Source organism: Accipiter gentilis, chromosome 19 (genome assembly GCF_929443795.1).
Source record: "Accipiter gentilis chromosome 19, bAccGen1.1, whole genome shotgun sequence".
NCBI lineage: Eukaryota > Metazoa > Chordata > Aves > Accipitriformes > Accipitridae > Astur > Astur gentilis.
This window is the reverse complement of record NC_064898.1, coordinates 22,523,170-22,595,258: the sequence shown is the minus strand read 5'-3', so window position 1 is coordinate 22,595,258 and position 72,089 is coordinate 22,523,170.

Below are 72,089 nucleotides of genomic sequence, written 5' to 3'. Positions count from 1 at the left end.
AATGATTTAAACAATAAAGATCACACATTAACTTTCCAGAAAGGTCAAAAGAATTGTATAAGCAACCATTTTCTCTTGTGATTATAATTCATATAGTTTTCGATCAAGGACAATGTTTAAAAGCATGCATGCCTAGTTTGATATAACATGATAATTAATTTTTTTTTTTTAATAAGAGTAGTTTTCTTTAAAAGAAGTTACCTAGCTTTATGGAAAGAATTACCTGGGCTATTTGACAGATTAAGCAGACAAGATGATATTTATACATAATGCTATAAGAAAAGTTTGCTATTGGTTTTGGTGTATTGGGTTTGTGTGGCAAGGGTTTGGTAGTGGGGGGCTACACAGGTGACCCCACACAGGGATCTGTGACACCCGCCGCTGGCCAAGGCCGAGCCCATCAGTGACGGTGGTAGCGCCTCTAGTAGAACAGAGTGAAGGGGAAAAAAATTGCACAGCAGCAGCCAGAAGAGAGGAGTGAGGATGTGTGAGAGCCCCAGCCCCGCAGCCCCCCAGGTCAGTGCAGCAGGAGGGGAGGAGATGCTCCAGGCGCCGGAGCAGAGATTCCCCTGCAGCCCGTGGGGATGAAGACCCTGGTGAGGCAGGCTGTCCCCCTGCAGCCCAGGGAGCTCCACGGGGGAGCAGATCTCCACCTGCAGCCCGGGGAGAGAGGACCCCACGCCGGAGCAGGGGGATGCCCAAAGGAGGCTGGGACCCCGTGGGAAGCCCACGCTGGAGCAGGCTCCCGGCAGGACCTGTGGCCCCATGGAGACAGAGGAGCCCAGGCTGGAGCAGGTTTTCTGGCAGGACTTGTGACCCCGTGGGGGACCCACGCTGGAGCAGGCTGTGCCTGAAGGACTGCAGCCCGGGGAAGGGACCCGTGATAGAGAAGTTTGTGGAGGGCTGTCTCCTGTGGGAGGGACCCCACGGTGGAGCAGGAGAAAAGTGAGGACTCCTCCCCCTGAGGAGGAAGGAGCGGCAGAGACAAGGTGTGATGAACTGACCCCAACCCCCATTCCCCGTCCCCCTGCGCTGCTCAGGGGGGAGGAGGGAGAGAAAACCAGGAGTCAGATTGAGCCCTGGAAGAACGGAGGGGCGGGGGGAAGTTTTTTTAATATTTGGTTTTATTTCTCATTATCCTACTCTGATTTGATTGGTAATAAATTAGATTAATTTCCTCAAGTGAAATCTGTTTTGCCCATGATGGTGTGAATTAGTGAATGATCTCTCCCTGTTCTCGTCTCCTCCCACGAGCCTTTCATTGTATTTTCTCTCCCCTGTTCAGCTGAGGAGGGGAGTGATAGAGTGGCTTTGGTGGACACCAGCCAGGGTCAACCCGCCATGGCTGGAAACTCCTTTTTGTGATTTGAAATCAGTGCTATTAAATGCAAGCACAGTTTCACACTTCAAGCACCAAACAAGTGCACAAGCAGAATCTACCTTTTCATTGTTTAAAATACTCAGAGCCTACTCCTTCAAGTCTGGTCTAAAAGAAATTAAAATTCATCTTAAAACAAGAATACATGCAGTTTTAAATTCCTCCTTTTGACACAGTCTCAACATCTTTATGATATTAAAATCAGCATGGCATAAATAACAATTCCCACCCCAAACCAAATTGTAACAGTGTTTTGCAATCTGTTGTGGTGGGTGCTAAAATAGCTTCACTTAGAAAAATAGGCACCAAATATATTCCAGGTATATGAATTTCAAAATAGGTAATACAATAAAACATTTAACTTTCATTTCATATACACAGTGCTTTACAGTGTGAACATGTGCTCCAAGTGCAACTTTTCCTGACCTTTAGGTCTGTCGGAATTGATTTCAGCTTTAAACAGACACTTCTAAAACACCACAAGCTGCCACAAAAGACAAGGCCAGCTCTAATTCAGTATAGCATATTTTTCTTTTAGCTGGAGACAGATACTAGATGACCAAACCAAACAGCCTACTTGCACACTATTTGTTTGCCCAAACACATTCCAGCTAGCCTCATATAAATGCCACCCTTCACTGAAATAAAATGTGCTACAAGTGATCCCAAGGTGCTCTCCAGCTGCACTTTTCCTGGTGGGGATTGCCAGGGAGAAGCAATAACTTTCTACATTTATAATCATAAAAACTGGAAAGAAAAAGAAAAAAAAAAAAAGGGGGGGGGGGGGGAATTTCTCAGTATAGTTGTTTCTTTCTTCAAATGCAAACTCCTTTGAATTTGCAGATGTTTTTCCATGTTCCAACCAGGACCAAATGTCTTTGCAATGCTCTTGTTACTGGTTTTTGGTGGCAGTCTCTCTCATACTCAGAGTAGGAGGAAGAAAATATCTGACTGTCAGAAACTACAGAAATCCTAATTAATCAGTGGGTAGATTATATATAACATATATGTTAAGACATATGAAATGCTTGCCTCTCCTGGAGCAAACGGGAGCTTCAATATATGCTTCAAGAAAAGAGAAGGCTTAGCCATCAGAGCAGTGAGGATCCATTTTTGCAGTAGTGAATGCAGGAAAAAATGCTCCGTTTATAATATGAAATTATTTTCATTTATGAATAGGAATATAGGGTGTGGTAGCCTCTGATAGCAGGGAACAGCAAGTCTGCTGACTTGTAAGGTTTCTTCCTAAGAAACAGCAGCTCTGTTATTTTCTCCAGTATGTATCTCTTGTGTGTCGCATAATTTTGCTGCAACTCAAAAAAAATTACTTATTATGAATCATGGCATATTCAAAATTTTGCAAGCCCTGAATCAGTTAGACTGACACTCCACATTTCATTTAGCAAAGGATACCAACATATCCACATCCAGTTAAAAGTAACACTTAAATGAAGACTTTCCAGTACAAATTCAGAATGACAAATTTGTTGTGTAAATCCGCTACAGTGAAGATAGTAGCATTGCAAAGCTGACTACTTCTACACCTAGTTTTATGTCTGTTATTCAATATTACCTCATTCCCCAGGGTGTTCTTTCAAAGCAAGTTCTAAAATGCATAAAACTGCATCTTACATATTCTGAACACTGAAATACAAAACACAGCCATGGAGAGATACTGGCTGGGGGATTCCTCAGGGGGAGTGTGCAATTATCCCGAGTGAAAAGCTTGCTGGGAAGATATTGATAGACCTAGACTATTGAATTTAGGAGTAACTGGGCAGGCAATGATATTGACTCTCAATAAAGTTTTCACTCAGGGCAGAGATTTAATCTGTGAGAAAACCAATCTTAATGTAAAGGCATATGATTTAGTTGGGTGCCCAACAGAAGACCTCAAGGAAGAAGAAATAAAGTGAACATCCTAAGCCTCACTGAAGGAGCACAGATTCAAGGTTTGAGTCGCTATCTGTTACTCTTTCTCTCTCAAACACACACCTTCTCAGTATTTGCGTCTTTCTGCCCAGCAGTCAGGCCATAGAATTGCAAATGGGACTCTGATTTCTACACACAATCTGGCACCTTGCTGTAAATATTTTATATTTTGCATCTATTTGTTTCTAAGAGAAAGGATTTAATAAGCCAATATTTTAGAACTGAAATATGTATCAGTAAAACTCAAATGCTTTTTAAGAGACACTGGTTATCCTGTAATGGAAAAGAGAGTAAGTCAAAGCAAAGTTCCTTGCCCTAGTTAATCCTGCAGGTTTGCAATAGTGCTAGGAATGGACCTTCCAACCCAGCCCTACAGTCATCTCTGACTCCCAGAATGAAAGGGCCAAGCTTCAGAAGAGTGTTTCCCCTAAAGCCACACAACTTTTTGCACACACAAAAAAATCACATTTGACAATACTGATAAAAATTGAAATTACAGATTTATGCAGCGCATATGGCATTATAAAGTATTTTCAAAAAAGACTGATCAATAAATGCTCTTTTTGGACAAGTAGAAAATCCTGAAGTTTTCACTTTGCCTGTATGGCATTGGCGTGCACTACCTAAGAGTAAATGGACAAGAAGCCATTATCAGCAGAGCACACTGTTCCTCTAGATTTTGAAAGGGAAGACTTAAGAGCCCAGATGCTGAGTGGAGGCACACCTAGTCAAAGAAAGACTGTCAAAGAACGGGTAAAGTCCAAAATGCTATCTTTGTAATATACATCAGCTCTAAGGCAAAAAATAGAAGACATCCCTGAAGCAGCAAGTTAGTTTCTATGGATCCTGCCCTTAAGCGCCCTGTCTTCTTCATTAACATTGTAGAGAATTTAGGCAACCTTGGAGACAAGTGTCGTTCTAGGATGCAACACGACTTCAGTGCCTAGGTCTCTTTGTAAATCTCAGAGAAAATGTTTGACTCAATGTTACACAAGAAAGTTGAGGGAAAGCAAGTCTTGAAACAAATGACGAAGAATCATCATTTGAATGGGTAGCTACGTATTGCCAAGCTGTTGGACCAGCTCTTCTTTTTGCACAGATTATTTCAGAACATAGGCCATAGTCAATAAGGTTCCACAGTCAGCTGTTATAGAATATATAATCTGATTATTTTTTTTTTTCCTTACAATTTGGAAAGGAGAACTGAAAGTTTATTGAGAATCATTTTGGAAATTTCAGTGATTCTTAAACTCCCAGTGTAAGGGATCTGGATTTATTATGGAGATCTAGATTGGTTCCTACCCAGAACAAAACCCTATTTAGTGTCCAGGAAAATTCAGCTTGAGACTTGGAACCCTTGTAAACTGTTTATTCAAAAATTATTTATTCACAAAGACATGTAGTATACCCATGAATGCCTACCAGAAAAAAAGCCTAATTCCAAAAAAGGAAAAAACAATTTTATGATAAAAAATTACTTACATTTGAAAAGCATGATGAAAAACATATCTTGCAGTAGCTAAATATAGTAGGTTTCCAAGACAGCAGCCTGCCTTATGTTTTTCATGCTTTTCTTTTGTTTTATTTAACTGAAGTAGAACTTTATGAAATTAAACTCAATGGATACATAGAGAAGAATAACAGTATACACACAACCTCATCATCCAGAGACTTGTCTTCTCCTAGCTGTGTCATTCTAACAGATAGCTGTCTGGGATTGCAAGGAACCAAAACAGTTCAGTGAAGTAATTTAATCTTTACTCAGTCGACTAAATTTGAAAAGAAGGTCTAGAAGACATCTTTGAAGTGTTTAAAATGACACAAAGAATTGAAAGGGATCATCTTATCCACTTTTTATAGTCTATTAAACAAGATAATTTGGTATGATTATTCATTGTAGTGCTAAATTTACTGTAAACTAGAGGAAATATTTATTGTTATACTGAGAACTTGGTCCCCTTGGGGACTTTGCTATTTTGACTGGTCAGAAAAAAATGCTGCACACGGATTGAAAATGTGGGTAAGTGAAGAGGTGTGAACAAGATTTTTGTATCTTATACATTCACTCGATGAAACTTCAGGCACAGACTGACTCCCAAGGGCTTCAGGAAGAATCTCTTCTTTCATGAATCCTCCTACTCCTTTCTTCTCTTGCCTCATGTTCCTCAATGAGTCTTCACAGATAGATAAGAGCCAACTGCCACTGCCAAAAGCTGATACCCCAGTTACAGTCATTTATAACATGACTCAGGTCTAGCTAGATGAAGTTCTGAACGTCTGAGGTACATGCAGTTGATTTGGGTATTTTTAAAACGTGCTTCTGCCCTTGAGGTTCCAAACGCAGCAGAGTTGAACCACCTCAGGTTTGTTTGCACATGAGAGGGCAGATATGCCTCTGAAAAGCTATTAAAATGTGCGCCTCATGTATCGCCTTCCATGCCAAAGTCTCCGCTAAAGAAATGTTTTCAGAATATACTTCTAGCTCTTAACAGCAATTGGGCAGTAGAGACTCTCTGCCTTTCCTACATCAGAAAATATTACAAATGTTTAGCCACATTTGGAATTCCTGAGCACATAGGGGAGGTTTGAATGCAGCTCTGTTCAGGTATAGCAAGGAACGACTAGAAGAAAGAAGTAAGTTTAAAGAGAAAATAAAATTAGACTTGAATGGAAAATGGGAGTTCCTCTTCAAAGAAAGTTTCTTCCTGGATTTCTTTTCAGTCATTCACTCCATTACAGAGACCACCGTTATAAGCAAAGTCTCCCATTTCAAGCTTCTTCCAAGAGAAATTTGCCACTTCAATGTTTTCTAAATCTAAAAAGTTCCAATGTTGTCTTCAAATATTGTTTACCTGTTATTCTATTTTATGCAGTTACCAAAAATATATCAAAAAGCAATTTTTTTAAATAAAATCTTTTGATTTGTTCCTTTTTTTCCCCGTCATGTTTAGATTCATGGTGATTTTTAAGATGCAAACTGTGAAAATTCTCAAAGTATGAGAAAACTTTATCCAAACAATAGGTTAGGATAGTTTAGAGGAGTGATGACTCTCTTGAACAGTGCAGTTTTCCCCAGAGTTGTATTTACCCCCAACACACCATTTTTACTCATGATGCAATCCTAATTTTTTGGAACACATTTTCAATTATATGTTCATACTGTATATTGATCCAGAGAAATGATCAGTTAGATGTATTGCTTTCCATTTATGCACATACATAACGTCTTTTCATATAATTGCAAATTAAATATTAACAGCATTTTTACCTTAGGGAGTCAACAGCATCATGCAAACAAATTTAAATCTTAGAAACTAATAGTGTGTTTAATAGAAATAATCAGTCTTTTTTAACACTAGCTATGACCTGCAATTTGCAATTCAGAACACTAAACTGTTCTTGTTTTGTGGGACAGTTCTTTATTGTCTAGAAAAATTTGCCAGAACTATTTCTATTTTTACAAGGACTACTGAGAAAATAAGTAAAATAAAATGGAACTGTGCAGGTACAAATGGTGACACAACTGCCAAAGCCATGAAGAATAAAGCCTGTGGCATCTCTAAAAGACTAATTTAACTTGCCCGTCCAAATGGAACTTTCCAAAGAAATTCTGTTCATGTTCCTTTTCTGTGTAAAGTTCATTTGAATGATAATTTAGTCATTGGCAAACCCGGTTCGTTTGCAATTCAGTATCTTAGGTTTGAGCCATGTCAGTTGGTTTCTCTGTGATTTGTGTATTGCAAGTAAAATCATAGCTTTTCCATCTGAACAGAAGTAGGAAGATTTAGGGACATTTGTTTTCACACTGGAGAGATGGGGTGTTGGTTTGTTTGCTTTTCATATGTGTGAAAGATTTTATTATTTGAGCTGTGGCTATCCAAACAGAACTTCGGCATCGGTATTTGGCTATGCCCAATACTCCAGGGTAATGAGCATGGAGGGTAGTTAACAGTGAGGCATCCCTGCATGGCAAGCCTTGAAATCTTTTGCTTGAATGCATAATGCCAATCATTTATTTTCACTTTCTTCCAGCTGAGATCAGGATAGTTAGCACAAAGTGAAATCAGAAGGTCAACTTCTGCTAGTCATAAGCCTGGAAGCAGCTCTCCCATCACAACACTGCAGGATATTATCTTAATCTTTAGCAATTAGTCATCAGATAATATACAGATAATTTGTATAATGTCTGTCACACTGTGACCCTTTTCTCAAAGAAAAAAAAGCTCATATACTCTCAGGTCTGGCTTCCTTAGCCTTTAGGAGTCTGGCTAGTTTCCATGTCCAACACAGAGGAACACTGAGACTATGCAAGAGTTCACTTTTTTTCTAACATGGGGATAAATTTACTTCACACTCCCTCCAGTATGCTCCACTCAGAAAATGTGAATTTTTTGGCTAATGTTGGCCGCCTTTATATTCTCCCTTTTCAAGGCCCTAGAAATTATTGTGCTGCAGGCTCTAACTGTTCTTCCTGCATGGTCAGTGAAGTGCTTTTATCCCTCAGAGGAACATTAGAGTTTAGAGATTTTAATGAAAAATGACCAAACATATCAACCCTCTTGGGTTGCCAACTGATATTTACATAATTATTTTTTGAGCAAATATAGCTTTTTTGCAGCATGACTTCTGTTCAGAGAACTATTCCAACCACCTCTAGATGCAGCTGTGGGTACACCACCAACGTGGACCCAGAATATCAGACTGGGTGCCTGGAAAAGGAAAACTCTTCTTGTAATAGCAAATTGTGATTGGTTTAAAAATTTTGTCAGTAACTCATGGAAAATTTGCTTCAGTTAAGAACAGATACCGGCTCTTTAGATTGTAATCTCTCCTTCTACTCTCCTTTCCTTTGTCCACTATATGTTTTTTAACTTCTGGATGAATAAAGCTGGGATTCTGTAAAGAATAAGCTTGTCTGATCGCCCCAGATCATCTACAGAACAGCCATAGCTGGTAAACCAAGCAGTGCTAGGACAGGGCAAAAGAAAGAGGAGAAATTATCTCATAATGCAAACAACCAATGGGTCTGAAAGGAGCACTCCAAGGTTACACATCCAAGGTAAAAAGAGTTACTAAATCCTCACATATCAGCTCTGTGCCTGTGAATTCTTCCCAGATGAGATGTAACATGACTGTTCTAAACCCTTTTTCATCACAGACTGGGCCAAAATGAATTATTTCACATTTGTCAGGGGCTAACGTCATATGTGCAGACCATAGCAACAGGTAAGGAGATATATGGTAATCCATTAAGATGATTAGGACACCCTTACTTGAGTATGTGTCTCAGCTGGTTGCACAAGAAATCTTAAGTATTGCATGTCGTTACTTTGGAGAGCTTGATGTTTTTCTGAATTGACAAAAAGTATATATATTGTATATACACACACTTATTCATTTTATTACTGCTGATCAAATGGCAACACTTATGAGGAGCAAAGTAAATCAAATGCAATTTGAGAACTCATCTATTTCCACTCGAACCAAATCAGCCTGTTGAGAATTGCAGTGATCGTATGGATGATTAGCATTGTGATTGTTGTATTTGTTTCTTTATGAGACTTTAATGTGTTACTTGTTTCTCCCTCTCTTCTTCTTTCCCTCTTGATATTTTAATATGAATTATTTAGTAAAAAATACTTCAGTGAATCTGTGAGAGTAAATGAATAGTAAGCTCTCTACCTACCTTGTCCCTTTGTCTGTATTATTACCTATGACTGTATTTGTTAATACAGATTGTTTCTCTGTGAAGGAGAATGACTGATGTTGCAGTAGCATCTGTAGACACTGAAAAGCTTTTAGTGCAGTGTAGAAGCTGGATCCAACTCCAGAGGAGCTTCTAGTGCAAACTATAAAGCCAGGGCATATCAATTAATTGTCTATGTCACGTGAGATTCTCACCAGCAACTTTTTTTATTTTTCTTTCAGAGCTTCTGGTGTTATCATTTCAGTAAGGAAGAATTTGGATGGCTTATCCTCTAAACTCACTGCAAAAAAACTTAGTTCATCATGTGAAAGTCTTCACTACCCCCAAATGTCTTTCCGTAGTTGAAAAGTTGTTAAGTGATTGTTCTTATTATTTTTGCAAACAAAGTTTAATTATAGGATGATAGCATGCAAGTGTACAACTTTCCAGGAAGTGTGAGAATATGAAAACAGATAGTTCTAGTGGAATTTGTTTCCAAGAACCAAAGGACTGATTTCGCACTGTGAAGCCCAGGTGTTCTTCACTGCTGGTGTTCTGGAATATGATTGAAGCATAGGGATGTGTAAGTGAGGCAATAACACAAATGTTTACTAAGTCAGGTATTTCTTTTTCATGCTGAATTAGCTTGTCTGGCTACTATTATTTTAATTTAGCAAAGGTTTTAAGTTTGAGCTCAACTACAAGACTGAATTCAAGTTCCATTTCACAGGATTCCAGCATACTGTGTATTTAAATCTGTCTGTAGAAAGACAGGAAAAATACTCACCCTTGACTTTAAGCACATGCTTACATCTTGTCAACTGAGATAAGATTTGAAAGTAAGTTCATATGCTGTTAGAGTCAGTGATGCTCCTTTTCAGACAAAAACCTACTGAGAAGGAATAGATTGCAGAGACGTAGGGTTCTGGCCACTTCTAGATGCTCAGACATTTCAAATTTAAGTATTGAAATGCTTGTTCTTTGTTGAAAATTTGACATGACTGTTTTAAAATTTGTGAAAGGACCTGAAGAACTTATGTCCACTCCCATCAACACAAGTAAATGATGCAGTTCCCACTGGATTTCAATTACTTTGTTCTATCTGGACAAGATTTCAAGCTGACAGGAAAATTTACAAAGTTAAATTAATCTTTTTCTCCCCCCCCCCCCCCCCCCCCCAGTCTTTTGAGGTTCATGACTCTGCAATACTGAAAGAAGTCTGGAAGAAGCAGGCACCTTATGGTACGCGATATTTATGTCCCTTCAATACCAACACTTACAAACTAACTTTTGGTGGATAATATAAAAATATCAGAATGAAGAGTTTCTGTTGCATACTTTAAAATAAAAAAAGTTTTTAATTAATCTCATACTTAAAAATGTTTTTAATTTATGGCAGCAATAAAAAACAATATAAAAGTAACAATATGAAGAAAAAAGCCCACATTTTTCACATGTTCACGTTGTATTTTAAAGATCTAACCATTCTGTTGCATGATCAACTTCTGGCTATACAAAGACCACCAACAGTTCCACATGGCAACAGCAGCAGTAATAAAGCTGCATGGTTTTGTTTAGAAGATGTGGTGCTCCTTTCCAGGATCATACAGAAGAAAACAGAACTGACCAAATGCATAAATGATAAAAATCTCTCCCCCCCTCCCAAAAAAAAGCAAAACCCCCAAACCCCAAAATAAAAGAAATGGCTCTTTGTCAAAGGCAAAGCAAGATACAGAGGTTGATTGAAGAATTAATTAATGAAAGTCTGAAAAGCAAATATAAATATAAACCAAGACTCCAAATTCAAACAGATTTTGTATCCTAAAAGAGAGAAAAGACAGGTTTTGGCAGTTTACCTCTGTAGGAGTTGTCCATAGCTTACAGTCAAAGCAAGCAACATAAAACCTGAGAGGAACTCAGCGGGTTAGAGCTATGCTACAGTCAGCCCTGCCAAACGCCATGCATGGCTCATTCAGCTCATTTTCCCTTCCACAGTTAAGCTCTGATGCTTCCAGTCACTACTCGAAATGTTCCTCTTTTTTTTTTTTTTTTTTTTCACATGATCACATAAATAGTACTGTTCACAAGAGTTCAGTTAAATAAACAAAACACTCACAGCACTGAAGCCTAAAACAGTTTTCATTGAGAATGCTGCTACAGGGTGCTATAACACCTTATGTATAGTAACAGTTTTGTAATGGTTTGAGAACTATTCTCTGTTCTGCTTTTGACCCAGAAAATTATTTTAGCTCCTCGATATCTGCAGCTCCACGCCATGTGTAGCTTTAATGGTGGTCATTCTTGGCCAAAACCATAAATGTGCCCCTCATTACAAGTCTTTCTCCTCTGTTTCCTTCCTGTTTGCACCACTGCTGTCTTTTTCCCCCCTGATTTTACCACTCTTCTTGGGGCCTCTAAAGGTAATGGGTCTGACTGCAGTAAGAAAACTTGATGCATAAGTATATCAAAAGAGCTAATCACTGCATTTTCTGTAGCCATGCAATTTCATTGCCATGTTCCTTAATAGCTCGCTATACAGTATCATAAATATTCAGTCCAATGAATTTCAGTGAAATGCCTTATAATGGGGCCAATAATCATAGAAACTCTAAGTACATACTAGGTAGTATTTATCTGATTTTTACAGCAAGGAAACAGGAAAAAAGACTTAGAGAAGCCAGAAAAAAATTAAAGAAGATTTTCATCTCATCAATTATGTAGAGATAAAATGTAAGTTCCCCTTCATAAAGAAAAAATCTGAACATAACAGACATCATTCTGTCATTCCATCCTACCTGCAGTAATTATTCTTAGAATGTTTTTTGACCATCATATCTTAGTTTATGCTAAACTTTTAAGGTGGAGATAGAATTGCTGTTTATGTTAAACTGAAAATACCAGAAAGTGCTCTTGTGCTTCTCACTCCCACAACTACAGAAAGCTTTGATCCTGCACGCTTTTCCTCATGTAAGTGCACAGAGCACTTCATCATGACCAAATATTGGACTAAGGCAGAAAGCAGGAGCCTCTTCAGTTTGGCTGATGCAATAAATGTCCAGACTCACAGAAGGAGAGCTAAACCAATGCCAAAACCACCAGCAGTTACTGTCTGCTGCCTTGTGGAATCCACTGGTAAGCTGAGTGAGGATGAACAAAGTCAAAATGCTTAAGAGGTGATAGTCTCTACTATGTGCTCTGCCATCTCTGGTTTTACAGTCATGAAGTTTCCCTTGGAGACAGAAGTATTACCCAGTCCTTCCTTACAGATCATATCTGGAAGGTAGGAACGTAGCCATTTCTCCTAAACTGGGAGTCAGCAAGTTACCTAGGTTGCATGTCTAATACATGTCTGTTAGCTAGATTATTCTAAAATACTTCCTGCTGTAGCCACCCACACAGGTTGTTTTTTTTTTGTTTTGTTTTGGAAGAAGTAAGTCTTCCATGAGAGACAGAAAAAAATAGAAGAATCCAGAAAATATTGAATATTAGTAGTTTTCTATTAAGTATTTACTGAATCTGAACTGACCTCTAGATCTCTTCTTTCCTATGTGCTTTAACTAAAAGGCTACAGAATTAGCTTACACTGCCAAGTTTTGTCTCTTCCTAGACGTGATTATTTACTGCTTATCCCAGGCAATGTTTTCGTTTGCAAGGAATGAGCGATCCAAATATCAGAATACTGGTTAAAGCACTTATCTGGCTGATGGCAGATACAAACACAAATACCTCAGGTGGCACTAGAACTGGTTCTCCAGTGTCTCAGGTAAATTACCAGTCTCTAGGGCACGGGATGATGGATAGGAGAAAGGCTCTGCTTGTGGTTTACCAGGGTTCAATCCAGAAGACGCACCATGATGCCAGGTTGTTTGCATCCTCCAGGTACAACAGCTGAAGAAACATCTACTGTACGAATGCCCAGACAACACCAAATAGACTTCTCTCGTGTAAGCATTAGATATCTCAGGGCGTGCCCCAAACAAGCCTGTAAATAGCCAAGGAGACTGACTGGTAAAGGTGTATCTCCCTGGACATACTACCTGCTTCCAGTTTTAGAGTATGGGAGAGGGAAGGGGCCAAAATTTTGACTTTGTCATCCATGGGTACAGGTAGGCAAGATGCTGTCATTTTTCATCTTGTGGAGCTAACAAACTTTAGTTATGAAGCTAATAGCACAGTCTGAGCACCAAGGTGCTATATGTATATAAAACTATATATAAAATGACATATGAAACTGTATGATTCCATGGCTATGTGAGGAGTTTCAGTAATTTTCCTATAGCTGCTCACAGCAGTAAGAATGAAAGCCCTGAACTCATTTTCAAACCCATTCCCTATCTTTCCCAAAACAACTTCAGTTAAGTTGCAAAAGGCTGGACACACATTCACCTTGAAAGGTAGATCACAGCTATCAAATTTAATGGGAAGATTCCTATTGATTTCAACAATTCACTTGGGACTTCAAGGTTCTTTGAGCAGTTCTACCTCTAATATATTCATAACAGTAACTTCAAAAGAGTCTTAATCATGATTATCAATTTTTCTTGAAGAAAAACCAAGAGCCTGCATGAACTACAAGATAAACCTTCTTGGAGCTGTATTATCTTTTGGATATTATCATTGATTTGAATCAGACAGCAAGAGACACTTACATTTCCCAATCACTGATATGTTCCATTCACTTGAAAAGGAAAAAGTTGGGTTTACTTTAAAAAAAAAAAAAAAAAAAAAAAAAAAAGAATTACTGACATTAATTGTCATAGCTTTGATGCTGGGCTTATTATAGCACAGATTCTTTAATAATTTGAATTAGAGGAGGGACAGCAGTAAGTATGCCTTCTAAACTCTAATGACAAATAATAATGTGCTTCCTTTTAGCTCAATTAATATGAATAAGCATTTAAAGGATTACTAAAGAGTCTTTTTGAAATCATTACCCTGATTAGCATACCATTAGTTCACACACAACTTGAAAAATAAAATAAGCATAAATGCTTGGTCAAAAGAAAAGCCTACATTTCTGCATAATAATGAAAGAAATAAGCAACAGCTGCAGCAGTCAGGTTTATTTGCTAGATGCATAGATTATAAAACTTACATGACCTTAGCTACTTTGTCTGCAATAGTCTAGTAGTCTTTTGTCATGCAAAAATTTTCACTCAAAAAATCCTTATGCATATCAGAAATGAAATTTACAGGTTTTAAGCCTGCAGATTTGTTTGGGTGAAAAATCATGGAGATTGTGATGGTCTTTTTGTTACTTAAGTTGGGCAATACTTAGGGTAATATGGCACTGATCTCTTATTATAGAGGGCAAAGATTGTTTTGTGTAAAAACCAGATTTCAGTAGTTAAATGTGTGCTAGAAAGAAGGTGAAATGAATGGTTGTGGAGTTAAAATTAATATCACCAAAATGTAGCCCAGTTGTTTGCAAAAAGGTAGCCCAGTTGGTTTCCCTTCTTCATAAAGCTGAAAATGGCTCATGTGATTTGTTTTTTATCTTTCCCAGAACTAAATGCCTGCTTTTCAGTAATGTATGTTTTATTGTGCATTTAAATAGACAAACTCTATGAACCACTAGAGATTAGTTCAGGGTTTGTTGAACAGAGCATAGTTGTTGAACAATGTTTCGAATAGGAACTTGAATTTATTTCTTTGAAATACACCTTCTATTCTTGGTAAAATTTGAAGCCTATTTTTCTCCTTCTGACTAACTAATTATCCTTTTCTAATTTTGTCAACAAATCAACCTGATAACAGGCTCAGCCATTTGCCAGACCAAGGATGTGGTTCAACAAAGTCTCTTAAATGGTGCTTGGCTTGGAATGTGTGAATAATAAGGATCTTAAGTGTTGTTTTATGAGAAAATAAATTCAGTACATAAGAACGAGAGCATGAAATTTTGCATGAAAGCAGAGAAGGTTGAATTTTATCTCTCAGAGGAAGTAAACAGCATGTGCCTAATATATAAACAGGGTCAGTCTCATGTTTTCTTTTGATGAAACTAGAGGAAGTAACGACAAGAGAAACAGTCAAATATGTCCTTTGTGTTGTTTTTGCTGAATTATGAAAGTACTGATGTGTTAACAGAGCCTGTTCTCAGGACCTTTGCTTCCAGTTAGTGTGAATTATTTTGCAGAACCATGGGGGTTGGGAGAGATCCTCAGAGATCATCTAATTCAAATTCATGCCCACAGTGAGTCCATTTAGAGTTGCTCAGGACCTTGTCTGCTATAATTCAGGATATCTTCAAGGAAGGATATGCCATTGCCTTAGTCATATGGCTAATATTTTAGGGTCTGAAGGGTGGGAATCACTTCATCTCACATACATGTGAGCTGATTAATGGGAATCTATCATCGGTACAGAAGATTAATAACTCTAGCATTTTATTCTTCTAATTTTAAGAACAAAAATCTGCAGTTCATCAGATGAATCATGCTCTGCATTTGCCTTCCCTTCACTGACCATAAAGCCATCCCAGGTTACTGGTTCAGATGGAGTAGCTATACTGTAAAAATCTAAAGTCAGGTATGATGCAACTTATGCAAATAGAAGTAAATAAGAATAAATATCACTATTTTTTTCTAGGAATGCAAAAGTATAGTTTTAAGAAAAAAATCACCTTGCTGAAATTCCCATCAATTACTAAATCTGGAAGAAACATTTTCACTGATGCTTTGATTACAGAGTCATGGTAATTCCCAGCTGCTTTAAAAAACATAAAGCTGAGAATGATGTGTTGATACTGAATTAATCACATAAACTCATATAAAATGGTCATGGAGGAGATACAATCATGTTTGATCACCTAGTCACTGCAGGTTTCACTTTTGTTACCTGTTTCTCAGTACCCTGACTGCTGCAGTTTACCCATGTGTTGACCACATGGGTTTCTATTACTTTCCTTAGGAAATACAATTGGGAAGTTTTTCTTTTGAACAAAGGTCCTCTGTCTTTTTTTCCAACTACAGCCCTCATATAAAAATCTCTTTTTTTGCCTGTTCATAAATGTCAAAATAACATCTGGTAAGGTGATGGTAAAAATAATGGTAAATATCCTTCTCCTGAGGGCTGTTACATCTTCCTTCACAGTTAATGATGAAAATCCCATTGACCTCCATCATCAAAATTAAATGTTTAGTCATAAATTAGCCTTTTAATTACTCCTCATTATTCAGTCATATCAGCCCCTTAATCATGAACAGTTTCCAGCCCCTTCTATGAACAGCTGCCAACTTGATTAAGGGGATTTTTTTTTGTTGTTTCGTTCCCTCGCTGGTTATTGACAGGAACAGTCTATACACAGCATTTCAGATGCAAACTACTACCCAGAGAAACCCAAAGAAACCTGATCAAGGACATGACATCTCTGTATACACAGCTTTCAATCATGGTTTCTGTAGTGTCACACTACAAGCTACCACTCAATCTAATTTACTGCTCACGACTTTTGGTCTCCCTTGGCAGTACTGTGGCATCTAGGTTTCTTTTTGTCTCTTATGTACCTTAGGGTTTTTTTTGACAGACCTATTATTATCTGGTTTTCCAAACTAAAGACACCAATTTAAGAGACAGCTGAGGAGTTGCACACGTGAGCATAGATCTCACCTCTCAGCATGAACTTCAAGCAAATGCCACCACAGCGTTCACTTATGCTGATTAAAGTTTCATAAAATTTGTCATGATTCAGTCTTTCTGGCCACTTTTAGGGCTGGGCTAAATTGCATTTACATTTCTGTCCTGTATTTGCAAGAAAGGCACATACCCAATTTATTATTTTTATGCACTTATTTTTTGCCATGGTGTGACAACATTGCCTGCCCAGGGTTCAGATGATTTAAGTTAGAAATACAAGCCAGAATTATACCTGGAGACTTAGGAGCCTGCTTAAGCTCTTTTTTCCTCACTGGCACACATTCTCTTTCTCATGGTCTGACAGCATTTTTTAATTCATGTCATATTTTATTTTATTAGCTTGTTGGAAAAGAAGTCAATTCTAATTTAGTGGAATTTTCCCCTTTTCATTTTGCATTGGTGGCCCACTGTCCTTCCCATCCCATTCTTCAAAATATCAATGAACGAGTCCTTATACCAGTAAAAATGGCACTGTTCTCATGTTGAGAACTTTCATCCCAAACATAAAGACTCATGTCTCCCTGAAATGGCAGTACCTTACCCATAAACAGGGAACCTACACAACAGGTTAGTGCAGCAATTTAAGAATATCACATCTAATTGATACCACGGGTGAAATTTAGATCAGCAAATGTAATTATCTGAAGTTCTTCCAGGACACCGGGGTTATCTCCTGCTCTTACAAAGGCTGGCGTGGGATCATTAGTGCCCACGTGTAGTCAGAACCTCATTTTCCATCTCATCTGAAAGACATCACCTCCAGCAGTACAATAGCCAACACGCATGCTGGGACACAAATTGAGAGACAGTCTACTAATGGAAATGTTGACAGTACCTCTCACAGCACCTTGCTGTTTGTTGGGTGCCTCTTCCAGCGTGACCCTGATTATGTGGCTGCAGGTAAATAATTTATGTTCTGTATTGGATTTCTGGGCCCGTGCCTGCAGCAGCTTCTGACTGTTCTCCTAAAATAGCACCTTTTCCTTAATCCCGTTCCCTCTGCTTTGTGAGTTGTCTGTCCTGCACTGAAGGAAAATAGGAATCTGATCATTTAAAGAACCTTAAATGAGCTCCTGCCATGTAAAGACATTTTATAAATTATTCCGCAGTCATAAAAATACAGCCCAAATTGCATGGACTTGCTAGAACATAATCACTCATTTCAAAGCTGTCTTTACTCAATCCATATTTCCACTCTTCCAGTAGAATCCACATCGACTGGTAATCAAGTAGCTAAACATAAAAATTAAGGCTAGACTTTTTCAGTCATCATAGCCCTGTGAATTCCTGGTATCAGGCTGTGACTACCAGTTACCCAGTTACTTGACAAGTCATGTATTCCTCAGTGGAGTGTTTAATTAGAGTTATTCAAGCTATTAGTTATTTGCACTCCTAGAGAAAGAGGAAGATAAAAAAAAAAAAAAAAAAAAAAAAAAGTCCATGCAATCCCCAAGGCAAGTTGAAAGGGTTGGGTGAAGCACACATTTTTCCTTACACACTCCTGTGCTCCTGTGAATTTGATGCAGTTGTCAAACACTGTCACTTTGACACACAGTAGCACCAGATAATCAGATTACAATGAAAAACAATAAAAAGGGAATTGAGCTGGGTCATTCTTGACCCACTGTCATTCACCCTGGAGATCTTTCAAAGGTATCTGATGACAGTGCAGCCCCAGGGCGATGTCCTTGAATAACTCAGCAGTTGCATCAAATAAAAGTCAGCTCTGCTTTCCTTCCATTGTGGTATTTTCCATGTAAATCTCGTGTCTGCTGTATTGTCCTTCTCTGCCACTTACCATATTTTAGCCTTAAGGAGGAGGAAACTAGATGTGAAAGTGCAAAAAATATTCTCGTCACTAGGAAAGTGCAAGAGGGTTTCATTTGCCTTAATAACTGGCTATCAGTCCTTAGATTATTGGAGAAAATTCAAGATACCTTTGCTAGCTCTGGTCTTGATCAGGGATGTGTTTTTCTTTCAACAGTACAAAGAATCACTGCCTCATTGGATATGCAATCAAGGTGGGATATTTTGCATTTTTGCTTAAGAAGTGAACTTGGGTTCTTTTTAGGGTGTCCGTTTAAATCTCATTCCAAACCTGGAATTTTTCAAGTAGTTTTGCTTGAAGCCCCACACTTCCCACAATTAACATGTCTGAAAACCAACGTCCAACTACGTACACAAAAGCCCACTCTGCTCCTACCTTCAGCTGCCTATGTGAAAATCATTCTTATATCTGAGATTTTTGTATAGTCAAGCACCAAACTCTCCATCCATAAAGCCACAGGCATGTTGAAACCGCTGCTACTGTACATGTCCAGAAAACCAAAATTATTTATCCAAGCAGCATTGAGGCTGGGTCTTTGGGGTAATGCCCTTACTGCACAGTGGTTTCTTCTGTCCCATGCCTGAGTGTCTCAAAACTGCCTGTTTTAACCTCAGGTTAAAATTGCCTAAAGCAATTTGGGATGATCCTTGGATTTCCAGTATAGTCAACATCTCATAAAAAAGGCTAAACTTACAAAGCTTTGAAAGATCTAGGATCATGGGACTGAAAGAAAAGATTAAAAAAAAAAAAAAAAAAAAGAACAGGTACTCATGTACTGTACTCCCCAGGCAACACTGAATTGTTCTCTCCAGTCTATGATCTTAAGACTTTCTTTTTCTAGTTTGAACTACTTAAATCAACAGTGCTTTCCCCCACCCTATTACATTTCATTAATGAAAAATGAGAATTTTTCTTTTTTTCATTCTTCCTGCCACCAGTGTTTCCTCTTTTCTCCATCACCTTAACCTTCATTACAATTCTTTTTGTCACTAACATTCTTTCTTCTAGGTGGCCTGTAAGGCATGCCAGGTGTCCCACCACCTCTTCTCTTGTTTCTAAACACTTTTTATTCCATTCATACAGATGCTCACCGTTGATTCCGTAACCATTGTCTCTCCTTTCTGTGACAAGAGTTTCTTGACCGTGACTCCATTAATAACACATAATATGTCCCCACATAGGCACTTAACCCCTAGCTATGTCACTAGAAATATATAAAAAACATAGATCTAAACCTCTGTGTCTTGCTAATCATGTGGTTGAATAAAGAGAAGCTGAGTGGTTGTCGCATCAAAGCCTCACGTCCTATGTTTACAGATAGGCATGTCCAATTTTTGTAGATGTTACAGTTGACTGATAGTTTTCAAAGTAAAATAGCTTTTGGAAAATAGCTTCATTTCTTACTTCAATACTTTAATAAGTTTTTTTTTCTCTAATAAATTATGTTTCTTTGCTTCTTAATCATTCTTCTAGATCCTTCTGACAAGTACAGAGCTTATGTTTTGCTGGCAAGGATTGCTTCCTAGTCCCTGCTGTCTCCCACCGAATTCTCTTCTGCACTTCACAAAGGCAGCTCTTCCATGCATAGCATACCTGGGAGATGCTCCAGGTGAGCCTTTTCTATTTAAAGATTACTGAGGGAAAAATGTTGGATACACCAGGAGGGATTTAGTAGCCTCTGGAGAGCCCTAATAGCATTTTAATTCTTGTTCAGATTGAAATCCAATAAAATTTTTCAGGAGTTACGTATTTGGTCAAGCCTCACAAATTTCTAATTTTCCCTTTCTCAGCTTATTTAATGAGGATATCTGTATACATAACCAGTGACTACCTTTCAGTTGGATTAACAATACCACACAAACTGTACATCACTAGAGACTGACTCTCCTTCATGGAGAGGTATCAGTCGTATTGGGACACAACTGGGCCTTGCATATGAAGTTGTGCCCTACGCTCAGCGTGCAGCCTGACAAAGGGACAGCTTCTGGCCAGCATTAGATCCTTTCAGAGGCACTTATAAAAGTTGGTACTGAATGGGAGGGGGTCTAGACAGAGGGTCCTTGACAGGCTTGAGGAGTGGGCCCATGCGAACCTCATGAAATTCAACAAAGCCAAGTGCAAGGTCCTGCACCCGGGTTAGGGGACTCCCCAATATCAACACAGACAGGGGATGAATGGATCAAGAGCAGCCCTCTGGAGAATGACTTGGAGATACTGGAAGATGAAAAATTGAACATCAGCTGGCAATGTGCTCTTGCAGCCCAGCTAGCCAATCGTATCCTGGGCTGCATCAAAAGAAGTGTGGCCAGCAGGTCAAGGGAGGGGATTCTGCCCTTTTACTCTGCTCTCATGAGACTCCACCTGGAGTACTGCATCCAGTTCTGAGGTCCCCAGTACAAGTAAGACATGGACCTGTGAGAGCAGGTCCAGAAGAGGGCCATGAAATGATCAGAGGACTGGGACACATCTCCTGTGAGGAAAGGCTGAGAGAGTTGGGGTTGTTCAGCCTGGAGAAGAGAAGGCTCCGGGGAGACCTTTTTTGTGGCCTGTCAGTATATAAAGGGGGCTTATAAGGCAGATGGAGAGAAACTTTTTACCAAGGCCTGTAGTGACAGGATAAGGGGCACCAGTTTTAAACTGGAAGAGGGTAGGTTTAGATTGGACATAAGGATGACATCTTTTATGGTGAGGGTGGTGAGGCACTGGAACAGGTTGCCCAGAGAAGTTGTCATGCACCATCACTGGAACTTTTCAAGGTCAGATTGGATGGAGCTTTGAAAAACCTGATCTAGTTGAAGATGTCCCTGCCCATAGAGGGTGGTTGGACTAGATGATCTTTAAAGGACCCTTCCAACTCAAACCATTCCCTTATTCTATGATTCTATGACTAGTCTCACTACTCTTAACTAGTCTAAAGGCTTCTGCAGTTGATAAGATATATGCATTTTCACATGTAGTCACCAATCACATGCTATAACTTGTTTCTGCTGCAGTGTTTGGTTGTTCTCAAAATTTCTCCGTCCTAGCCCTAGTTACCAAATACCTTTGTGCATTTGTGCTTCTTCAGCAATTTTCTGCTGCCCACCTTAAAGGCTCGAATTACTTCTTTTATCTTCTCCTGTTATTGGCACTTAACAAGCTGTTGCACAGAGGAGGTTTGAATGCAATTCATTTTCTATTCCTATTCATCCGCAAGTAACCTAATCCTTTTCAGTCATTTTTTAAAGTGTTTTTTCTTGTTATCCTCTGCCACATGAACATCAGTCCTAGTACTTGCACACCTGAAAACAACTAGTGCTTTATGAGAACTGTTATAATGAAAAAGGGAAGTAATTTCACATTTTGTGGTGCTTTAACATCTTATCTCCTTTCTCGCATAAATTGGTTCAGGAAAAATTCAAAATAAATGAATGCATAAAACTATTCACACATTCAAAAGGGAATTCAGGAAAGTTTAAAGTGAAATAAATCCCCTGTGGCAGAATTATATGTTGGTTGACCTAATAGATTCTAGTGTTTCCTAGGAAGCTTTTATGTTTTATTATGCAAATCTACAGGAACATGAATTGTTGACCAAATACTCTTTTGAAGCTGCTATCAAGTCAATGAGTACTTAGGAACTCTTCATCATGCAGATGATTGACGAAGCAGACCGTAAGAGCTTGTTTGGAACACTATTGTCTATTATGCCAAGGGATCTTCATGCTCATACATGCATAAGTTATCTTTCTAATTTGCTCATAAATTCGTATGCTATCTTTTCTCAGAAATTTGTTTTTCTTTTCAATACTCTAATAACTCAATCCACTTTCATTTGTTTCTTGTAAACTATCAACAGAGGAGTGGCTTGATAAACTCCATTTAAACAAAAACACTCTCAGAACTAATGACAACTCACTTTTTTCACAGCAAAATCAAGAAGTTTCAAAGTACGTACTCCAAGAGGCCCGGAGATGAGTAGATGATAAGTGTTATAATTCAACATCAAAAATTATCCAAGTATACTGCCAATGTATTCAGCATGCTAAGTCAGAAGTGTCAAAGGCGTTACTTCTTTCTCATATAGCATCCTGAAAGGTTTATGTTCATTTGCTCTTTGCTGCAAACAGTGTAACATATTAAGAAGACGACCTTGCATCGGACTGTGACTGTGCAGCAAAGAGCTGTCTGCTTTCTCTCAGCTGCTTCACTCTGGGCCAGATGGAAGGACTGAAGAGAGAAAACTTCCTCCTCTTTGTAAAGGCCTGTGCTGGTTTTGGCTGGGATAGAGTTAATTTTCTTCATAGTAGCTGGCGTGGGGCTATGGTTTGGATTTGTGCCGAAAACAGTGCTGATAACCCAGGGATGTTTTCATTCCTGCTGAGCAGGGCTTACCCAGAGCCAAGGGCTTTTCTGCTTCTCCCCCCACCCCACCAGCGAGGAGGCTGGGGGGGCACAAGGAGTTGGGGGGGACACAGCCGGGACAGCCGACCCCAACCGACCCCAGGGATATCCCAGACCATAGGACGTCATGGTCGGCAGATAAAGCTGGGGAAGAAGAGGAAGGAAGGGGGGACGTTGGGAGCGATGGCGTTTGTCTTCCCAAGTCCCTGTTAGGTGTGATGGAGCCCTGCTGTCCTGGGGATGGCTGAACTCCTGCTGCCCATGGGAACTGGGGAATGGATTCCTGGTTTTGCTTTCCTTGTGTGCACGGCTTTTGCTTTATCTGTTAAACTGTCTTTATCTTAGCCCACGAGTTTTCTCACTTTTACCCTTCCAATTCTCTCCCCCATCCCACTGTGAGGGAGATGAGTGAGCGGCTGCGTGGGGGTTGGTTGCCGGCTGGGGTTAAACCATGACAAGGCAACAGAAAATGTCCAGCTGAGGGAGGATCTCTGGAAGGTAGAGTTTGGGAAAATACAGTGAGGAGGCAGGTGATATTATAAACAGAGATCAGAAGTTCATGACAGAACTAGGCTTCAGGTGAGCTAAAAAATAAAAGGTTCTTCTTAAGGCTGCAGAGGGAATTGCTAAGAATTTATTGCAAGAGTTTGAGCCCCATAAATCTGTTGGTTTGAGAACAAACCAGAAGAGAGGAACCCACTTTTCATCATTTGTGCGTAGGCACAAATCGAAATACAAGAAACTGTTCAAACACACAAAAAACCTTGTTTTTATTGTAAGGGTGATTGACAGTTGGAACAGATTTCCCAGCAAGGTTGTGGGGTCTCCATCCTCGGAGACAAACAAAGCCTGACTGCACACGGGCCTGGGCAACCTGCTCTAGTTGAGTGCGCTTTGAGCATGGGTTTGGGCTGGATGATGTCCAGAGATGTCCTCCACCCGCAACAGTTCTGAGGCAAAATGATTTGCCTTGAGTATTAATCTGTCCCTGTCCTATTTGCTCTATATGTCAAGGATTTGTGGCTACTTTGTGTTCCACTAAGATTTAGTTTTAGAGATTCACAGCCCTCTTGGGAACAGTTATGCTAATTTATGAATATCTTATACTATTGTTTAGGATATTTTTGTTAAATTCTGTTTCAGGGTTATGAGGATCCGTTTTAAATATCTGCTTTCTCATTTTAAACATTTTTTTGTACAGTGCAGCTGTATATTCTAGGACTGTAATACAAGCAGCAACAGAACCTTAAATGCATCAACATTATCTGTCGCCTATAATTAGCTACCACAGGGAGCTAACAGCATTATCATTACTCTGATTAATAAACTATGCTTTCCTACCTGAGCCACAATGTCCATTTGCTAATGCCAGTGCTGCTAATCTGTGACGGCCACCCTAGTGTTCTTTCAATATCTATTGCAATAAGGCTCTCCAATGAAGCCTGCTGTGATCGTTGACATGCATTATAATGCCAGCTTAATTACTAAACTACTAAAATGTACATGTTCATGTACGCTTACAGCTCTGAAGTGCTTCCTTTAGGTAACTGATAGCAACATAAACCAAAAACGTAGTATGCACTACCAAGAGAAAGGGAGGAGGAAATCTGAAGTTTTCTTTTCAGTCACTTTCCAGCATTTGATGGGGTGATACTTCACACTATGAACTCTAATTTTGGAGTAGATGAGACATTTTTTCAAGATAAATCAATGATTCACTTAGGAATTGCTCTTACAAGTCCCCTTCTTTCTCCTCCATTTCCACATTTCAGTGATAAATATATCAACTGGCAAATGCAGATACGGAAGTCAGTTGTCATCTGTCATTCATAATATTAGTAGTAGTACATTTGAAACAAAACAAAGGGCACTTTACAGGTAATGACAGGGTATTCACACATGCCCAGGAGTTCAACTTTGATCGAGATAATTAACCAAAGACAAGAAAAATGCTTCCTGTTCTATGCAGCTCATATTTTTCTAGCAGTATCATGCTACTAGTGTGCTATTGGGAGGTGCAGAGTGACAGATTATTCCAAAGAGGATGGGTACATTGACTTGTACCTTAACCCTGGTGGGGGTTTCTAATACTCTTTTGCCTCAGAAATGTACTTCTTGTATAGATTTATAACTTTCAGGTTGAAAATATATAGACAGTTATATGTAAAGAGGTGGAAAAACATGACATTTCTCTGAAAAAAAGAAGTTGAGAATTTAATCATATGTTGTAAATTAAGACCTTGTGTGGAGGTGTATTAAATGAGCAAGCTTCTTAACGGATGCACTGCAACTGTCAGCAACAAAGCTAACAAATGCTGTATGTTCTTCAGCAACATATTACAATTCAGAGTATGAAACAAAACCAGTTAACACATTGAAAAGAGTCTTGCTGACTGCCTGATGTTGTGGATTTGGCATAATAAATTTTTCCCTACACTTTGGCTTCAATAGTGAATTGTTCAGTTTCAATCTTTATTTTACATATCCAGCAAATTAGTTGAAGAGAAGGGAAAATACCTGTAAGGGACCTTGCAGAGAATTTATCTAAATTCTACTCCACATGTTTTTGTTGTTTTATTTTGACAGAATGACTATCATCTTTCCTTTTCCATTCAGAAAATGAAAACTATATGTGTAATTCATCAAACTTTCAGCTGAGTACTTAATAATTCTGTCACTGATTTCCTTGTTTACTAGATCCTTTTAGATGCTATCAGCTTTGCCTGCTTTAACTTTCCTCCCCTTTCGCCTCCTAACACAACACAAAGAGCAATTTAGCTTATTCCATCTAATCATTTTCAGTCATTTACTCACGAGCAGTCCTTAATTGCAATTGGAGTAGCAGTCCCATAAAACTGTGAATACTACTACTTACAAACATTTTCTCATAATTACACTATCACTGTTTGGAAACTCCTTTTGTGTTAGACGCATTTCAAAATTTAAGTGCAGTATTAAGTGCTGAATCTCAAACTGTACAAACTCAGCAAAGCTATGTTTGGTAAAGTAACTAAAAAAAATATAACGTCAGACCGAACATAAATTTGGCTTTACACCTCTACAATTAAATTCCCATTTGCTTCACTGGAAATTCTGATGAATCACACTAATGCTGAAGAACCACCATCTAACATCCAACAGTTTACAGTTATGCATAGACAACTAAACCCAGAGGTTAAAAAAACCACACACTAAATTGCTTTCTTCACCTCTGAATGCTCAAACGCTGAAAAGCATTAGTCAAGTATGTTTCTTAATAAGATATTAATAAATCTGAACACTGTCAAAACATTAAAAAATGAGATCTGTTTTCTTTCTTCTAAATAACTGTCTTATTCTAAGAAAAGAAACTGAACCTTAGGCAATCATTTCATTATGGGTTTTATAAAAACAAATACATCTTGATTACTTTGAAACAACAACCTAAGTCATGTGGTACTGCAATTTATACCTTCAGAGAGTACCATCTGGTGTTAAAAATCCAATACTGCAAAAACTGACACCACTTTCATCTGGTTAAATGGCTTTAGGTTTTGTGAGGTTTTATTCTGATTAAACTTTTCTCTTTTTTTCTGGGCTACTGATGAGGACAACTTCTTTCTGTCTGTTGCAAGAAAAATGATTTCATGGAGAAAGTAATATATATGCACATAGTGCTGGTGTAAGAGCCTGGAAGAGTCTGATTAAAAGCAGGAAAACATGTATCAACATAAGTCTGTTTCTGGAATACTCAAGAATAGCTAGGGAGATGCTATTTCAAAGTTTTTAGGCCTTTTTTTTTTTTTTTTTTTTTTTTTAATGATCCAACAGGAATAGAAATTTTTATTTCAAATTATAGTTGTTACCACAGTTGTTACACTTTGTTGAACTTAACATGGTTTCATTGGTTTTTGGTTACAGGAGTGCTGCCAACTCCATTGATTAGGAGCATCCCAGGCTTCTTTGGCAGGTACAGGTGGTTAACAGAATTTGGCTGTTCACAGCATGAACCCCACAGCTCTACAGACCTAACCTGATGGCTGCTCTACACCCACATTGTTGGGAGAAATCACACCGAGAAAAGTAATTACTGAATGTTGTGTTCAGAACATGCAGTGCAGGATTGTGCTCACACGCTTCCAAGTGATGAGATTTTTCGTTTCTAAAATGCGTCCATGTTATCAGGCTTGATAAGTCTGAGTAGGACAGCTTGCTACATGCTGTGCTCTCCAAGAGTAGCCCCCTCTGTATGGTTTATCTGCACCCTTCATTTAGTTGTACTGAAGGAAATGGAGCAACATCAGTGCACATCTGCATAAATGTAATAATTAGGCTTACAGTCAAAGTTTGGCAGTTTAGGACAGGTTTCTGCTCAGGAAAAAGGGTCCTTTTGCTCTTTGAAAATACATTATCAACCACTAAGATAGGCTGGTAGCTCTGTCCTGTCCACTCAGGAGTTTTGAGACCAACGTTGCTCTTGCTCCTAACAGAATATGTATACATGGATGACTCTCATCTCACTAACTATGCGTATTTGCCTACTATTTTTCTTCTGTTAGATAATAAGGACACCTAAGGCACAGTGCATATCAGTAAATTACATGTTTCTGCTGAGAATGAAAGGTACCTAGGACTTTAGCTCAGGTAGAGATGTCTACAACATCTATATTTACTACACGTGTTGTCACTGAATTGTTAGGTTCCCAGTTTTTCTTCTGTTTGCTACCTTCCAAGATGGGTATAACAGATGGTATTTTTTTTTTGTCTGTGTTATGTTCCTATTCTATTCCTGTCGATATGCACACTTATGAATGAATTTCAGCCTGTCAGCCTTGCAGAACACTCTGCAAAGAACATGAGTGTTGCAAATAGATACTGATACACGTTGGCATCGTTTGTTCATTTATCTCAAAGCAATCACAGTGCATTCAGCTAACATGTACATACATTCCAAATTAATAGGCAGCCTGCCACACATCAATCAAAATTTTAATATGCTGTTCCCTCTCAACTATTCCACTCTCCCACAAATCTGTTCCATCACTTAAATCAACTCATGTCACAGACACATTATGGAAATGCATTTAAAAGTGAACTTAGTGTTTGAAGGTCTGTGTTGCACTAAGTAATTTTACAGCATGCTAAGATTAGTTTTTTCTGATTCTTAGGACCTGCTCAGCAAGAAATCCTTTTGCTGTGCGGTAAGGACCAATGCTTGTTTGAAAGGCAACTGTCTGTTCAACAGTATAACCATGTTCTGTTTATGAACATGCTTCTTCTGAATATTTTATTTCTTTTGCACTTCACTGAGAAAACAGATACAGCTACACAGAACATGCCTTCCCTAAAGGCATGTACTGAATAACCAAAGCTCCAGTTGTTGCTCAAGTACCATAGGTAACACATTTCACTTTCTGCCGTTCCAGAAGCAGGATTGTGTTGCTGATCTACCTCTTACTTTATCCTACTATTTCTTAGCACCTTTCCCAGGAGAAAACTGCAGCTCAAAGAATTATTGGTCTTTTCTTTTTCCTCTCTATTTGTTTCATATGTCCCTGCTCAGTGGGAATTAATTTTTTTTCTAACCGAATGATGAGTTTAAGCTACTCCTCTAACATCTAGAAGTCAAGGGTTCTATTTACCATCCCTCATACTTATCTCTTCCAAAATAAAAGTACACAGATATGCATCACGCTGTCTGTAAAGGATTTGAGTATAAAGCCTCTTACTCTTCCTTGTGGTCTTGCAGGAAAATTCTGGTGCTGGAGTTGGTTTGGTTTAGCTCCAGATACACTTGAAAGGCTGTTTGGCCATCTGGCATAACATCAACCCAAGATTCAGGAGACATATAATGGGATTTAGCTAACCAGGTACAGATTTCTACATCTGAGTTATCACCTTTTTATAGTCTCCAGAGAGAAATGGCCAATTTTGTGGTAAAATTAACCTTATCTCCCTAAAGCAAAAATCTCTTCATTGACCGTGGAGATCTACAAGAACCGGCCGCAGAGACTAACTCAGATATAGTCACAACTTTGTAATATAAATCAAAAACCTACTCTATTTTCTTAGTTTTGCCTTTAGCAACTTGCTTTGCCCCTGTATTTCCCATTTAATTTGTAGCACCATTTTTGCTTAACGTGGGATCTCAGTTCCTCTGAATTTTCAACTAATAGCACCATCATAAATACCTTCAGTGCCCTTAATCTGGCCACGCCTTGTGGAACAGTATATATTTTTGATTATAATTGCTATTTCTTTATTTCACTTTAACAAGGATCTTATGTCTCTTTACTTGGTTTTGCTGTTGCAGGAAACTTTGTTCCAGTAGTAGATAAGTTTTGTGCATCCTCCTGGATCAAAAGCCTCTTCTGTAGTCAGATTCCCTTGCAAGGGACTTTTGGAATGCCTTCTTCAATTATTTTCTTCCTGTAGCATTAATAGTCTGCAGCTTCAGGCATGGTTAGTTCCCCAGGCCTTATTCAAAGACAAATGCCAAAATAATAATAGAACAGCTTCTTATGTCACTTTTCCTCATCCCTATTAAAATGTCATCCGAAACCATATGCTTTTCCCCCCTTGCTTGTCCCTCTTAATTTTTCTCTATTATTTACCTTATGACTAAATACTTCATTAATTCTGGGTACATTGTGTTTACACATTGTTTTGTTTCATGCTGCCGTCTGTCTCGTTCTGCTGGGTGAAGCACTTGGAGACAAGAGCTTCTATCAGAACCCACTGTTTAGAAAAAGGCTGTGTTGTGCTGGTGCAGTATACAGCTTGTAAAATATAGCGTTATACACATACCAGAAAAACAGAGGCGTAGGCACTGGTTAGGAAAAAATAAAAAGTTGTATCAGGGTGTGTGCTGCAGGGAAGAACAGGAAGCTGAAAAAACCCTAGGTCTCTTGCCTATTTTTCAGGCCATTAACTAAAATCAGGTTTTTTAAGAGCATTGTAAATGTGATTGAACAGGTTCAGGGTTCTAAATAAGTCTCCTTTTGTTACTGACTTTTAACCTTTAATGATTTCGTCAAGTTTTTCCATGACATGACAACTGTTCCCCCACACCTTTCCAGATGTTTCTCCGTTTCTATGTTTGCTCATGATTGCACTGTTGACCTTTAAAAAGAGCTGGATTACAGGAGTGCATTAATAGCTTATGTAAAGATGTACTGTCATTCAGTTGTATGCATTTCTAGTTCTTTAGGAAGTCATGTGTAATGAAATATGTGATGGATTAATATTGCTGATGATAGAGTTTAAATAATTCTCTCCTTCTCCTCCATACCCCACCTCTTTCCCCTTATAAAAATGCAAAGAAGGAAAAGCTTTAGTGAGATATCGTTCTGTCACCACTGAGAGGAGAGAAGTTTGACCCAAAGCTGATTCCTTTACAGCCAGAAGTCCAACTGCCTGGTCTGACCTTCTGAGCTCCATACGAGGAAGGACCCATGGGGAGGAAGAGGTTCCCATGCTCAGGTCTCCAGAAGGAAGCCTTGCTTTTGGAGAAACAGAGAAGGACTAAGCTTCACAAACCCTGGGTTCCTTCTTGCCCCTGGAAGGTAGCGTAACCTCAGGGAAGGCACGTCAAGTCTCAGAATTTTTGCTTGCACTCCATTTACACTGTAAATCCTTTTAAGCAGGAGTAGTCCTTTATAGCCTTTGCATTGTGCATGTTTGGATGATACTTCTGCGAGACTACTGGCAGTACGATATTTCAAATGACAGCCGAAAAGAGCATGTATATTTCAATTTTATTTTCTCTTTAAAATCTCAAAAGCCTCAAGGGGCAGTTAACTATTGTTTTTATTTGTTCTTTAGAGAGCATTCAGATTGATAACTGCCATACTCACATATGTCATTATAGAAAACTAACATGGCAGTTAATTAGCTTTGTGAACCTCTCCCAAGTTTTTTGTCATTTAAAGCTATTTGTGTATTTTATGTTTCGCACTTGGAGCCTGGAGATAGTTGCATGATAGCGTTTGGGGACTTGGAAGCTGAGGACAAAATAAATTTGTAACCAAATGTCAGCTAGTTTAGCCTTTTTCGTCATTGTTGTTTGACTGTCGCTGTAGAGAGGAGGACGGGAATTGAGGACGGGATAGTGTGCGGATGGGCAACGGCAGCCGGGGACTGATGTGACTACTCCTAGACCTCTTGCAGTCATAAGGATGGGGTTGAAGAGAATATTTCAAGGCAATTGGGCAGAATTAGAACAAAATGTAGGATGGTACCTTCCAAGGGAGAGAACAGAAACCTGCCTGTCCCATAGCTTGAGCAATTTGAGAGTAGTACAGGAGTGTTCATATGAAGAAATACAGTGGGGCAGGGAAGAGGGAAAGGGCAGGTTCTGCTGATGAATATCAGGACCAAGAGAAGTTGTCTGTGGCAAAGAGACAGTCTCTCAGGCACTAGCAGACGGTATTTGGGGCTGAGTTACTGCAGCAGAGAATAAAGTGCTGCCGGGGATTAGGAAATGTGTAAATCAGAACGGAAACAGGCAGCTCGAGGGACCAGAGATAACTGCAGCTTAAAACGTGAATAGCTAAAGCGAAATCTTTCAGGGAGACCATTTTTGGTGGGCACTCACAGGCTGTCTGCACTGGTATATTAAACAAGGTCAGGGCACAGACCTAAGCACTGATACATTATTGCATGTACCCGTGTCTATTTTTATTTAAGGACAGAGATGATAGCCAGCATGTTCAGAGTAATGATTAATATTTGTAATGGTGATCTGGAAAAGAATTGGAAAAGACTTTCAATCCAAGTTTTCAAACATTAAAGCCAGAAAGGACCAGTCACCTATGTGGAAGAATTGGGTTGATTTAATAAATCAAATACCACTATTTTAATCTCTATCTATCTGAACTGAAGAAAGTCCTAGTGCTAAGAGGAAGATACACAAGCCATCTTTGCCAAAAAAGTAATTATGTTCTGGAAGGCAATTACTGTGGAAAGGATATATTTTGCTGGTATCTAAGAAACTAATATGGTTTCCTTCTGTACTGCTGTAACAATCAGGGTTAATGCATTTCTTGGAAATATGAACAGGATTTGACACAAAGATGCTTTATTGTAGGAATCAGTAATACCAAAAGAAAATTTCCTGACCAAGCTCTTCAAAGAAGTATTCTAATTTGAAAAAAATATTCTTTTTTTCCTTTGCATAATGAAGTCAAAATATGTTTTTGCTACATAGCTACCTGGTGAATAATCAAAGTTAGAGCTACTCCACACACTGATTTCTATAGCAAACATCGCTTGGTCAAACCTCAGGGGATTTTTCAGTAAAACATGTAAGATTTAGTGCTGATACACTGCACTGAGATGGTGGAGAGGAGGAGTTCATCCTGGAGAATTCTGTGACAACAGCAGTTCTTGGTAAAATGATATGAGAAAATCAATGCATGGGAATAAATTTGAATTGTTAACAAGTTGGAAAGCAATGTGTTTATGGATAGTAGTAGGACTAAGAATACAGAAAGATGTGTCTGTACTCCTTTTGATTTTACAAGGGGAGGATGCAGAAACAGCAGAATGGTTGTAACCTACCCAACTAACAGAAAGGTAAAGCAAAAGGAGAGGCCAACAAATAGTTAAATCACGTCTCAGTTACAAGCAAACAAAATATGGCAAACTGTAGCTTGGATTTTGCACTCATTGTTGGGAGTTAACTATTTTCTGATGAGCTGGGATCTTAGCCTGAGTGCAGATTTATAAAATATTGAGCTTAAAAAACCTGAAGCATCGGAGTCTAGTGAATACCACTGCAAACCTTGGCTTTAAATCCCTGGTGCCCTGTTCATTCCCACCAGAGCTTTATAGCCCTTGGCAAAATCTTTACAAGTCTTATTTCCCTCCTGCACTAAGCAGAAGCAGCACAACCACTAGCACCACAACATACCAGTGCAGGAAGAACCCACTAGAGCCGAATTTCTGTTGCATTTGCAGAGTCGTGCTCAATGGGGATTTCCCTGGTTATCCCCAAAGTTGCAGAGAGGCATGCAGCAGTTCAGGCTGAACACAAAAAGCAGCACACACGAGTCCTGACATTCAGCTCCTCTGTGATTTCATTCATGAGACAAGGGGTGGGAAATTATTGTGAAATTATGTGCTCTAACTCTTCTTTTCACATCAGAGTTGTCTGAAGCAGATTTTTTTTGTGCTGGAAAAACATGTTCAGTGAATGTGTTGCGGAAGTCTTGTGCATTAATGTACTTGTGCAGTGGTGGTCAGCGAGCATTTCACTTGTTACCCTCAAGCACACAGAGGTAGTTGTGTGGCAGCTTGGATAACATAAAAAAAGGGACATTAAAGACTCTTTTATAAGGTTATGACTTTTTTTGTGTGTCTGTATTTTCCAGCACATACTAGCAACATGAGAACATTTCGTTCTTACTATTTTCCTAATAGATAACCTGTACCGCTCTGGTTGTTGCTATCCCCACTAGCTAAAGCACATTAGTGCTGATGCTGCACAGAATTGACACTGTCAAACCACTGTTTAATTGCCAAGTATTAACAATGTCTGTAATCCTCCTAACTAATCACAGGAATCTGTAACCATAAATAGCATTAGGTCTTTTTCTGCTACAGTGTCGTCTGTAAAATATTTCTGGATTTTCTTTCCTTCCAAACTTTGTTGTTTTGGGTCAGCTAGCCTCCTCCTATACATAAGTCTAGTTCCACTGGGTTTATTGGAATTCCCTCAAATGCTGTCATCGGAGAATCTAGCTATGCCTTTGGCGTTCATTCAATCTGGCTAGCCAGTCTGGCTTTCATTGACTCCAGCTCATTTTATGTAGGGCTCCGGCATTAGCACGGTTAAGCATTTACACCTTGCCCTCTTGAAACCTCTGCTGGTTTCTCAAAGCTTTAATTATCTGTCTCCTGGACTGTGATAGGTGCAGTATTTTATGCTTAGCATTTCTACAAATGTTATGAACTCAATAGTGTGAAATCAAATAATTCAGTATTTGAAAAGATTTCACTAATCAATTGCCCAATAAAGGTGTGGATTTACATTCATGCAGGAGCGTGGTCTATAAATGCACCTTTATGTATAACAGATGATTGAAACCATTAGAGAAATAGAAATGTAAAATTCTTTCTTTGTAAGTTTAAGACCAGAAATCTTGGTGACAAAAAAGAGAAAGAAAAGGGATGAGATTATGAATTTCAAAAAGCTTTAAAATAAACTAGAATATGCTAATGATGTCAAAGCATATTTCACCCAATTAAGATTGCTTCCATGCAGTAAACAGACATCCAAGGGTATCTTTGTGTCAATTCCGCCAGATTATTTAACAGTTTCTACACTTTTCTCTACTTTTCTTGTGGTCTCCTTGGAATCACTTCAAAGCAAACTTTTCTTTTGCCACCCTTTGGGTATGAGCAGCAAAGGACTTTTTTTTTTCTTTTTTTTTAACTGCATGCAATCTGTTCCTTTTATATGACCCTTCTTTGGAAACACCCATTTTATTAAATAAGTTGGAAGTTAATTGCAGTCATTATAATCTCCTTAGATGCTTAATAGTTTAATTTATGTTTGTGCATGCAGCTGTTGAGATTGACTGAAAAAGTACAAACCCACACAGCCTTACACAGCATTCTCTTGATTAAGAACTGATGTCTCCTAAAGTAACAATAATGGATGAAGCTGGGGGCATCTATGGAGAAAAGGCCATATGCCTGAGATGCAGGCAATGCTCAGAAGACACCAGAAAGGTTTCTAAAGTAATGAAGGAACAGCTTTATTGTCAAGTAATTACTTAAGAGAGATGAAAACAAATTCATGCTACTGAAGCAAGTCAGTCACTCGTGAGACTAAGTAGGTGTAGCAGACATGCCATTTTTTGCTTAGGCCTTTTAAAGGGAAGGGAAAAAAAAGTCCTTTACACAGTGACAAATCACTATGAAGCATAGAAAAGATGAAAGAAAAAGTAGCAAGCAGCATATGTAGTGTAATTAGGAAAAGTTCGCATTGTGCAGACAGGAAGCCAAAATTCTACCCTTAGTGACAGTCATGAAACTCCTCTGGAAGGTAGCCAACAGTAAATTTTTAATGCCTCCAACCTGTACCTCCTGTCTCCGTCTGCAGTACCGCTTAGTCATGCTAACTTTTCCCAAAACATTTTTGTCTCTTAAATGAAAGTATTCTTGGACCCTGCATTCTGGAGTCTGCTTTCTGCTGTCTCCTCGTTATCCGACATCCTGACTTCTACTGGCAAGCTCTCCAGATTTCTCTGCATTTTCACCCCCTTGAGATACCTGAACAATAAATTCACATTAATTGCAATGGGTTTAACAGTATTTTCTTAAGTATCTCAAGGCCTAACCATTACTGAAATAAAAGTGAGTTCAGTAATTAATGGCCTTAAACAACTGTGGGTTCTTTTACACAGAAAAGATCTGGATCAAAAGACTTACTTGACTCTTTCTGTCTTCCCACAGTTGCTCTAAAGCCCTTAGTATTCTGGATCAGATTTTTTCCTAACATAAACTGATGAGATTTCCTATCGTCACCCTGAGTGACCGCCTTGCAGAACATACTTCTTTGTGACTCTAGTGTCGCTTTTACATTGCTTATGATTGTGAAAATAGGATGGTCAAAGAGTCAATAAAAAAATATAGTCTTTAAGAGTTTGAAAATCACTTTACATGCCTTGCACTTCCTTAGGAGCATAAATAATCCCAACTGAGGTCACAGGGGAAAGGGAGAGGCAAAGCAAAGCAGTGAATTTAGATGTTCCTCATCCACTGGCCAGATTAGCTCAAAACTGCGTTTCTTTACTTGTGTGCCAGACTCATTAGCCCTTCTTTCTGCTTATATCACCTTTTGATTTTTATCACTAGCCCTGGGGATTCATTCCTTCTTCAAAGACCTTGTTTTCTGAAATACTGTCCACAGGTGCACTAGCACTCTCTTCTGATAACACAGTTTCAAGTACTATTTTGGTTAAATCTCTTCAACTTCTGCTTTTTTTCTTGACAGTCTTTCAAAGTGAGTTCCTTTTTTTTTCACATTTCCACTATTTCTATAACTCCACCAACCTCTCTTTCAACAGACATACCGTTCTGGTGTCATTTGTGATAGATCTTTCTCTTCCCTACACCAATGCTGTCATTACCTCCTTGTGTTTCTCTCCCCCCCTCCCACTTTTAGATCATCTCCCAAATACATATGTTCCAACTGTTAATCCTTGAGCATTTTCAGCCATGAAATCTGTGGTAGAATTGTAAGATCCGATACCATCATGTGCCTATAGATTTATGCTAAAAACCTGACCTGGTTCAGTACGTCTTTCAGCCTGAAATTCCTCTATCATCGACCACGTCCTCTTTCAATACTTACCACTAAAAATACTTTGGCTTGTAACCGTCAAAGGGCACTGTAAATGTGTAACAAGCCTCCACATTTGGACCTAAAGTCAATGTGAAGAACCAGGATGGGAAGGAAAGGTAGCTCCATACAGCATGAGTGAGTGTTAATAAGTAACCATCAAATTACTTCCGTTTAGCAGGAAGGGTACTACAAAGTGATAAAGTGCCCCATTAACATGAACATACGCTATTCCACTTCATTCTCCAACCTCCTCCCTTTCTTATATCACGGTACTGATTGTGAGTTCAGATGTTCAGTAAATACTTAACTCCCGTTAAAATCACAAATCTCTGAAAATCTGCATCTCAATGGAGAATTCCTAAATTTCTGCTCACTGGTAAACTGCACCCAATCCCATATACAGGAGAGCTTTGAAGATTGCCCAGACAGCAGATGGATTTGCCAAGGCAACCCCTCCAAGTTTGGGTTATTATTTTGTTGTTTTGAATAAGTATATTCTCTTAAGGTTCTATAGGACTCTACAAAACCGTAACAATGTATGTTCTTTTTATGATTCGTGTGTTAATTAAACATTTCCAGCTCAATGAATGAATTCTGTATAATCTCTCTAGACAATTGAGCTCTGCATCTTTAATTGCTGTGCCATGGGTCAAGCAGATGATAACGTATTTGCTCTAGTGGAAGTAAAGAATTTAGTCCTTGTTCTAAGCATTCAGCTCCTCTTCATATACCAGTGTAAAAATCTCCACAGTATTAAAACAGTATAATTAGATAATTGTTGTATTCAAAGCTATTTGCCTCAGATTAAATAAAATCCTAAATAATTTCAGTTTCTGCCCCTGCTAATTAGCAAGTTTTTTGTGTGTTTCATTTAAACATAATGCTAGGACCAATTCAGTACTTTCACCTCTGGGACTCCATTTGTTATGTACTGGTTCCTTAGAGACTTAAAGCAATTAAAATTAAATTGAATTTATAGCTTAATCCTTCCCTGAGAACTACAGGACAAAAATTATTAAAGCTTTCCAGAGGTTTTCTTTTTTTAGAACAATCCTGTTCACTGACTCAAACAAAACTCTGCCTACTTGCACCAGCAGTAAATTCACTCCTCTCAGCCTAAATAAGTAATTCTTTTTCTTTCTTATTGTCAACTTTGCACAAATCAGCGTACCAATACTTCTTGTTTACATACTGACTTTGAAGAGTACAATGAAAGTAATTATATTATGTATATGCATACTCGTTCTATTCACGTTTAAAGTGAACCTTACCATGATCGGTCGCTTTTAATAGATTAATTTATAGGAATGTAGGCACTAAAAATGCTTTAATAAATGCTCTAATGAAACGGTTACGTAAAAGGCTATGCTGTTTGAGGTGTTACCCATCCTTCAGAGGGAATTATTGAAATCATGTTGAAATAGGGGTAAAAGATGGAAGTTGATCACACTGAATTATATATGAAAAGTTAAGAAATGCAGGGAAATTATACAGAATATGAATAACATCTCTGAAGAAGTCCATGATGAATCATGTGATAAAGAATAACATATCCATCTTTTAACCATAACAGGAGCAAAATAAAACCTAGCAATGGCCTACAGTCATAACTAGCTGAGGGGGATAAGACAATGAGAAGGCAGAAACATTTGACACTTAAAGTATTTGGCAGGAGGGTGGATAAGGAAATCATGCAAGTTGAATAATTTTGTTCTAGTGCTAGCTAAAGAAAATGCTAAAAGATATCTACTAATACTATACACTGTAAACCTGGCTTTACAGATAACTAGAAACCAATAATTTTTTTTTAAGAATTTGGAACGGTAATGCTAATTTATTGAGGTGAATTGAAAGAAAAACAACTTTCTAGATATTTTTCAAAGATCAGGTGGTATGATTTGAGCAATTACAGGCTGACTAGCCTAAAAAGTTTTCTAAAAAAAGAAGTCACTGCAACAGAAATCTTGCCTAGTCAAGGTCAGTCTGCATAATATGCTAGAAAATCAGTCATCAAGCAAACTTCACAGGGCTTTTGGAAATGTGATTGATAAAGATAATTGTAGTGATATAATATATTTAGATTTCTCTGCTGGAGTTAAAACATATCCTTTTGTATGGTCACAATGCCATTAAACAGATAAAAACAGACAAAAAGCTATTTAAGAGACCATTAGTGATTAATAAGGAGGACATTGGATTAGATATGTTCTTCTGTATGAGCTGGTAGAACATAATGTAGGCTGTGATCATGATAACATACGTAAATTTACTTCTTCACACAAAGCTTCACCTACCTCACTATGCACAAATATAGAGAAAATCCACACTAGAATCACAGTGTGTGTTCTCTGCACACTGGATGGGCCTCCTGAGAATTTAAAAACACAACTCTTAATTAGCTTATAAATTAAAATTATTTTTAACCAGGTCTTTAAAGAACTGTTTTCCTCTGTCAGACAATTATGTCCTCAACTGCTTTAGACTAGCCTGGTGGAGCAAAGAATCATAAATAAGAACTATGACAGTGGTATATTTCTAAAATAAACTAGTTAGATGAAGGGGGTTTTTTTCCACTTTCATTCTTCACTACTGAATTTGTCCTTTGACAGAGGTTAAAGTATTGTCCCTTTCAACAAAAATCAAGGAGGTGGCTTTCTCTAAAAATGTCTGCTGTCCCCCATTTTCCTCAATGCACTGAATCCATTGGCAGTAAAGGTGGCTTCTTTCTTGATTTAAGCTGCTTTGACATTTTCCTCTTACGCTTAAAATCAGCAGTCTCCATGTTCTCTAAAGCAAGTTGATTTCATTCCTGCTGGTTGCATTTGAAAGTAAAACGTAGTTTTTCTAGAAACTGCTTCTGTTCATGTTCCCAGCCAGAATAATAGGAAATAGCTGCTGTTCTTACCAGACCAAAGCCTCAAAAGCCACTTATGCTTGCTTGCTGTATGTATAAATAATAACACTCAATTTAAAGAAGGTCCTGTGTGAGCTTTTTACTAGTCACCAAATATAATGTTAATGCTCTTGAAGTAGTAGAAAGTTGTACTCCTTGGGAAAAAATGTGTAACTAATGGATTCCTTTCCCGCAAAATAGTCACAAGTATTTATATCAAAACAGCAGATAACTTAAGTGCTGGAGCACCTACATTTTTTCCACTCCTGTGTCTCCCTCTTGTCTCCCACTTGCGGCTGTCTTCCTCTCTACAATTTAGTTCTGTTTCCAAATCTTTATGCAGATTCTGACATAATTAATGTGGTTGCCCACTAATGCCATGAAAACAGGAATTGTGTTTGCTGTCTGGTCACTTTGTCCCTGATATACGAAATTTCCCTGGGCCTTGTACAGTTGGAATAGTCCCCTGAACAGCTTTGATTAATTTTTTTAAAGCTTCGTAGATAAAATCAAGGGTCTGCGCAAATGTCACTGGCCATAAATCTCACATGGCTAGGCCAGGCCAGTTTCTATAGACAATATCCTGTCAAATGTCACATACCTAACATCTCATTATTGCATTTTTTCAGTGTTACCCAGATGACCGGTCACTAATTTTGTGTTGTCACTTGGTTGACTCCCACACATGCTGAGTTAGTGTAAGAGCTGTCCCACGAGACACCCTAAAGCATGGACATGTGCTGTCACAGTCTCCTCTACTGGAAATTCTTTGGTCAGAGAAAATATGTAGATTTCTGCTGGCCTCCAATATAATTTTTACCAATGGATCAAACGAGATTCAGCTTTACTGAGTCGTAATTATTCTTCCAATTCTGCTTTCAGGTCTGCTTCCTTTTACACTAGATCTTACTTCCATCTAGACGAATGATGCTATGCAAGATAAGTTAATTTGTCCATGTCAGGGTGCACTAGGGGCTGTCAGGGCATGGATCTCACCAACCAGGACCCATCCCAACACCCAGCAAGCGAGAAGGGCAGATTTGGAGATGCTACCAGGTCCAACCAAGAGCCCACCAAGTTCGTGGTGATGAGGCAGGTCCAAGATCAGGCCATGAAGTCAATCCACAGGTCGAAGTCCAGATCATCCGAGTCCATGGTCAGGCATGGGCATGGTTGTGAGGGATCCAGACACAGGCATACCTACATCCCACTTCTGGCAGGGACTGGCAGAGATGATATGGGGCTTCTGGGACCATTGTGAAGCTGATTAGGGCCAACAAGGGCTATTAGTACCCATTAGTGGACATAATCTGGGGGATGACTCTTTTACTTACATATTCATCTTTACTTCCTTAATGCTTTTTTGTGAATGATGGAATTCTTCAAATGACAAATTTTCTGAAACTACCCACTATTCATAGTGAGGAGGAAATCCTTTACCGGAACCATCAGGCCTTAGTACTAACACATCTGGGCTCAATGCACTGGGCTTGTCTAACCTGGAGAAGACAGGGTTAGAGGGGCTCTAACAGCAGCTCTCTAGTACCAAAGAGAAGGTTACTGAAAAGGCAAAGCCAGCCTCTGCACTAAGTTCCAGGCGAAGAGAAATGCTCCTCTGAGCAGAGGGCTTGACTAGAGACCTCCTGAGGTGCCTTCAAATCTGAGTGATATCATGATCCTACACCATTCACATGGATAAATGCTACTGCTTCTCTTCTCTATCTGCATAAAATTCACCACTCTGAAACAGTTTTAACTTCACATTTCTTTGCTCCCTTGCCCTTACCCATAATCTTGTACTCTTTAGATACCACATCTGCTCCATATTAAATAAAGGACAGTTCAAGGAAAATAAAAGATTGTGTACAGGGATTCAGGAGAAAGTGAGAACTACTAGTAGGAAGACAACTATGTTTAATATCTTTGGGTTTAGTTTCCCTAGTAAACAAGTAAAGAAAATAAGGGTTTATGAGGAAACCAGCTAGATAATAAATTCCTCTGGAATCAGACCTTACTCAATATTAAGGCTCTGTTCCCAGTGAGGTCATGTTTTTATTTAACAGAGCTAAAGAAGAACTGAACCCCAAAACCATCGTTAGTGAAATGCTTTGGAGTGTTTCCACTTCACTGCATGTGAAGTACCACAACCTGTGATGTCATGGAGTGTTCACAACATTGCCTGAAAAATTTGCAAATTGCCGATTTTGGTGCTATCTACTGAGCAGGCAAGTGTCAGGAAGAACAAGATGGTCCCTTCTGCTATATATTCTCTTGGCCATTATACAACCTATTTATTAATTATGATGCATTTAAACTATGAAGTAGCCGATGCAAATCATCATAGGCTGCACAATTCTGATTTGTGAATGGAGAGTTTCACAAATGTGTGAATACAGGTAGGGAGCCTTGTCTTTGCCTTCTGGATTTCTTTCCAGTTATTATTTTATAATCTAGGCTGTAAAATGTTTGCTGTAAAGGCAAAATCACATTCTAAGTCCAAATATCTCTGTTCCTGTCTCTTACTCCTCTCTGTCCCTTACAATCTATTAATCTGTTCTGATTTATTTACATTGCAAATCATTTAGAGAGTGAAAACAGCAAGAAGAATGAGCAAGCTTTGCCTGGAGGGCTTGACAGTGTTCCTATGAATGGTGCGTGAGCAGGCAGGTTTCTGAAGAGTGGATGTCATATCAAAGATTTCTTTTCTCTGCAGTAAGATAGCACTCATTATCAAAAGAGACATGAAACGAGGACTGCTTCCCATTTGTGCTGTTAGGCAGATGAATCCAACCTGCTACTCTGCTCATTCTTCAAGATTAAAGGGAAATATAATAATATAAAAAGATGATAACGTGTCTTCTTTCATGAAGAGCCAATCGTGGGTGTATAGCACATAGCACAAAGACTTTTATGGATGGCTGTTTGTTTAGGTCACTGTACAATTTCCCAAGATCAAGAAATGGTAAAGTAATGGTAAAAATATGCAAGAACTCAGCAATAACTTTGTGTTAGAACTACACTTGAATATCTTCAAAATCCACATTTGATAAACCAATGTTTTAAGATTGAAGTCGTCATTGAGGGTGTTACATGCCATCATATATTATTACTTTGTGGTCTTTACATAAAATAACAGGACCTTGCATTTTGAAAAGCACTAGTGACAAGCAGATCTGAGTTTTGTATGATCATAGCCCACAGTTCCATAACTTTCCATGGAAATAACACAACAGATTTTGTGCCATGTACTTTAGAAAAAGGATCGGCTTTTTCTAAATTCTGGTACCCTTGATGCCATGATTTCTTGAAGTTGCATCACTATTCAGTGACACAGTCTGAAGTCCAGCAGACACCTTTCCCTTCTTCTCCAGATATACCTCACCTTCTTGACTTATATTGGACAATTTACACGTTAACATACAGTTCTTATGACATGTTTAACCTTTTTTTTTTAAACATGCAACATCAGCTCATTTACATATTTAAGCATAAATCCATTCTTTATTTCTAATCAATCAGCTTAGCAATGAAAACAGAATTAGTGAAGTTTTCTAATTCACTCACTAAGCTCACCAAGGGTTTTGCCACACTATGAATACTGTTTGTGCTATGCCGACCAAATCTGGGAATTTCAGGTAGTCCCACTGAACTGTGGAACAGAACTGGATCCTATTTAGCTTCTAAGATCAGTCAAGACGGTTTTGGCCAAAGAAATGCAACTACGCACAGAGCTTTAAAAAAATGAATTTCTTTAAAATCATTTATAAAATTTCCCCAAACTGTTTCCTGTCTAGAACTGGGATACACCGTTACTATTTAGCTCTGTTCCCCCCCACCTTATTCAGTGTCACTTAACAGAAACACTTGGTAAGGCAGCAATTGCTGCATCTCTCTCTCTGAATTCTGCAGATGTCAAACTTTTTTTTTTTTATTTTGCTAGTCAACACAGTGTGACCTTACTGGAACTTATAGAATTTGTCTAGGTATTTCAATTTAAAACGTCTAATATGTTGTAATCACTACTGTTTATCTGACTAAATGAGGATTTGAAAAGAAAACAGACAAATTTTATCCTTTTAATTGTCTTTGTTTTCATATATTTACACACCAGGAGAAATTTATTTCAATTTATTTTATTAACAACTGAGTAATAATGAGTAATTTCTAGTACGGATGGGCATTTTCTTGGATTATTTCTGTCTTATTTAAACATCTGTCTCCTGGAAGCCCTCAAAGTCTGGTGTAAAATCACCTTTTATTGCTTTCATGGTCCAAGTATAGCACACACAGCAAAACCACCACCCATGTTTTTTATGTACATACTATACACTTCAGTGGAACATTGCACTCTATTTTGTCTAATGCTATATTTGGAATTCATATAAATTTATCTGCATTGAAAGTCTTCTCTTTACGTTCACCTTTTTAGTATTGAAAATATGAGTAAGAGAGTAAATGCCCAGAAACTGTGACTTTCAAAAGAGCCAAGAACTGGCCTAGTCTGTTCACTTCAGTATCAGCAGGATGTTTCTTATTGATTTAACAAAGGGTAAATTAAATCAGTGATGACTGCTCCCCCAAAAAGCAACACAGTGTCGTCGTCTTTTTTTTTTTTTTTCTTTTTTTTCTTTTTTTTGGCCAAGGAGCAAAAACTTATGGTACATTTTAGACTTTACAAATCAAATTTCACATATGAAGCCCTGGCTGAGGATTGGTTTGCTACCTTCTGTTTTCTGAACAAAAATATGCACTTCTAAATTTTGAAGAAAAAAAAAAATTACTGTTACAGAAAATAGACTGAAGATCTTTTACTGGACTTGTGAAAAAACATAATGAAACATAAAAGAATATTGCATGCAGTATATGTATTTGCCAGCAGGCATGCAGTCTTGTATTAAACTCTCCAAATACATTTTATGTAGGTGGCAATACAATGGAGCAGGCTTGATGAAAAGGAACTTTCTCTGAGAAGTGGGAGGTGGAAGCTCTGATCTAATTCTTTGAACAAAACAAAGTCTTTTTTCCAAAACAGATATCTAAAATCTGATATGACAGGTAAAGTTCTCCTGAACTTATTTTAAAAATAGCACCCATTTTCTTTGTCTGACAGCAAAATTTCAATAGATTTATCAGCCAGATGTGTTATTAAAACTGTAATTTTTTATTATTATTGTTTTGAATTAATAATCACACACACTAATAGTCTTCTGGACATTTCATGAAACACATAGCCAGATCCTCCAGCACAAGGGGTGATCTTTAAGTCAGATGACTTAAGTCCTAGTGCAGAAAATGTCTTTAGCAACTAAAAGAATCTTTTCTGTCACTGTTTTGGTTTGATTGTTTAGTCAGTTGCTTAGGTTTTACTTCATAGTGTTTTCTAGCAGGCAGAATTCTGATGACTACAGTTGCATTTCCGAGTTATGAGGTAAGTTCTAATCTACCACACCTCTTTTCTCCACTTTTATATTAGCTATAGTAACATTTGTCTTCCTTTTCAACTATTTTGAGATCTGTGGATGCTGATGAATGGTACTGTATAGGAAATGAATATTATTGCTGGGTAACAAGACAGTGTGGTGAATATTTGCAAGTATTCTATGCACCTGGTTGTTCTCTTTCAAGAATAATTAATGGTAAAAAGTTATGAATTAGTTAATCTATCCTCAGGGAGAGAAAGTTTGAGAGCATAGTTAGTGTCTGACAACTTTCGAAGGCAACAGATGTTTCTGCTTTGTGGGTAGGTATGATTTCATTGCTCTACAAGTGCTGATGTTCTAGATCTATGCCAGTGTATTATCTCTTTTGTACTATTTAGCATTCAATTTTACTTCACTGCTTCGCAAATAAAAGGTCTTGCACATATAGCCCATCACAAATCACTCTCACATCAAAAGAATCGCTTGATCCATATTTTTTCTTCAGCTTATTTGGAAAATGCCCATTCAAAATTTGTCATTGATAAAATATTGTAAACCTTGAATTAGACTCAGTCTTCCTCTGTGACTGAAAAGGGCCATGTACAGATGACCTAAACTTCCTTTTAAACTGCTGTACTCAGTTTTTTTTATGGACAGGTGCTTGGTAGCTTCTTGCTCATTGTCTAAAGAAGTATTTATGTTTTCCTATTCAAGATCTTGGAGGTTTTGGTGCAATTTATCTGTCTGTACAGATAGGTATCTATCGGGCCACAAATATTTGCAAAGCTTCTGTGAGCGCCAACCTGAGGTTCTCCTGGCATTTCCCACATAGCAGTAAATTTAGCTTAATTTGTAGCATGCTCTGGAAACATCTGGAAAAAAAAAAAGACAAAAATGAAATTCCAGAAGACTAAGAATAGTAACAGAGTTTTCTGTACTCCAGCAGGTCTCAACAGGGGAATGCCTGGTTCTTGTGGCTTTGTGTGTAGCTATTCAGAAGTTGTTCTAAATTAAATCATAAGCAGCCATAAGAAACGTAAGGCCAAATTTTCAGAAGTTTTACAGAAGTTTTTCAGAAGTTTGAGGAATATGGGAGAGAGAAACATGAGCTCTGATAAGTGATCTCCTTTTTAGCTCAGAAACTGAGTCATACTTTTGGAAATCTGACCTTAACAAATTCCTCAACTTGAGGTCCCACAGGAAAACACCATTAAAGCCATTATTATAGGCAAATTCAATAACAAGCCTGTGTTGTTTGTTTCCAAATTACACTACTTAAACTGTCAAGATTCTTCTGTGCCACATTTTTAGACTACATTTCTTGCCTTATCTGACAATATTACGATGTAACCATACTGATATCAAAGTCTTATGATAGGTCTAGTATATTTTTAGTTCCTTCTCATGGAAATGCAATGCAGATCTTCATGGAAGAGGATAATGCACAATATATTTAATGAAATATATAAACTCTCAAGGTCAATGAAACAGTATTGACTGGTTTGTCAAAGGACCTGAACAGGAATATGTGGTGCACTCAACATAGAGACAGTAATGTCAGCTTTTGCTGTGTAAATTAACAACAACAGCGCAGAACTTCTACTGTTTTGCAATAAAGAGAAGGGGGAATCTTTTATTGTGGAAATTTCATGGCTCATAAGCATCATGCTTCAGCTTCTTCATCAACAATTCTGTGGCAGTGAGCTAAAACGAAATGCAAGGAAGGAGGCAGGTACCTCAAGCATATTGTATATAGACAAAATGATCACCATATTCATTATGAAAAGCTAATTTGTGGAATGTTGTTTTGCAGTCAAGCATTAATCATAAAAATATCAACAGAAATCTTAGAACCTATGGGTAAAAAGAGGAAAGAAAGAAAACAAAAAAAAAGCTCCCAAACCCCCAGAATTTTTCTGGTTCAAGTATATTTTCATCCATTTTACATGATCAAAGCAACCTCACCTACACAGTGTAATTAAGAGAGGATGGGAGGAGGCAATAGAGTCAATCAAGCTCACTTGGTCGTCAGTCAGCACATTGGAGGGTTCCTGTGAGTGACCAATATGAGACTGGGCCAGAAAATGGAAGGAATGTTAACCAACCTTTCAGGTATCAAGCTGAACTTGCAAAATGAGTTGTTAAAGACTAAAGGCAGCTTTTCAAGCATGATGGAAAAATATAACATTTGTTGTACTGAGAAGTTTAATTTTCAGATCCTGCTATAGCTTCATCTTATATGGTCTATTTTGGGGGGAACAATGCTATCATCAGGATAAGATTTCAAGAGTAGCATTAAATTTCTGATTTTAAAATAATTCTGGCCTAAATGTTAAAATCCATATTATAGAATGTATTTGTAGAGCAGTACACAATGCAGGGCAACCTGCTCTAGCTGACACTGCTTTGAGCAGGAGGGTTGGACTACATTATCTCTAATAATCCCCTCCAATCTCAAGTATTCTATGATTCTGTGATTTAACTTTTTTAACTTGATGACAGACTTTAAAACATAAATTTTAAAATGTCAAACATGAACTTTACAATTATTTCAGTCATACTAATTCAGAAATCTTCCTAAATATATGAGAAAATTACATTTTCATATCTCCAGGTTTTTCATCTACAGGTACAGTTTTTCATAATCAACACTTAGAAAGTCACATCTTGATTTTCTTCCTATTCTATCAGTGTGCCTAAATGCAAATTTAGAAGACCGATTAAGTATCCATTTTTTCAACTGAAGAAACTTCTTAATATAACATTGTTGTGGACTAGTTTTCAGAGATTGGTATGAGGAGGAGGAAGAGTGAAAAAAACAACATTCCACGACTGTAAAATATCTTTGAGTATTCTTATCAAGTGTTGCCCATGTTTTCATCTATTTAAGTTCTACTTTGGTAGCTTATAATCCTGTAAAGGCACTCTAGCTTGAAAAAAAGTTCTCTGAAAACCTGCAGAAAACCAGACATACAATAAGGAGGAGGGAGGAAACAGCAAAAACGTGATACTGAGAGAAATGGAGCAATCTATAAGGAGTTAATAGGAAAAGATGCTGTGGGAATTGGAAGTAGGGTATACAATTTTCCTTTGGGTGTAGCTCATGCTTCTGCTACATCTCATTTTTGTTTTGTTTTTAAAGATGACCTGTAGGTTATATGCATAGAAATATAGTATCTATAGTAACATTCCACAGAGACTCACTAACCACACACACAGATTCTGCATCATGATTATGGAGTTAGCTACAACCATCTGTTTCAGGTTCCTTCAAAACTGGGGGGAAAAAAAAAAAAAGAGCAGGAAAGGGTATATTGAGAAAAGTTGGGAGAGTCACAAACATCATCTGTGACAGTTTCTGCTTTGGAAAAATATGTGCTGGTTGATTAGAGGCTTCTATATAATACTGGATAGCAATCAGTTATTAATGTTTAAAATTTAAGAACAAAACCCACATGTTAAAATGGATTGTTTAGGGGGTTACACACTACATATGTCTGATTTGTAATCCCTCTAATGGCACTTCTCTTCTGCGAGGTCCTAAACTGTTCCTTAATTTCTGTCTGATTCCCAGAAAGTTAAAACTGACAATTTCCCACTTATGTGAGTTCTGAGACAAATTCTGTGTTAGCTTCTGTGGTCTTAGTTTCCTCGGGTTTTGTAAAATTGCACCAGAAGTAAATTTGGTTCAATATCTGTAAATGCATATTAAAATAAAAATGAGCGCACATTATAAGTGGTTGAACTGAAGAAATTAGTACAGGAAAAGCCTTTTATTTTTTCTTCCAGTTGTATCTTAATTCAAACACTATCTGATCAGTTTACAGATAAGTATGGTATAAACAATAAACATACTGTTCAGCAAAATAGTTCATTCCTACAATATGCTACGCATTGTACCAACAAAAGTGCATCCTGTGGGTTAGAGGCCATAAATACTTCTGTCCAGACAAAAGAAAAACTCTACCAAAAATTCTCAGTTTTGTTCATTGAAGTAATACAGTGTTCTCTGGGCAAAAAACCAGATTCCACACAGAAACACTTTGCAGTAGAGCAGCTCTGTTCCTGATAGAATCACTACTACATTGCACCAGATTAAAAAACAAACAAACAGACAAAAACCCAAACCAAAACCAACAACACAAACAAACAAACAACAAACATCATATTTCATCACCGTTCCCATTACACCATCTCATTACATCCCTACTTCCTTTTTCCTATCAAACCTGATTAGCAAGATAAATTTGTAAATAAAAGCTTCCTTCCTTTCTTAACATGCTCTCTATTCAAAACTCATTCAGATGGATCACAGCTGGGGATTGATATTGGTCTTATCACCATGGGATCAACTCTGATGTCATGCACATCTCCCACCTCATCCCACTCATTGTGGAGTACAAGGATGCTGCTGGGTTGTAAGAGTTCTGTTTTGCTGTAAGTATGGAGGAGAAAAAAAGAAAGAAATAGGAAATTCTATAAGTATTTATTTAGATTGATCAAAGAAAATAAACCAAGGCAGCCACTATGGATGTGAAAAAGCCACAAACTCAAATAGAAAAATGAAAACCAGTGAGGATGCTGGGAAAATGTAAGGGGTTTTTTTATTTTTCTAATGTGTAGCAATCAACAGTTCTTCAAAAAACTGAAGCATAGCTTGGGACAGGTTTAGCTACCAAAATTACCAAGAATCCTTGCTCTAGAACATCAGAGTAGGATTCATTTGATCAAATTTTGGGACTGGATTCACCTCCTCTATCTTTAGAAATCTACACTATAGACACATGCATCTGAGTTTCTTACCTTAATTTGAACCATTGCAGTAAATAGGAATTACTTATTTGAGTTATCTTAGTTGCCTACTTTAAGATGAGATGCCTTCTACCTAAATTTCCTTGTTTTTCCTCCATTGAATGGAAAGACAGCCCAGAACGATTAGCCCAATGTATATACTACAGATATAAAAAATTAGGTGAATGAATCCCCACCTAACTGGGTAAACTTTACCTATTTAACCCAAGGTTAACTGTCCAGAATCTAGGCTTGTTGTCTAGGATTTAACTTCCAATGGAGAAGGGGAAAAGTATTTTTTAAAAAAGTTATTTTTCCAACTTTTCTTAAGTTACTTATCTGATGATAAAGCACCTTCTGAAGGTGCTTAACTCTCTCCACTAGCTATAGAGAGGCAAAAATGGAGAAAGTAGGCTGGACGTCAAACTCTTAGATGACTAAGAGTAGAGGAGCATCCACTTTTACTTTCTGATAAGGAAAACTTTTAACAATGGGCTACAACCTTGTGTCATCTTGCAGCAAAAGTTAAGCACAAATGGAGAAGCTATACATTAGTCCTGAGCTGCAAGAATGCCGTCAGAGCTAATGAGCTGCAGGGCTTTCAGTTTCTGGTCCAATTTCAAGCTAAAGGGGTTGAAAATTATCAAAGAAGAACATAGTTGGCATTAAAAAGTTGGCATTCAGAAAAAAAAGATGGAGTTCTGCAGAAACTAGAAGGACATCACTTCTCACCTTCCGCTTTTTGCACCTTGCCCAGGTGGGAGAGGCAGCTCAAGGGGGGCTGCTTGGCAAGCCGGTCCCAAGCAGCGGCTACCACTGGTCTCCTCTGGTAGCGGAGGTGGACTTGGCCACTCAGCTGGTGAGTTTGGAGAAGATGGGCAGGACAGTCCTTCCCATAGGGCATGTCCGTCCCCATCGCTCTGTGGCAGGAGAGAGCTGAGCTCCCGGGGTCCCTCGCCCCCAAATGACCTCTCACTTGTGCTCAGTGGCAGGAGGACAGTGCTAAGAGGGTCCAGGAGCCTTCGCCTGGCACTTCTTGTCCATGGTCATCATCTAAACCATCGAATGTAAAACCAGACCATGACTAACGAGACAAGGCTTCAGAGCTACAAATAATCTCTCTGAAAAAAAAAGTTTTTAAAAAATAACTCTATTTATTACTCTAGTTTTACTTGGGCTCCTCTGTGATAAAGGCATTTATATTGAGTCAGTCTTAATGATACTGTGATTTGGAAGTAAAGACCCACTTGAAGCATTGAGCAGAAGTATCACACAATCACAGAATAGTCGAGGTTGACAGGAACCTCCGGAGATCACCTAGTTCAAAATCCCTGATCAATGCAGGGTCGAATAGAGCAGATTGCTCAAGATGGGAAATGAAAACTGGAGAACCATGCTGAAAATTACAGAAATCCTCCTTTTTGAGTTGAGAGTTGGCCAGCAATACTACCTGTGACATATGCCTTTTTATTTTGTGTTCAGTCTGGCAATAAATCAGCCTGTCCAGAATGGGAGGAATGTTCTGGGGCTCTGTCCACCTATAGTTTTTAATGGACAATAATAACAACATAACTGTAGACTTAACTGTTTTGACACAATGTAACCATCTCTATTTCTTTCCCTATTTATGCTGTAAGGCGATATAACTTTCATTGTCTGTGTTCTTGTAGTTTAATGAACTCTGTTTTAAATTATATGAAAACCTCAGCAGGTGTAGATAGATACAAGTCAGTTGTAATGAAAGAATATATAACAATTTTCAGCATTTGAATATCAACCTTTTTTTTTTTTTTTTTCTTTATCCATGATCCACAGAGAACTGAAACCCACTGGGACAGTGCTTTGAAGTGTGATATGCATCTGTCACATTAATTAGAAACTGAGCTTCAAAATATGCCTTGCTGAACCCAAACAAGTCTAAACAGCTCATTTGGTTTTGTGTTCCCAGAGTGTGTCAGGATGTTTCTGGTTTCATTCAAAAGAGAAAGGAAAGATGGTAATTACACATGCTTTTGTATCTGATGATATTAAAAAGATGTGAAGCAATCCTGCGAATATCATTAGACCTATGGCAGACAGCATCATACTGTTTTTATCTTTTGGAAAACTATAATTTAGGGGGGAAAGTAGTTTCTTTTAATATTTTCTTCTATTAATTTAGTCTATCTGGAATATTTTGTGATCAATATCAGTTTTCTATTGCTCAAGACATGTCACACTTGCACAACTGTTATTGTGCCAAGATTTCAGCCCTAAAAAAGTGAGCAAATGTGAAAGAAGCTTTATCTCATGGAAACATCCAATATTTCAAATTCTTTCCTGATTCTATGTGTTATCTAAGAAATTCAATAGGGTAGCAATTATGAGTGTGAAAAGTTTTGCTCCAAACTGTTGGCAGTGGCACTTGCAGGCCATAGAGAATTTAGCGTAGACTTTTCATTGCATATTATATAATTTCATATTGTATTACATCAATAGTTGTACTACAATTATTGGCTAGGACTCATCTTTTCTGCCTCCACCCTAGAAGTTCTACTGACAAAAAAAATAAATAATCTAATTCTTGAATACTGTCATAGTCCAACTTGAAAAAGTTGCAGTGCATTCTGCATACTGCCACTCTGTTCCTTCATATTTCTTTGCTTTTTTGTGTGTGTTTAGGCCCCTAATTCAGCCTGAGATTGTTCCAGTTTAGCTTCATGAATGTTCTATGGTCATGGCTGCTGAAGGCAGAGGCCCATCTTGTCCCTATCCCTGGTTGTTCCTTCGCTTCCATGTGCTGCTTTCTGCTTTGTTTATGCAGAAGAGCTTGTGTTTGCCTCATGAAAGATCGTATTGGAGGAACTGATGCTGATAAGAAATAACACAAGAGAAAAAAGAAGAAAGAAAAAAAAAGTACTTTTAAATGGGTGCAATGGTTCATAACTGATTTTGACCATTGAATTATGGCTGTAGAAGACCCATTCCAAAAGGATTGATAATCACATGTTATAGGAGTTTGGACTATAGAGAAAGTTAAATCAAGAGGTCTTAATTCTGGGGTAATATTGCCCAGTCAAAACTTTTGGAGTTTTGTCTGACATACTCCCTATTTATTAACTTTTTTTTTTTTTTTCCTTTAGAAAGGTCCCCACAGAAGAAAAAAAAATCCATCAGCTGTATTTCAAGCTTCATTTTACTTTCAGACACACTGGTGTGATCCACATACATACATACTGATGAAAACAAAGTCGGACTCAAGCTCTATATCAATAGTGTTTTCTATTAAATGTATTTTTCCTGTCCTCTTGCTCTGCTGTGTATATAAAACAGCCTTCAAAACATGAAATGAAGAGTTTTTGCTTTCCAACTGCAGTGTTTTATAATCTACTGTTACTACTCTTGTGGAAAGTTTAATGCATCATAACATACATATTTATGTATATATAAATATATATGTATGCATGTGCATGTGCAAACTCAAATACTTTGTTCTCTCTGCTCCCCACATTTCTCTGCAAAACTCTGCTTGTTGTGAAACATCTGTGTATAAAATTTAAATTCATATGATCTATTTCAAACATATCTAATATGATGTCTTTTGTGGATGCCATCTGTCATGCAACAACAGAAGTGATTTTTTTTCCTCCAATAGAAGGCAAAAACATGCATAATATCAACAAGGATCTTTTAAAAAATGTTAAAAGATCCACAGTAAAAACATTCAGTGTAAGTCCCAAAGGAGGTATGATTCTTTCTGAATCTCCATATAAAAAGGCTTTTAAAGTTTACCAACATGTGATTTGAATTATTTGGCTTAAGCTAAACTGATACATTATTCATGTTAAGTGAAGCACATAAATAATGCCAATTTTATCTCCAAAAATATTTTAAAAGGTAACCTGAATGCAGCTCGCAATTTATAGCTGAGGCTTTACCAACTCATTAGAAGCAAAACTGGGTAAGAAATTTCTGACTCAGTTCAACAGAGAATGAGCTGACAAGTTATTGTATGTGAAGGTGACTCCTAAATATATCCCCTGAACATTAAATACAGCCACCTCAAAAGTACAGTCTTTGAACACATATATCCACAAGTACACACACTCTTCCATCAACAAGTTCTGTAGCCTGAAGTAGTAGGTGAGTTACATGCAAGGACTTCAAGGTCATTGAACCATTTTCAACAGAATTGGTAAGTTTGGGTCTCTGTCGCCACTTTTTAGACTATTTAGAAATATACCCATAATTCATGAAAGTACGTAAGAGATACTGTTGTCATTGGAGTACCAAACACAAACAGGATTGGACAGCCTATTAATGAGGAAATAATTCTAAAGGTAGAAAATTATAGTTCTGCTCAGGAATATGCAGTACGCATCAAGGAATTAATTGCTATTTCGAGCCTTCAGGCCAAAATCTCAGAACCGGACACTTCTGTCATTTAGGACTAATCCAGCTCTTATGTAGGGCAGTGGGAATGCGTTAGCAGTTGAATCAGTAGACATTGCCTACTTCAATTTCTTTATATGTAAAATCAGGAAATATTACCTCTGCAGTGCTGTTGTGAAGCAATAAAGTTACCACAGACTGATGCTGTTGCTATTTCTGTTTTAGCTTGTTTCCTATTGGGCAAATCAATTGATTTCATCTCTGCATTTCAGATAGTTTCCTCAGAATTACCTAAAGTCATGACTGTTTCCTTAATTTACAGTCCCTAAAGACACATTAATTGCCCTTTTGGCCTCTTCTTTCCTCTGGTCCCTATTTGATTACTAGCGCTGACAGAGATGGTAAGGAACTATCTAACTTGTCTCTTCATTGCATGAATCATGGGATTTTTACCCCCTTTCCTCACTCTGACAGAGCATGCAGACACGTATGTTGTCTCCAGCTTTTTTTTCCTCGTCTTCTCTCAGGTTGTAGTGATGATTTGCCTGATACAGATTTATCGGTACCTTTTCCCCTTATCACCTACGCTAAGCCAAACTTGTCCTCTACAAACCTTTACAGACCCTCATGAAAAGCCCTATTCATGAATGCATTGAAGGATAAAGTTAAGCATGTGTTTAATTACATATCTGATGTGGAGTATATTTGCCATTTCCTTATTGTACTTCTATAACTAGTTATACTTTCCAATGCATTGAATTAATGAACCTTGGCATGATGGTCATTTAATTGCAAATTCTGTTCATGTGTTTAATTTTTTCATTTACATCAGTAAGTGACCTAATCCATACAAAACAAGATTAATTCCAAGCATTTGCAGGTAATAGAAAATAGTACAAACCTTTTCCAAATGTTACATGAGATAGACTGGAAAGTTCAATATAAACATAAACATTCCAGTCTTGTACACATTTGCTTATCTAAACTCTGTTAGGTACTGGATAAGCAATTCAGTGTCTTGAAAGAAAGGCTGTTCTTGTACTGTTACCCAACTGTAAGGATGAAGCAGCAGAAGTCTGGTATGAAAGCCTTTACTTTCATAATATTCAGTATAATTTTATATTTTCAAAAGCTTGAGGAGCTCTGACCCAGATAATTCAATGGTCAAAATAATCCTGCAATTCCAGGAAAGTTTTCCAGGCTGAAGTGTTAAGTCTAGATATATTGCAGCTTAGTTAACTATTACTCTCTGCTATGTAAAACTTTCTTATAAATCACAGAATTTGTTCCCTAGAAACTATATGAAAACATATTGGTCATTCTGACAAGAGACAGACACAATTACTTCTGCCAGCAGTACCACCCGTGGACTGGATCCAGCAGAATGCAGCTGGGGTAAACAAAGCTTTTTGGCAGATCGTTATTAACAGAGGACCGATCCTGTGAAGTTCATAAGAGAAATCAGCGGCCTTTTCTGCTACAAAAGGTGTCTTGGAGGCTAAATTTAGGTTGTATAAACAAAGGCTTAAGGGCCACCTGTCTCCTTTCTCTTTCTCTTTCTCTTTCTCTTTCTCTTCTTTCTCCTTCGCTTTTGATTTTCTTCCTTTCTCCTTCGCTTTTGATTTTCTTTCTCTTTTGCTTTCTCCTCCTTCTCCTCTTCTATCTCCTTCTTTCTTTCCTTCTTTCCTTCTTCTTTCCTTCCTTCCTTTCCTTCTCCCTCCCTCTCTCTGTCTCTTCCTTTTCTCTTTCCCTTCCTTCTTCCCAGAACATTTCAAATTCCACATGGGAGGAAGGAGGTTAGAGGCATTCTGAGTACTATGCAAGTTTAAAGATGGAATAAGTAAAAGTTTTTACCTTTTTAGGCAATTGTTGAACCTTCCAGTGTGTGCAGAAATTATACAGAGTTTCAAGCTAGAAGTACGTTGAAATTGTACAGTTTGAAGGATGGTTTAACTTGAAAGGAGGGGAAGCAAAGGAATGCAGGATATTTGACAAAAAGCATCCTCTGGAGATGTCTGCAAGGTACATTAGATTACTTTGTGAACCTCTCAAGCTATGGTCTGTTGTTCGATATCTCTTTCCTAACTATTCCAGCTGCAATGCTGCACCAACACGATACGCTGTTTGTGGTTATCAGATCTGTCCAAAGTACCCCAGAGTAAGCAGCAAAACAAGTAACAAATCAAAGCTGAACTGGAGCAGGGAGAAGTGAGGACAGGCATTTGGGGAGTTAAAGAGAAGGACACAAATAATCACATGATAAACATCTCCATGTTTAACCATAAACACAGGTAAAGCAGAATGCCTGGCACTGGTAAAAATACAGCCATCCAGGAGGAATCCACACGTGCTGCTCTGACATGTTCTGCGATACCTTTGAACTAAGCAAGATGCAGGGTAAGGATGTTTAAACATCAGGCTCCAGCATTTTTGTTATAATAGTAATTTATTCAGTACTCAGTGTTTGACTATTCCTCGATGTCAAACAGCAACTTCACAGAACGATCAGACTGTCTATAGGAAATTATTAAGGGGCGAAAAATCTTAAAGTCTCTCTCTTTTCCATTGAAGTGTCTCTTTCTAGCTGTGATGGCTTATCCACCTCAATGCATCATTGATGGATATTTTTGTTAATCCTTGAGAAAGGCAGAGGAATTTAAAAAAAAAAAAAAAAATCAAAAAACCACACAGTCCTAGTATTTAAAAACATCTTGGGATTATTAAGTATTTTAAATCCTTCAGAGAGAAAACATTTATTTGAAGAAGTTCCCAGTTTAAAAAAATAAAAAGCACATTATTTTAAAAGTATCTGAAAGTTGATGTATGTGAGAGAGTGACTCATTTATTCCAAAGGATTCTAGGAAAGCTTTTGGAGAGAGAGGGAGATAAACTGTATAATCATAAAAATGTTGAGAGAGAAATGCTTCAGTATCTCTTTTATAAAAATTGAGTACTTCTGCGGGGTTTCTTCTAGTTTGGGTAGATTTTTTATGGTGTCTCTTTTTTGGACTGTAGGCATCTGAACAGCACAAAGCAGATTCTGCAGCACAAGGGAGGCCATCCTCTGCAGGAGTGAAGATGTACTGTGATATTTCATTCTGTGCTCCTTTCAGAGCTTCACAAAGTCTTCACAGGCAATGTCAAGAAGAAAGGGGAGAAACAGGTGAAATGGAGAGAAAAGAAATTTGGAAAGCTCTGCTGAAGCATATTAAACACACATTTATCTCCAGGACCAACATCCCAAAACTGCCCATAGAGGCTGTCATATGCATTTGCAAAGTGAAGAAAGTATTTAAACATTTCAGATGACCTATGAAAACTGAAAGGCAGATTTTTTCCATAGGAACCACAAACACAAGACTACTTGTACCCTCCCAGCTGGAATTCTCCTTATCAAGTGCATATAGAAACAACACAAGTAACCCTTCTGTCCTTAACGGCTGTGTGAAACATCTGAGTTAGGAGAATAACCGGAGTTTGTAGTCAGCAATCTGTGTGAGCCGATAACAGTTGTCAGGCTCTTCTGCGTGCTCCCGAGCACGAGGAGATATCAGCTGAGCCCCAGCTCATCCAGCGTGCCTCGGGCCAGTCTCTGCTGCAAAGCCCCTCTTGGACGGAGCAGCCATGCCATTTAACCCTCTCACCCTGCCACTCCGACAGAGGGGCTGTAGGAAAGACGCCTATTCGAAAAGTTTCCCTGGCCTTTGCTAATTCCCAAATCCTTGTCCTGAGGATTGTTTGGAAAAGGTCTATTTGACATAGCCCAGTGCCATCCAAAGGACCATTGGAGTAGCTGAACAGAATCGGCGCTGGGATTCCTGAGCCAGGACCAGCCCGGTTTAGTTCATTTTTCCATAAAAAGATTAACCACATCCTCATCCTTTCCGCTTCCTTTAACAGCTTCGTAGCTGGTGTCTATATTCCCTAGCGCCAACTTCACTCGCTCTGACCTCAGTACAAGCCGCAGACCCCACTTCCCTCACCTTGAGTTCACTGGTGTGAAGCCATTAAGGCTCCATTTTGTGAGTTCTCCGGCACATCATTCATCAGGAGCTCCTTTTTAACTAAATTGCTGCCTGCTTTTGGGGTGCTCTTCTGTTCAGCTAACTGCCTCTCTGAGCCTGAATTTCCCTTTACAGCTCTCTCTTGCAGAAAGAGGCACTGCTCATCCTAGGGAACGGCTGATATTCTCAAGGAACAAGACAGAAAGCATCAATAAAAATTTCTGTGTGCAGTTTTTTCAATACTTGCTCCTTGGATCTATTTCGCAAACTCTCTGCTCTCTACTTCAAAGGTAGCTTTCCACAATTCCCTTTCAGCCATTGAGACACCTCCTTGCTTACATTGTCCTCTCTTAATTAAAGGCTTCAGAGTAAATCTAGTAAGGACTCACAGTCTTAGAGCTTCGGCATGTGTAAGTGCCTGTGGTAATACTATTCCCACAGGTATTTGTGAAAGAGGACCTTTGTGATGAACATAATATGGCAGCCTAAATATATCGAGCTTTAAGAGCCAAAACTCTACTAAAGGAATGGTGAGTACTGATCCCATTTTGTGTCTATAGAATTAGATGGCTTATATAGTGCATTTGTGCAGAGGCAATGTGGTAAAGATAGAGAACACCTATTCTTAATTTCTCTTTATTTATTTATGCCTTGCTAAGACATGAGGAATTTGCCAGTACTGCAAATGGGCTGGGCATCCTCCCTGCCTCAAATCATCTCCCAGAGTTCATTGTTGAAGAAATCAGCCCACAGAAGAATGGAGATAACTAATTACAAGGCATCTTCTCTGGGGGCTGTAAGGCGATAGGTATGACTTTTCCCATTAAATAGGATGAGTACATCAGGATTATTTTTTTTTTCTTTCTGTTGGGGACCATAATAGTATTTAGCTTAGAGGGAGAGAGACTAACTGATCCAACATCTACTGGAGTGCCAGAAGGAAAGACACAGCTTTGTATAGACCAGTTTCCAGCCTAAGGCAAATCAGTAAGAGAACGATAAAAAACTTTTCTTGGTTTTCAACTGTCTTTAATGCTGGGAGAGAACTTGACAGGGCTGCAAATGAAGCAGACGGGGAAATATGTTGTTTATTTTTTGTGCTGATTTGATTTTTTTTGCTTTTTGTTGAAGTGTAAGGTACGCTGACAATGTGATCTTTCCTCACCTATGAAAGGAGAAATGAAGATTTTTCACACACCTCAGAAGGAAGCACTATGTCTGAGTAAGCTAAACCTATTGCTCTGGGCTGTCCTGTGACACAGCTCCTTTCACTATCCATTAACTTAGATAATACTAGAGAGTAAGTCTTCTGTAGAACTCTTTATCTTCAAATCTTCAGAAGCCTGGGAGTAAATACAGTTCTTTTCATTTTATAGAATAAGTCAGCAAGGGCTGAGGGGCAGATGTGAAGGACTCTGTGCAGTAAAATGGGGAAATATGACTAAATTTTAAGAAACTACTGTTACACATTACTGTCTACATTTTCCTGGCTCATCACACATCTTACAGTAGTAATGCACTTTTAAGCTGAATGACTATACGTATTTCTTCATAATTTTGTTTAGAGAAATGGTTGTATAATTTTTGAGAAAACTCTACAAAATAATCTGTATCAATCTCTCAATTACAATTTCAGCTGCAACTAAAAGGCTGCATTTAACCACTAAAAACATGCATTTAAATTGAGATATGACAGACTAACTAACTATAAGCAATTCAGTCAAGATTTTCTCCAGCAACAATTAAACTTGTCCTTGAGAAATCAAGCGAGAGTTCTGCTAAAATTATTGGAATGACTATGTTTCACAGGAATGATGCTGCTTTAGCATCCTGTTTAGCTGGTAGCATTGTCCGATCATTCAGGAACATTTTTTATCAATTTCTTGTTGAAATTCTACCATCATAATAAGGTAATGCTGCCATCAATAGACATAGCATTGCCACATAGCCTTGTCATTGCTCTTTGGGGGAACATTAGCCCATGTTCTCCCTCTCAGTAAAATCTCTGCCCTTCAGCCTGCTGACAAAAGCTATCTCCTACAACAGAGCCAAAACTCCTATTTGTCAACAGCAATTAGAAAGAAGAGAACATACGTGTGTATAAATATACGCATACAAAATTGCCGAGGGACAATCCAACATTCCTAAAATGACAGTTTGCTGTGTTTTATATCCCAGTTTATGTAAGGTTTTATACCTAAGCTAGTATTCCTTCATTGTGTTGAGGTCTGATTCTTCCAAGACAAAACTTGAGATGTCTGCAGAAAGACAGTTCAGTTCCTGTTTTCCCCTTAAAGCTCCTCTATAGTTTTATGAAGGAGTTAAATATGACCTGGGATGAACCCTATATTGCCCACAATGGCCACACCTAATTTAAGATGCTAAAGTAGATGAACCAATGTCTAAGTGCACTTAAGTATTACATTAAATGCAATGGGAATGAGAAACAAATAGCATCTCATTTAGGTTCACCTTGTGGGAACCATCAGGAATATCCAAGGAAGAATGTCATTTATATTCCTAGGGTTGATATACGAGACTGATAAAAAGCAGGACCGTGTGATCTTGTAGCGTGTATTTATATCAGGCAGCCCTGAATTTCACTGAGTAAAGAGCAGCAGCGTGCAAAAGTCATTATTAAAAAGTCATCTTTTCTATTGAGCCAACTGTAACATTAGTTGTAGCCTATGTGACATAAGCTTATTTTGGGGGGATATCAATTGATTTCACTCATGGGTGATATTTAGCAGTGATGCTCTGTAGCTAATTTATATAACAGGGAAGAGCCAGTCATTGCACCTGGGAAAATTCCCTTGTAACTTGCTCCCTTTCTGTTTGCTTTAATCCTCATGATCAGTGTTTCATTTATATATGGATCTTCTAGCACACAGTGTTGCTTACATTTCCCCCTGAGTAAAAAGTCACCTTGAAATCTTCCTCAGCATTTCCATAAATGTGAGGAAAAGGGGGAGCTATAGAGATGTCTGTTGTCTTCAGTGACCAGGTTCCTAATTTGAGTTCTTTAGATGCCTAGAGTAGGTGAGATGAATCTAGATATATTGAAATACTACTAGGCTGGAATTAAAAATGAATAGCATCTAATCTGGGTGCACACTGATGAGAACTGTCAGGTATACAAGGAAGAATTGTCATTATAGGTCTCACGTAGAACAAGAGTCTATATGCACTACGTAACATTTCATTCTCTTAAAAAGGTTTTTATTCCTACTTGCTCAAGGGAAATATATCTCCAAACTGCTTTCCAAAGGCCTGCTTCAAAGTCTAAATTGGGCAGGATCTTTCCCCTACCTGTAAACCTTATCCATAGGTATTCTGGCTTTTGCAGGATATTATTAAGTTTGAAACATATGCACCAAGACTATTTAAATGAGTTGTTAATTAGCCAGCGCTTAAACCACAACACATTTTCTCTAGTGTACTCTTCCAATACTAATAACTCCTGCTCTTCCCATCTGTTTGAATCCACCTGTTATCATTATTTTAAACCTACAATGAAAAGTTTTTGATGAAGGAACCAATTTCATAGTATATGTTCATACCCAGAAACAATGATAATACATTTTGCTGCTATCATAAGGCACATGCTAACTATTTTCCTTGAGTGTTGATATTGTAAATTGAAATTCATGCTAGAAATGAGACAAGGATGCTTTGGGGCAAAAAGGATTTTACATTTTTTTTGAGGCAGAAGAGATACTGGAAAGAAAAATAGATAATACTTCCACATGACCACATGCTCTTATTAAATTAATGCTTTTCACATAGATTTCACTAAATAAGACGCAACATAACTTAGACCACCAGCATGAGATTAATCTTCTGCATATCTGAGCATCTTCTATATTATACTCGTAAATGTCCTAGATGCAGAAACCTGCAGATGTTTTCATTCTTAGTAAGCATTTTTCCTAAGGAAAGTGATTTAAGACAGGGAACCTGGGGCATAACCTTTACACCGGGGGGGTAACCTGGGGCAATGGGAACCGTTGTTCTGAGCCAGTATTATTGATCTACAGATTGTTGATATGTCTTAATTCATGCCTGTTATATTTCTCCTTCCAGTTCCCAAAATAATAGCAAACATTTTTGTTTCAAAATTTCCAATTGGAAATAGTTTTTGGTTTGTAATTTCTGGTATTTATGGGATTTTTATTTTTTTTTTGCAAACCACAGAGACCTCGGTGGGAGACACAGTAGCATAAATGAATGAAATATTTATGTGTATACACTTACACACTCATGCAACTGAGAAATAAAGGGAAGAACACCTGGCAATAAATCACAGCTTGTACTATTTTAAAGAAAATCATACTCTACAACCACAAACTAAACTAATAAAAAAAAAAAAAAAAAGAGTGGAGACACAGGAGAACATTTTAAAAGAAAAACCAGGTATATAAAAATACAATTTAGTGTATAGGTGTGTGTCAGAGGAAATATGCCTCAATGGAGATCCATGACTTTATTCGGTTTTCTACTCACAGGTATCCAGTGACAGCTGAGATGTACCCACCACCCTGGGGTCTTCCAGGTTGCCCCCTCTCTCTCGTGCGGGTGGTGTGCCCTCTCCATCAGACACTGAGTAGCCGTCACAGCCTGAGGGGTCTCTGACAGCAGACACTTGTGTACTGAATCACAGCCCTGGTCAACACAGCGTCAGGAATCCAAGGAAGGGCTCAGTTGACCAAATGTAGGTGTTTAACACAAACTCAATCTTTCAGCAATGGCTACGACCCTACTCGAAGTGTGCGGCTATACCCGCCGGTGCTCTGACGCAGCATGTATGCCAGTCTGGAGGAGAGTTGGTGATCTGCAAATCGGTGAGTGAACTGCAAAGGATAGGCTTGGAGCACTTAATTAGCTCTGACTAGTGCTGAACAGGTTAAGTAGCAGCATAAAAACGGAAAGTGAAACACGTTAGGCTGTTTGCATTAATGTAGGTGTATTAAAGGCAATAGGTGGTACAGCAGTCATAACCTAATTTACTTCACTAAAACTGAAAACAGAATTTTACCCTAAGATACCAAATTGCCTTTCTCAAGGTTCGGTGGCACAGGATACCAGGTAACTGAGATCCTGCTTATACTATTATCCTCTTCCCTTTCCTAGCAAGAGCAAAGCATACCACAACATATATCCACAAGATAACACACTCTTACATATAAACAACGCATATAAACAAACAGGCACAAAGCTGATCTGTGCCTGGAGCCAGGGCTGTTCGAACAGTACTCCCAGAAGGAAGACAATAATCCCACATGCACGTGTTCTTAGAGTCTGCTGGGGGGCCAACAGCACAGAGCTATGAGCTGCTGCCAAGCGAACTCCACGTAAAGTTGTTCTTCCATCTGAATTCCAGAAAACATCTAGATCTACGTAATGAACACAAATTTCATTTCTCTGTTGTGAATCTAACTGGAGCTTGTACATTTTCTTAAAATGTTGAACCACTACTGTTACACTCCTGCCTGTACAAACAAGCACATGCCACTGTTTTGCAGAAACTCAACATAAGGAGTCACGAATGAAGCCAAATCTTGCCTTTACATATCAAGAAGGAACTCTCAATCTCATGGTCTCATCTCTGCAAAGTGGTCAAACGCTGCCTCAGCCTGCATTTCTGAGTGTTATTTCCCATCAAATTATGATCCACTCGCTTTGGAAGGGTTACTCAAGATTTTCATATGAGAGAAACTTAATATTCCTTTCCTTTATGGCAGGTGCTATCCACACACAGCTACAGTATTCATGCTCTGAAAAAAAAGAATGTTTCTAGCATAAGAATTTAATCATTTCATATGTTTCCAATTCTTTAATATCACTTACAACTGATGCCACAATCACAGACTGTAGATTTGGCAAAGCCTGATCGATGCATATTGAGCAGTATCAAAAATGTCTCTATCATTTGTCAGTAAGGATGTAATGTGACATGTCATTCAGTGTCACTAGAGACCTGTCATGTGCTGCTGATCCTGTTTCAGGATCACTCTGGACCAGCCACTGTGGTGCACTTCTCACTGTGCAGGGACAGATTTTTCATTTCCCTGGCAAAAGCTGGGATAAAGATGCTGTTGCACCCAGGCAAAATTTTATAAGCAATTTCCAGTTAATTTTGCTGTTTTCTCCAGAGATTTAAAACACAGCTAATCAGAATGAAAAACATTTCCACCCTTCATAATTTCATTTAATTTTGCAGAATTACCATGATTAACCAAAGAGCACAGCTTCTGCTATTCCTGTCTAACCTCCAATAGGACTGAGGATACACAGAATATGTCGTGCCCCAAGGACTCTGCAGCTGAGATTGAGACAGCATGTAGACAAGAACAAATAGCAGGGAGGAGTAAAGACGTAGGTAAGAGTAGTCAGACCGAACAGATAGTGCACGTTTCGACAAGCTCAACTGTTAAATGTACTACTCAGAGAATAGTCAGGCTGCATGAATAGTAGGAGTATTTGTTGTGTTTGCTATGTTAGTATATTTACAGGAGCAATCTGGCATTTAAGAAAAGGTTAAGCTGAACCGAAGGCGCTGTAGGTGTATATGGCGCAGTGTAGTCTTGTCTGACAACGAACTAGTCTGGGTGTAGGAACAGAGGCTGCAGGAGTTACTCGAACCTGGGAGTAGTCCCGAAAGGCATTGTAGCTCCAAGAAATACCTTCTGAAATGAAAAACTGTGCCTGATCTTCCTGGCACTGGAGAATAACTATTTTCCTTGACGGGTACATAGTACCACCCTGAGTATCTGGGCAGCAACTTCACGTAAGCCTCCTCCCATCTTCACCGTTGCTTGGCTTGCCACTTTCTGGTCGTACGAGTAAATTGAGAACAGGTTCTGCTCTCCAAACCATACTTGAACCCAAAATATGCAAAAATGTAATGTGTCCTACTAGTAAGACAAAATAACACACTACTGAAGTTCTCTTCCACCTCCATTTTCAAAAGCACCAGGAGGTGAAATCTAGTGGTACTGCAATGATGGTCGTAGTGGTACCAAGGATGAGTCCTGAAAGGGTCTTCCACTGCATGGAATTCAGCTAAAATTTAGCCTGCCTTGTTCTGCCACATGAACATATGTCTGGGATTAAATAAAAAGGAGAATAACTCCACATAAATATTTCTAATTCAGTACAATCAAGGATTGCATTAAATTAACTCTTCTGCTGAACACGTCTAAGTTTAACTTGGATTTTAAAGTGCAATGGTTCTACAAAATATTCTCCAGGTGACTACCAAATGTTTAGAGCATCATCTAACACTTTTCATAAATCACAGCTCATTCCTAAAGGTAGTGCTTCCATATGGCAGGTGCTTATTATTCACTGTAAAACACTTAAAATATAAATTTGGTTTCATTCTCAGGATAACTCCTGAGAGGTGTCAATGGCCCATGACTTGCAGAGTGCTGAGCACAAACTGGCTTTTGGGATCATGTTAATTATGTTGTTAAAAAAATCAGAGACATTGCCAGTCTTCATTAATTACACAGAGAGAAATGCTGTTACTCTCTTTTGCTTTGTGCATCATGGTTTCATGTGGCAGGTTGTTTTACATATAAGGTATATGTTCATATCCTTTTTGTGAGTGTGTATATTTTTCATCTAAAAATAAGATAGATTTTTCTGAGAAATGTTTATTCTTGCCACATAAACATGAAGTTCTCCAATTAAAACTCACTTTTACTTTTTAGGCTCTCCAAACCTACATCTAAGCAGCACTTGACGTAACATTATTAAATTATACTTAAAGCTCTCTGGTACACCACCTTTTTCTATGACTTTTAGTCTCTGCTTGCCACCACCATCACCTCTATTTGTCTCTTATCTCCACAACTCCACCTTATCCTATAGGCCCTGGATATACACGTTTGCACACATGTACACACACAATTAAGTAAATTCCCTAGTATTTTCAGGATCAGGACTGTAAATTTTTTAGAGTAAACTTTCTTACTTGTATGGGACAATGACTGGCATTATGGGCTTCTACACACCCTTGGAGTTACTGGAAACCAATGAAACATGTGAACAACAAAGGAAGAAAATCTGAGACCATGTGGACTTCAAATGTTAGTCTTGCTCCCTTAAGAAAACTGATTATTACCCATCACCACAGTGAGATCCATTGAGAATTAGATGTCCTTCTTAATGAGTTTACTTTAAAAAAGGAAACCTTTCATACTGATCCTATTAAAAGTAGCCGAGTGCGGACTGTGCCACTTAATCCTGCTCCCCATGAAATCAGTGTTGAAACTCTGACCGACAGAATTAATACCGCTGCCACAACTCATTTTACCTCATGTGGGCTTTAGGGAGAACAGGCAGTTTGTACATCAGTCTGTCCTCTAGGCTCAAACAAATTGCTCAGCCTCAGCCTCTAGAAAGATTTTTTGGTGAGCTTGAGACTTTTTTGCCCCAACTCAGTTTTACGTACAGGTCAGAGTTAAAAAGGTATCACTCACCTTTGCTGGAGCTATATCTGCTGAGAAACTCCAAGCTACAGCTTGTGATTCTGAAGTCCCATCCTTCAGTTCAGAATGCCCTGTACTTTAAATAACAGCTACCGAAAGATATTACCTAGAAAAAAATTATTTTAAGCAACTCCACTTCTCCCCTTCACCCATCTAAGGATGCTAACTTATTACTGAAATTCTTTCCTAGATTTCTTGGAGCATTCTCCTTACACAAAAGGAAAGGTTTACCGTAATTTTTCTTGAGGGAAGTGGTGGGGTTTTAATGAGACCAGGTCCAAACAGAAATGTTTGTACACCATGTTTGAATAGCAACATATGAGAAGCTTCCGGACATGGCAGTAGATAATTGTAAAATGAAGAAAAAATCAATATGGGTTTGATTTAAAAGTTTTTGTTTTCTTTTTCTCTCTAAGGAAAAAGGTTTCTTAGCTAGAAATAATATGGGAATTTAATTAGCTAAAGTCTTATTAAATGCCTTTTTAGCCCAGTCACTTCAATAAATACTAATTATGAGACATCAAAAGACATATAGAAAACGTTTTACAAAGAGTATAATGGAAAAAATGTAAACGTCTGTGGTTTTGGTTTTTGTGGGGGTTTTTTTGGTTTGGGGTTTTTTGTGTGTGTGTGCTTGCAAAAATACAGAACACAATGAAGCTGTTCTACCTTGTGCTTTGAGATTATAATGGTGCATTTTGAAACAGAATGTGTCACAGGATATACTCCAACAAATTTTGGGCAAACAAAATGCTTTATGACTCTGGCAGAGTACTGTAGCTTCTAAGAGAAAGTCCATTCCACTTTAGAAAAATTGATGATGGACATGTTTCTGGGAAAACATGTAAGGTGAAGAAACATTTTACAAAACTTCCTTTATACAGCTTCTAGGACAGCTAAAACACCTGTACTTTCCAGCCCAAACTTTTCTGTATTCTGCTTTTTGAAAGTACCTTACTCCATTCACCACAACATTTTATAGTAACTCTGTAAAGTAGAGGAAAGCAGTCATCCCTATCTTACAGATAGAGGATGGAAATCCAGACAGACCAGTGAAGTGAAGGTCATGTAGGAAGTCTCTGGCCAATAAAGTATTTAATCCAGGACACTAAAATTTGAAAGCAATAACTTCTGTCTCTCAATCATTCATTTTTCATTATTCCAGCAAAACAATGGCTAGGAACAATTTGTGAAGAATAGAAATAAAAAAAAAAAAAAAAAAAAAAAAAAAAGGATGTGTCTGAGTATAATATCATAAGCACAATAAATAATAATCCTATCCTACTCTTTATTAAGAACTGAGTATTATCCAGCACTAATAACAAAAGCATGATATTCAGACTGTCGCCAGCTGACGACTTGATCAGCTAACCAGTTTGGGGGCCTAAATTTTAGAAAGGGACTGTGAATGCACCTATTATCATGTATCACTTAATCTCTAGAGGTGCCTAAAATTGATCAATTGTCTCTATTCCAGGCTACAGTGTTCCACAGGTGCCTATGCATACGTAACTTCCTTGGTATAAGGAGCACCCAGACCTGAAGAAGTGGGCAGAATTTAGGCACGTGAGCACCACTGCAATTTTGAAATGAGCAAGGAGACATTAAAACTCCACTTAAACCCTTGTTAGGTGTGTTCTGAGTAGATGTGATTTCCTTGGTCAGCTTGAGGTTTCCTCCAGAGCTAGCTGCTAGTTGCAATGGAAGTGGTGCCATGCACTTTTTGAAAACTAAGTCAGCACAAATATTCTGGACCTTAGGAGCTGAATATCAGCCTCAAGACACATACCATGAAGATTCAAAGATGAACTGATTCAGGGTAGTGAATGGAGCATCTCCAGAAGGCCCTACTTCTCCATTGCTGGATAGGGCTGGACTGCATATGCGGGACCTTCTCGAGATGTTCTGGATGCTCCAGCTTCCTTATGCCTTGCTGGCCTGTTTCATCCTTTGGCATCAGTTTTGGACTAACCAGCACCTTCCTCCCAGCACAGTTACCCCACCTGTATGGAGACACTTGGACTTACAAACCACATGTAATTCAGGAGCTACAAGCTAGTCAGTCGCAGTGATTTCTTGAGAAGGACGCAGGAAACATGGCTGTCCGCATACTTCTGAGCCCAAGAGAAGTAATCCTAGGCTTTTCAAGAGTATGCTCTGATTGCCACACAGTGGTCAGATTTGGGACTTTCAAATTGTCCCTGGATTATTAGGTTTTTAATTCTGTAATCATCCACAGTAAAATGACACACATAGCCCCTTCCCCCAGGAATAATTACTACGGGAATTCTCGGAGCAGAAAATGAAGGGGGCGGGTGGGGGAACAAAAAATAACAGTAAGCACATTTTGTTTTCCACTTAGGGGGGTATCCTAGTTACTTGCACCTAAAGTGAAGATCCTACTTGTGTTCAGTTGTTTCTAATGAAATAGGTGTTTCCTGATATTTCAGCAGCGGAGGAGGAAGGTGACTCTTCATACCACGTCTGTTGTTAGGTACCTGTCCACAAAGAATTATCGATATCCACTTTCTGATAACTGCCATCCACAGAGACATTTCCTTTGTTAGATCTCAAAACTGAACTGAAATTCATGCTGTACCTAAGGAAAATGCTGGTTTCGGAAGTCTAGAAATGTTTCTAACGATCACTAAATCATTTAGCCATATGAGAACCAATTCCAGTGTGTATGAAGCAACTAGCAGTAACATAGCCTGTAAATATCTGTTGCAAGCAGTTTTATCCCTCTCCATGACTCAACACCCATTTTTCTTGTGTGCCCTGATTGATATTCAGGCAGCAGATAGCTTTGCTAGAGATATCAAAGCCCAGAGTCTGGATTTTTAAACATCAGGCTAGGACTTGGTTTAACCTCCTTCAAAACAAAGCCCCTTCCCCCGTGCTGTAGGTGCAATTTTTCAAGTATTATATATGCCGTGAGGAACTTTGAAGTTAATAAATATTATTGTGTCAAATAAAATAAAATAAAGCCTTCTCAGTGAGACAAAGATCAACTTCAGCACTATATAATATATGGCTTTAGCCCCTGGCAGCGAGTTCTGGGAGTTACAGTGGTTGAAAGGAATTTGAGAGCACAGCAGTAGGTTTGGATTACAGAGTATCTAAGGTACAAGAGAAAATTATCTTTCAGAAAAAACCACGTTTATGAGGTGAAAGAGTTATGTAAATGGTCTTGTAAAGCTTGTAAGAAGAAAAAGTTGTAGTCCATCAAAGCTCTTGGAAAAAAGAGGGGCAATATTTTGTGTCATTTATAATAAGAATTATTTTTTTTCTTTTCTGTCCAATAATGTTTATGAAACATGGAGAAGCTTTAATTCTTAATTACATGTTATGAGCTTCCATCAAGTTCATTAAGTCCTCTTTTTGCTGCCTATTGCTATGAGTGAAATCTGGCTTTCACACCATAACCTTGCTCAAGGTGTGAAAGGAGCGCTCCTAAGGAAAATACAGCTGCTCTGGAAGTAGCCTGGCTCCCTGTGAAGCAACAGCTAAAAAAGGCAACATATCTGAGGATTGTCAGGAAGGGCACTGAGAACAGCAAAGGAGGTAGCACTTGCAACTGCATAAAACTTTGGCTACCATGCATAGTTGATCTCTGCGGAGCAGGAGTGACGTATTAAAGAAGGTACGGAGCAGAGCTACTAAAATGTCAAAGGGGACAGAACAGTGGCTCTATGAGAAGAGACTAAAGAGGGAAGAAGAAGAAGAAGAAAGCTGAGGGAGATGTGTTCAAGCTTTACATCCTGACGGTGGTGTATAAAAACGAGTGCAGAACCGTTAATTGCCACCCACACAGTACTGCATACACTCAAGGGGCATTTTGTGAAACTGGCCTAAACCAGACAAAAGTAGCCCCTTTTCACATAGTGAACTTCTGGAATCTGTTTGCACAGAAGATTGTGAGGCAGGCAATATCAGCATTTTCAAAAATAAAAGAGACGTTAGTGAACAGCAGGTCCATACGCAGTTATTAAAGGGGACAGGCAGGGATTTCCCTTCCAATAGCAGTGTTCCAATGACTGGTGGAGAATGAAGGCAATGGGCTTCATAGGCTTTTCTTAAACTGTCTCCTACTGGCACTATCAAAGACAGACCGTTAGGTTAGATGGACTATTGATCTGATAAACTAAGTTAATTCTTATATTCTCTTTTTCTAGTGGAAAGTCGGGAATTTGTCTCCTGATTCCTTAGAAGACATCCCAAGGAAAATTGAAAGACAAAGTTGTAGTTCTGGTCAGAGTTACAAGCTAGAATAAAATATATGCACTGGAATGTATGTCCTTGCATGTGTGGGAGACATGAAGCAACCAAGAATGCTCCACCTCACCCAACGGCAACAGGGATCCAGACAAAGTGTTCAAGTGGGTTTGAACACTCAGTGAAATAAGCATGCTTCTTTTTTATGTGTATGGTTTGAAATGAGTAGAATAAATTACAGCATTTCAGGGATACCCTGTAAATTCTCTTGTGAGTGCAATGAAAGAGAAAAAAAAAACAAAATAAAACAAAACAAAAAACTACAAAGGCAAAATGCTGCACTAAGAACATTTTCCAAATAGGGGTGGGATGAAATAAATTAATATGCCTTTCAGTTATTGTAGTTTTCTTCAAATGTTTTGCAGTAATGATCTACAATGCACACTTAAATACTAACATGTTATAGGAAAATGAATTTTTGATGATCTGAAATCACTCACTTGTGGCTGACCTTGACTAGGTTGGACTTGTGTTTTCTAGTTATAGAAACATTCTTCTCCTGGAAGATGCTTAGATACTACAGAGCTGCGTGCTAAAAGAAGCTGGATAGATGAGAAAGGAGTAGGATAGTTTTCCACATAATGGGACAAGGGTGATGAGGCAGTGGTCAAACTCGGAGTAATTTGGTAAAGACCAGAAGACCTTATGATAAGAGCATGAGACCTTACATAAAAAAGTTTGATGGCAAGTCTTAAAAGAAATTTTATCTTGTATCAGTATTTGTAGATCTGTATGGAGGAGAGGTAAGGTGAGGAAAGGCAAGGAGAGGTGTCCTTGGAGAATCCTGTGACTGTCTCTAAAACCTTTTAGCTTGCCTCCCAGCCTGGGTGCCTGTGCAAATTTCTGAGCACCATCTTCTGAGGGGCTTCCCACCCCAAACTGACCTTAGTTCACACAGGAGGATTGCTTCCCTATGTCCACGTCTGAGCAAATTTCTCTTGAAAAGCTGGTGGGGAAGTGATCATTCAGATAAAAACAAGACACGTGTATCTAATCTGGAGAAGGATGTCACAGGATATTTTGAATTCACAGATTAAACTGGACGAGCATGGAAATGTTTCTTCTCTTTACATTTGGCCCAGTATTTGCTTGAATTTGGCAGGCGGTGGCATAGTATAGTCATTATTTTCTGTAGTCCTTCAGAGAATCATCTTGTTTGGACAAAGTATAAAATAAAAATAAATACCTCTTAGTAATTAACAGCTTTTATTGCTAAGTTTTCTTCTTCTGTTGTTCTGAGGCATGGATACCATTTCTTAGGAAGAAAAAAAAAATCAACAAACAAGCCAAGATTATGCATAATATATGCATGTGTAAGGGAGGGAAGCCAAAAGGAAAATATTAAGGCACTGCATGTTTCCAGATACATTGTCAGATTACTCTGTACATCACATTTCTCTATTATTTAACATAACTTCAGTATTGTTCTGTACCATTGATACCGTGCCCATGGAAGTCACAGACATCTTTTTATAGGGTTCAGAACAAGTTTAGACACATATCTTTCTCCTAAATTTGAGGTATGTAGTAAATAAGTCTAAACCTAATGCTTATGTTATCCAAATAGCCAATGGACAGTGCTGAAAGTTTGAAAATCTGCAGCCCGAGATCTTGTCTGCCTACTGTAGGGACTTAAGTTTAGGTCAATAGGATCTCATCCAGAAA